Source organism: Xiphophorus maculatus, chromosome 15 (assembly GCF_002775205.1).
Source record: "Xiphophorus maculatus strain JP 163 A chromosome 15, X_maculatus-5.0-male, whole genome shotgun sequence".
NCBI lineage: Eukaryota > Metazoa > Chordata > Actinopteri > Cyprinodontiformes > Poeciliidae > Xiphophorus > Xiphophorus maculatus.
The window spans coordinates 11510350-11577051 of record NC_036457.1 but is presented as its reverse complement, the minus strand read 5'-3'; the positions used below and the strand labels follow the sequence as shown (position 1 = coordinate 11577051).

At 38.6% G+C, this 66702-nt stretch overlaps 2 protein-coding genes across 2 annotated transcripts; one reads left to right on the top strand and one right to left on the bottom strand.

The window, feature by feature from the left end:
• Window positions 1–15947: 15947 nt before the first annotated feature.
• Window positions 15948–23436, top strand: LOC102221303 (N-lysine methyltransferase SMYD2). Its single transcript, XM_005800199.2, has 12 exons — window positions 15948–16209; window positions 17026–17089; window positions 18657–18767; window positions 18865–18925; window positions 19183–19307; window positions 19408–19475; window positions 20137–20239; window positions 20774–20884; window positions 21165–21285; window positions 21513–21687; window positions 22659–22767; window positions 23181–23436. The coding sequence occupies exons 1-12, from the start codon at window positions 16040–16042 to the stop codon at window positions 23259–23261; spliced, it is 1299 nt and encodes a 432-aa protein (XP_005800256.1). The 5' UTR covers window positions 15948–16039; the 3' UTR covers window positions 23262–23436.
• Window positions 23437–24389: 953 nt separating this feature from the next.
• On the bottom strand, window positions 24390–62350 carry ptpn14 (protein tyrosine phosphatase, non-receptor type 14). Its single transcript, XM_023347757.1, has 20 exons — window positions 62007–62350; window positions 50769–51180; window positions 48316–48491; window positions 40028–40125; window positions 38726–38793; window positions 38293–38363; window positions 37472–37559; window positions 37290–37378; window positions 37036–37123; window positions 36767–36849; window positions 35397–35457; window positions 34989–35055; window positions 32824–33278; window positions 31514–32728; window positions 29959–30099; window positions 29067–29285; window positions 27396–27524; window positions 26408–26642; window positions 26150–26313; window positions 24390–25959 (listed from the first exon to the last, which is right to left on the bottom strand). Exons 2-20 carry the CDS (start codon window positions 50940–50942, stop codon window positions 25831–25833), a joined length of 3750 nt encoding a protein of 1249 aa, XP_023203525.1. The 5' UTR covers window positions 50943–51180; window positions 62007–62350; the 3' UTR covers window positions 24390–25830.
• Window positions 62351–66702: the final 4352 nt, after the last annotated feature.

Genomic DNA, 66702 nt, shown 5'->3' with positions numbered 1-66702 from the left:
AAGAACAAACTTTTAGAATATTTCACATTGGAATGACAGAGCTTCAGGTTACATATTTTTTTAAGTGTTTTTCATCCCTGCATAAAAGAAATAGATTATTGTGAATATGTGTGCATCAGCCTTTGTGTGTGTATGCATAACTGTACATTGGGATAGAGATAAAAAAACTGAACTAGTTTGGCTTCTTCCAGTGTAAACTGGGTCTAGTGGGTCCAAGACAGATGGCTTTGAGGGCAAAGCCACTTTGGGCTCCCTCGCTTTCACAAACGCACACAAACATGAATACACATCTTTTAATAGCCACTATTGGCATCCTTTGCCTCTTCCAGATTTCCGAGTCAAAAATCACAGAGGCCCATTATATTTCCTTTTGACCCATTTGGCGAGATGATGGGAGCATTGAGTTCTGGATTAAACGAAAAGCAGTTTATAATCCAGTAATTCTAATGTTTTAATTACTTAGATGAACAGGAGGTGTTTGAGCAAAGGCTAATCTCTGAGACATAAGGGGGGAGAGAGTGAGAGGGAGGGTGAGATTTGTTTTCTTTGCAGTGCACACACAAACACACACACACATACACCCACACACAGGCTTCCTCATGGAATATTAGCTGTGTGTTAAAGTTTATCACCTGTTATCAGCACAGATTAAAAGATTCACAAACTATATTAAGGTGAGGCACAGACTGGAGGTGCAAAATCATTACCGAGCTTGACTGCCACTGTCTATCCATGTAATGAATTGTGCATTCCTACAACATACTACACTCCGCTTTGGAAAACCTGCAGTTCTACAGTAAAGTTAGAACATGTTGTTGTTTTTTTTAAATCAAGATCAGCTGTATCTGGAGTGACATTCTGGTCACAGTTGTGACTGATCCCGTGATTGTCTTTAATAGCCACCCTTCCTGTCAATCAGGCAGCAGGACAAAGGTGGCTAATGCAAGAATGATGACCTCATGCCTGGGGTCCCGCCGTACTGAAGGGGTCTTAACACCGTTCAACTTGCCTTTTGTGTCTGGTGCCTTGTTTTGTTTTTCCATAGTGCAACGAATTTCATCCGCAGTATTGTTCTGGAGTTTGAGATGCACGCACGTACACAGAGGCCCTTGATCCATGGGGCTGGAGCGATTAGCCAGGAGTGAGCCTTAAGACAAGGAGTGACAAACGGGACAGCTGCAGGGTTTGGAAGGCTGTCTTGGTACCCCCCAACCACCCTTCACCACATACATACACACAGCTTCACCAGCACATCCTCAAGTCAGCCAAACAACCTATTGTCTCTGGCTTGGGTCTCTCGCTGTGGTATTTCATTTGTCATGAAATGGATATGATTATAGATTAACTATTAGGCTTTTTTCTCACAAAAACACACTGCTGCTGTAACTGCTGTAATGTCTCTCCATCCTTAACCCCCTTATGCAACAACCCCTACGCTCCTTCTTCTGATCTATTAACAGATCAGCTAATATGAAAGGTAGAGAAAGGTTGGTGCAACAAAGTCATTGCTTTGTAAAGGTGAGAAAAGATTTCTCATTACACCCATTTTTAATTTGTCAACCAGCATTAAAAAGGTTATATGTGGCCCATTGTAGCATGAATAGAGACTTGCTTTGGTATGAGTGTTGAGTAAATCTTGCTTAATTTATATGCCATGACAATGTAGATGTTCTGCAACCAAAAATATTCTCCAAAAGCTCAATATGTCTTTTTTTGTATTTAAGGAAAAATATTGGGGTTTTATTTATCCAGCTGACCAGCAGGTCAGAGCAACAACCTGAAGAGGTGCAGCACTGGATCCTTATCAGAGCTAGAAAATGGCTGTGCTCACTCAGGAAACTTCTATGACATTGTGAAAAAAGCTTTGGACTGTAGGAATGATTTATTGGGCAATTTTAACATTTCATTTTAAGATCACGGTATACCTTGATTCCTGTAAGAGGCTCATGGCAACAGTGGTTGGAAATCTTTGCCCGTAATCAGTTAGGGGGTCTGGATATTAAGTCAGATCCACTAAGTGACTCAGCAACCTTTACACAGGTACTTTGATGCTAACATTCTCACATGTCTTCAGGAAAGTAACATCACGTGTATGTTGAACAAAATGTCACTCACTGCTCTGTTTCTCCTGGCACTAATGAAATCAGTAAAGATGCTAGAATGTTCAAAGGTCCTTCAACAATAAGTCTCCATGTCCAAAAGAGTTCATGGGCATATAAACAATACCCCTCTATCTCCGTCAAGGGCATTCCTTGGCACAACAATAGGACTGTATCCCCTCACCCCCTCCCCATATTTTCCTTTCCTCCCCTCCCTCCTCATTCTCCAGCCCTTCCATCAAAGAGCATTCCAGCTCCAGAGCCCCCTAAGCCTTTCACTCTAGGCCTGTCCATGTGACACGGCACACAGACAGTCATCTTTAAGAATTGATTCACTCTGGTATCCAAAGCCTAGGGAGCCTGGCTGCCAAGATACCCAGCATAGGCGCCACTCATGGGGTCCAGGTATACGACAGCTGCTCCCCAACAATAAAGGCAAAAAATGGAAGGCACTCAGGGGGAAGATGCAGCCGTAACCTCTCTCTCAAGCCTGAACTGGTCACCTTGAGCCAGTTGTTGCCTTGCTTACTTTCCGAGATGACAAAGGATTGAGTCCAACTTTGAGATGAGAGCAGTTAAAGCGGGGTTGGGAAGGGGGATTGTTGAAAGACAAAAGGAGAGAGGCACAGGGCAAATAAGGGAAAGAGAAATATTTTTTTCTTTCCTTGGAGGAAGCACACAGTGACAGCTGTGCAACCAAGATTGTACAGTGACACGCTGAAGACCGTAAATAAGACAATGGCACGTTGTTTTTTTTTTTTCTAAGGCATATCTGTGAGCCTGGAGGTCAAGTAAAGGAGATGCAAGCCTGTTCTCTTGCACACAAAAATGCACATGTAGGAGTAACCAAGGCAATGTGGTGATAGTGCAGATTGAGATCACAAATCACGCAGAAGGAGACAGGAGAGATATTACTTCACCTGAAGTGTTTCCATAAACTCGTCGCATACTAAAGCCTTGGGAAGCGCCATCACTCTTCAAGCAGGTCCTAACCCCCCAACATACAGTGATTTATGCTTTTAGAATCTAGCATATCATCCATCATAAATAAGAAACATTAAATTAATAGAGGCAATGTATACGGCAGTTCAACCTCTGAGAATTTGTATGATGTTTCTTGGTGGTCTAAACGCCAAGACACAATTTCCGGGGTCATGTGGGACAGAGGAGACATCAGTCCCTCTATATTTCCTGTAAGCTAAGGAGAAGGGCAAAGGCAAAGGAAGAGAGTGAGGAAATAAAAGACAACAAAAGGAAGAGAGATAGACAAGGGCAGAGAGGAACTTGGCATAATCAGTCTTCCTGTTAGAGCGGAAAGACTGAAGAGGAAAAGCAAGAGCACTGGAGAGCCGCAGAGAGTGGGGAATTTACCAAAGCAGCTCAGGAGGGCCCTCATTACGATATTAAACAAGATTTAATAAGTGAGAGTGATTTGATGAGGTGATTATCCAGGCCCATTAATCAAGCAGGGTTCTAGCCTCACTGTAATATGGCCCATCTTTCCGTCTATACCAAAGCCTCTTTAGATGCTGAGCTCCTTACTGCACTAACGCCGCTTCAGAAACAACACCAGCCAGAGAGGAATAAAAAAAAAAAAGCGGTATATTACGTCTCGTCTCTCAGGCCGTAGGGTATTTTCGAGGCTCACTCATCCCTTCACCTCCCCGTCAGCTCTTCTGGTGCATCTGATAAATTGAACTCCTTAACATCTGGGTCAGAAAGTAAAGTCTTATCAGAGGCGGCTAAGAGTGATAACTGGCATTGATAGCAAAAAAGCATCTGTTGGCTTACGGCTTTTGGTTTGAGAACAGAAGAAAGTTGTTCAGACCCCACTGGATTGTTGGGCTTTGGGAGTTAGGGACTGCATGTGTGTATGTGTGTGTGTGAGGAAGGGCTGATTCATCCAATGCTTTTGAGGGAAAACATAAAACTGAAAGTTGCATGTGAAAGTAAATGTATTCTACTATTTATGTTTAAACAGAAAAAAAAATTATTTACTCATCTTTTATACAATAACCTATTGTGCTGGTTGAAATTTTCAAAGCTCAAACTTGCAATACGTACAAGAAAATGATATTTTCATATCACAATGCTTTGAATTGGTAAATATTGTAAATTAGAATGTTATTGAAAAGTACATTTATTTCAATGATTAAATTCAAATACTGAAAATATATACTGTAGATTAATTAGACAAGTGCTGTACAGGCCTGTCATGGTGAAAGAGAGAGCTAGGCCAAAAGGAAAATTTGTCAATCTATGTTCCTCCTGTCATCTATGGTCATGATCTTTGGGTAGTGACTGAAAGAACAATGTCTCGTAAACAAGAAGCTGAAATGTGTTTACTCCATTGGGTGTCTAGACTTTCCCTGAGAGAAAGGTTAAGAAGCTGGGTCATCCTGAAGGGACACAGAGTGGAATCATGGCTGCTCCACATCTAGAGGAGCCAGGAGCCATCTGGTTAAGACATCTTTTGGATGCCTCCCTGCTGAGGTGTTCCAGGCATGTACCACCAGGAGGAGACCCAAAGGAAGTCCCAGGACATGATAGAGGGACTTCCTGGAAATGCCTTGGGATTCCCCAGAGGAGCTGACCCAAGTGACTGGGGAGAGGAAAGTCTGTGTCTCTCTGCTTAGACTGCTTCCCCCACAACAACATACACCTGCTTATCTAATTATATTCCATAATTATAATTCGGTACACTGACCAATCAAAATTATTGATATGTGGAAACTGCATTGCAAACAGAAATATGTATTTACTTTTACAACAAGTTCACAGTGATGTGACATGTTTGTCCTACAGGTAAGGAAACTATCACCAACTTCAACTTTACAGTACCTGACTGTGTAACAGAAAGTTGAGTGGAACGAGAAAGTGCCATTATCAGGAGGTATCAGCGCAACCTAGAGAGGACTGTGAAGAAAAGCACATCCTGAACAACACATTGACTTACTCTTTAGGATTTTAATAATTTTTAGGGAATTTTGCCTGAATATTTGATCTTCTCTGGTTCAGCTCTAAAGAACCTAAATCTGGTCTGAGTAGGTAGGATTAGTGCCTGACCTTCATTTTCAACATGACGGTCAGGTAGTGATTATCTGACACTACAGTCAGATCGAATCATTGGTTTTGTAGAAGTCATTGAAGTTTGTAGAGTTAGTAACAAGTTATGCCTTTTGATCATTAATTAAACATTTTCTTCCAATCCAACACCCAGTGATACAAAACCTTCTACAAGATCCCATTGAAATCCATGGGTAAAGATTTCTCAGACAAAGACTAAGACTAAAATGGTTTTTAACCTTCAAAACCAATATGTTCAGCTAAAACTAGCAATCAAAAATGTACCAATTTTGATTGGTACATTGACCAATCAAAATTATTGATATGTGGAAACTGCATTGCAAACAGAAAAGCATTGTATCAAACTAACGTCTTTCCGTTTTCTGTTTGACCATAGAAAACTAAAAATGCAATCATTTTAATCAAAAATGTTTACCACTCAGTGAAATTTTTTTTAAAGGTGAGGGGTTTTTGCCAGTTTGCTGCCAACATACAGGTGCATAACTGCAACTGAACTGAAGTGCGGGACAGAAGACAAATAGCAATTAAAACTAAAAGTTTGGAGTTAAAAGAACTTTGGATTCCATAACACTGATCTTAGAATGTCTTATTCTAAGGCCAGTTCAGTAGGCTAAATATACAACATGATCAGCAACATCTCAAATTTCAGGTAATAAAATTATTGTGATCATTCTGTCATGTCAATAAACTAAAAGGGTGATTTTAGTTTGTTAATAAAATGTTTAATTAAGATGAAGTCACATAGGAATGTCTCTTGTTCAATCCTGGAGATCTCACATCCCAACGTCACACTATTTGTATTAATTCTAAAGATAAAGTCTACCTCTTAGCAATGTTGAAAGCTAAAGCTGCTTTCACACTGTTCGATACCTTACAACATATATTGACACATTGAAAGCCATGTATGACTAAGTCACACAAATCTGCCAAACATATTTGTAAGCCATTGTTGTTTTTCTTCAGAGTGCAAAATAGTGCTATTTTTCATTGCTGTCAATATTTTTATCAAAAAGATGTATGATTTACAGCAAACAATGAGAAATGACAAATATAACCTTGAGAGTGAAGAGAATAGGTATTACAAAGACAGCAGCCCCCCTCCAAACATTTTAAAAGCTCAAGTGGAAGAAGATTACCTTAGAGCAGGCGTGGGACGGAGCTTTTTCGGGGAACTGCCTGAGAGTATTAATACAATAAGCACAGAAATATAATACAAGAATGTTTTTATCAACATAATCCAGGGAGATGAGGCTGAACCAACCTGGAATATAATCCCAAGGAGAAGGTCCCCTGGTTATCTTTCATCAGGGACACACACCCTCTGCATTCACGGAGACTCACTCACACACGGCCTCTTTTCAAGTCTCAACATTGATTCAAATAATCAGCAGATAATCTTCAAGAGGATATTGTCATTTCAGCCTCATCTTTATTATAATGTCCTTCTCTGCAGTCAAGATCAAGCAGCGGCCAGCTGCTCAGTTTAACTATAAATAAGAATACTTACATTCAGACATTTCTGACATGATACAGCATAATTTGGATACTTTAAATCATACGTGCAGCATTTCAAATCCAAGATAAGTTATTAAGTTATTTAAAGCTGAACTGAATTCATCTATTACCTGTGGGGGGTTTTAGTGTGTGTTGTTTTTTGGGGGGGGTTTGTCCATCAAGTTCTAGCGAAAGCTTTGATTTAGGATATGCAGAATAATTGCTTTAAGACATTCACACTTGTAACCATTTTGCCTGCTAAATTGTTTGTGCAAGGTGGTTTAAACAAGTTGACCAGAGATTAGTTTATATACTAAATATGGACACATTTTGCAATGTACCATAAATGAAGTATAATTTTTGTTTTGTTAAGCCCCAGTTAAGCCCCTTAACTGTCCCCCTCAAATGATTACATGTAAGTCATAAGACAACCCCCTGCTTCTTCTTCAGTTGATGACACTGGTGTTATCAACTGTCATAATGACACTGGTGTCATCATGACAGTTAATGGGTTAAAATGCAATCATTAAAATGAGTTTTACCCAAAAGTGGCCTCTTTGGTAACCAAGATTATGGGAATTTTTTTTTGTTATCCCACTCTTTGTGAGTCTTTCTCTTATTCATTTGTTAGCTTAACCAAATTATTTGGAGTTGAAAAACCCAACCTTGTTGTCAGGTGAAATCTATAACCCACGTAAGTAATACTATACCACTGTTTTGTTTGTTTTTTGTTAATTACTAAATTATTACATTAGGTTTTAAGACACCTGAAGTGCCAAAACTGCTTTTGTCGGCTTTATAGAATATGGAAAGTGTTCAAATCAGCTTGTCTTCATAATAAAATCATTAACGAGCAATTACAGCTCTCCTAAAGTAATGTCTTTAGGAAAAAGAGGAAGCGGGGGTTGTTTTAAAACATGGTTGTAAAAACAATTTTGTAGTAGATATTTTGGAGGACTGCAAGTCAATGGCGCCTTGGCGAGTAACTTTCTCTCCCTCCTGAATCCCCCTCGCTCTCTGTCCTGTATCCACGCGGCGTAATTTGAGCAAATGACAGGGGAACATCTGCTGTGCATAAGAGAGAGGCCAACACTTTAACATGCAGATGTCTCTCTCCATCTGCATTAATTCAATAATTACCGCAATGGAGGGCGGGGGAGGTAAAAATCTTTTTTTATAGCTTAAGACAATGTTGTGTGTGCCAGTTGGTATGGGGAGGGCAAACAAGCAGGAGGAGCAGGCAAATGCATAAGTGTATGTGTGTGTGCTGGAGGTTTGTGACAGGAGGGGTAGATTATTACACCATTTAGGCAGAGCAAGCTGTCACATTGCAGAGAATCTCACTAATACCATTGTGTCCTTGGTGAGTCACTGGCCGACTCCAAGTGACTGATGATGCCTCAACGCCACCACTTGGCCACCTGATGACCAGCTCGTCTCACCCGGCATGTCACTAAGTGTGTTTTACATTGAATGTGACTGAGCGTGTGTGTTGGGTGACTTATCAGAGTATTTTAATGTCTGTATAGGTATGTGCTTGGATATGCGTACAGTGTTCCTTACTCTTCAACTTTTTCACATTTTGTCACGCTACAATTTCAAACTTCAGAGAATGTTTTTGGCATAATACTTGGTAGGCGAACACAAACTAGGACAAAATTGTGAATTTTGATAAAGTATTTTTATTTTTAAATACAAAAATCTCAAAATAATGTGTGAATTTAAGTTTAGTAAGTGGAACTGTGACACCCTTAAATAAAACCCAAAGAAAGCAACTGCCCTCAGAAGTCACCCAATTTATTACACATAGGATACTTCTTGTATTCATTTCTGAGTGTCATTTTTTCACCTTATGAGTTTGGGTTTGAACATTGTCCATGTCAGAAAATGTGAATACTTTGAGATAAATTAACTTTTGTAATGTCTTTGTAAGAAATTGTTTTTTTGTTTTGTTTAGCAGAGAGATTCTGAACTTTTCCACTGAATATACACAGTTTACCTAAACTATATCCAATCATTCCTGTTTGATTCACTCAGGAATTGTTCCAAGAGTAGCTAAAGAGTAAACTGGTGTTGATTGTTGCCAACTCTGGAAAGTGAAGGTGCCTGAATGCTTGTGTCCCCTGTCAGTCTCTAGGTTAAGGTTTTGACATATTTACAATCTAAATACCTCAGAAGCCTGTTCCACTTAGAAAATGGCTTATCATCATTTTCTGGCAGGACACTTTGCAGAACAGTGAAATGACTGTTTTATTTAACATTTAAACATCTCACTCCAGTCAAAAGCATCAAAGCATCATTGTACATCTATTTGTAATTCCCATATGCAGTGTGTGAAAAAATTCTTCCAAGTCTCCGCCCTTTACCCAAAAGACACAGAGTGAGAGACATATGCAAACAATTTAAGGATGTATCACTGTACATATATGATAACAGGCATAAATAAACAGACATCCTGAGATAATCCCCACCAGCATGCACACACTTACTCATAAAGCCCCAAAGTACCTTCATCCATCCAGTATCTCTCACACACATATCTGACTCTTACATGCCTGCTAAACATAGGGACAAAGGAAAATAACTGTATACTTGGCAGGCCAACTTCCTTTGATTGGAGGAGTGCTGCTGTAGGAAACAATGCACAGGCGCTATTAATACACCAAGGAGAAAGAGAATTCCTCTTAGAGGAAAGCTCAAAGGAGCCATCGGGTTGGCTATTTACAGACTTACTGACTGATTGGATGACTGACTGCACTATACTTAACCGTCGTCTTTGCATCTTGTCTTACTCAACTTATTCTCTCCAAGGATTTTGCCTGGGGATGCATTCGGTGCAGTGTGCAAGAAAGAGATGTATTGTTATGCACATGAAAAATTATAATACAGGCAAGTGTTTAGGAAATGCTGCAAATCTCTACGTGCTTCCACTGCTGTGTTACATCAACACGCTCATGACATTTGACTGGTGGCAAATAGCTGCCTGGCCACACTTATGATCGCCTCTCTTTTCTAGAAGTGCCCAGTTAAAGAGCATCAAATCCCATCACACTAAACCCACACAAGCCCAACCTTCATTAGCATAGCTAACTAACTCCCTGAAACAGCAATAGTGGGGAAAACAATGGCAGTCTATTAAAGGGGGAAGAGGAGGAGATGGAGGAAGCTATTGTTCTGATCGCATTTAGCCACTGCCGTCACCCTGCAACTGTTGTCACATCTAAGTTTAGCTGGATGCTGGAGAGTAGGAAAAGAGTTTAAAGGAGGAGAGAAGGAGGGATAGGAGGGAGAGGAGGATAAAAGGATGGGAGAACAATGCAGCAAAACATCTGATTTTTGGCAAACTTCAAAACCCGAATATTAGCAAGGGGCCCACTCATAAATTTCATCAATTCTCAATACCCTAATTATTCCAATATATGTCTCATCAATGTAAGATGTTGACAAGACATTAAGGAGAACAAACTAACTTATATAGAGGTGCAATGTTTTAGCAGCCAGATGATTTATCGGTGCTGATTTCCTTAATTTTGGGAGATCGGTGATCGGCCAATGTTAACATCTTATCCACCGATCTTATCTACCTCGGCAAAGGTCTAAAAATCAGCCACTAACCTCTGCTCTCCCATGAGAAAGATTTGACTGACAGATCGGCCCACCAGGTTATATTTGCATGTTTACAATTAACAATAGTTACACCACTGTTGCCAATTCAGTAACGTTCTGACTATATTGAGCAACACTTCAAACAAAACAAATTGGTATTGGCCAAAATCGAAATCAGCAGGTAAAAAAGATCAGTAATTGGCAATTGGCCAGAAAACTGCAATCGGTGCAGCCCTAGGCTTACATTTTATTATTTTAGATGCGTGGCCTAACATCCTTAAAATAAAAACAACACACTAAAGCAGTAATAAAAAAAATTACCTCTTTGTTTGGTCTTTGGATGAAATTTTTAAGTTAACCCAAGATGTAGTAACATTCATCAAAGGTCTCAGGTAGACCTCTTCATTGTTTTCCATTCACAGTTTTGATCTTTTTTCCCCATCAGATGTACAGTACAACTATAAGAATAATAAATAGATAATCCTCAATGTTTACAATGTCTTTTGAATCAGTGCAGGAATGCTGATTTATTAAAATATTATAATTAGAGTGAATTACAAATATGTCTCTGTTGAGATGACACAAAAAACTCCAGCAGTGCTAAAAAAAAATACTAGACTAGACAAGACAAAAACAGAGAGGAGCTAAAAGAAGAAACAAAGCAAGACCCAAGAAAAAAAGACAGGGGAAGACAGAAGAGGGAGACAGATTAGCCCAGCTGTCTGCTCATAAAACAGCCGAAGGGTAAGGCGCTAAGCTCTCCAGTGAAAGCAGAGCTTAGGTGGGTGACACAGGGCAAGGACCCCACTCAGTCCACGGTGGCCTACAGCACAGGGCCAAAGCCAAAGCAAAGACACATGGATAAACAGTGGGAGATGCGACTCCGTGCCTGCAAATCCACAGGGCTAAGACGGCCGTGTGGCGTTGCTCTCCCCCCCCCATCTCCCCCCAGTCAGGAGTGGAGACAGAGGGGTTAAGGTTTAAGGCTTGGCTCCCTAACCAGCCAACAAGGACCAAGCAGAAATGCTAGACATTGTCTCAGTAGAGTCAATGAGTTCATCAAGAAGAATGTGGAATGTGTGCAATGCTTTGGCTCTTCTTGGAGGAATGCAGAGACAATTGCATGCAGTCTTGACATGTGTCCACTCATAAAAACAGCTCAGCCTTATCAATTACACTGTCTCTACTTTCTCCACTTAATGGAAACACACAGTACTGTCCATCTCTGTAGAGCTGCCCTGCTCCTGACCCCTGGTTAGCACCAACATTAAGTGGAGAGGTCTGAGTTCAAAAGCAGAGATCTTTAACCACTCTGGACTTCACACTCAGCCCTCATCTATGACCTAGTGGCAAAGAGGAATTAGCAGCAGCTGCTTTATGAGGTCCCCAATGTGATGGTGCTCTGTATCAATCCATCAACAGTTTAACCATGAGTTATACATTTACATAGTGTTTCTTACTGATGTAAAAACAGCCTCAGCACTCAGATGGGCAGTAGAAAAAGAAGGAAGATATACGACCATGAGGGTTAAATTTGTTGAAGGCTTTTATTTTTAGTTTGGTTTTTATCAAGAGGATTATAGAGCATGTCTTCTACATTTCTTACACATAGAGATTAATATTGAAAATATAGTCTAGTAAAGTTATGTCATTGATTGCTTCTTTAATGTTTCATGGAGCACTGGATATCTCTTGTAGAGCAGGAGAGCAAGGCAGTACACCCAGTCTCTAAGAAAGGGGACCAAGAGTTTGTTCTAACAACTGAGGGATCACTCTTCTCAGTTTCAGAGGGAAAGCTTTCCTTATGATGTCGTAAGAGATTCAATTATAAAACCTCAGATTCTGAAGGAGTAGTGTGGTTCTTGTCCTTCCTGTGGATTGAGGAGAATTGATTAAAGGGGTTTACAAGTTGTAAGATCTATCAGGTCATTGCATATTCATAGAATATTTTCCTCATCTCTGGTTCAGAAAGAGTTGAGTCAAGCAGTGAAACTCTTAATTTATAGGTTTATCTATATGATGAATCTTTACCTGATGTGATGAAATGTGGATTTTTACCAAAGTTCTTCAAATCTAAAGATGTTTGTGCTACATTTGCACTACTTTGTGCAGTAAAATCTTTTGTTTGTGTTGCTCTTTTTAGTCTTTTTATAGTGTAAAGTTCAAAAGGTCAAGCAGTTCCCTTACATTACCCAAATCACAAAAAACAGGGTGTCAGACATTTTAGATCGTTGAAGAGGCGACTAACATGCTTGCTGATCTGAAGGTGGTCTGAAAAACCTCGGTGACTTCTTTTGATTCAGATAAGTAGCAACTCTACAGCAAACTCTCCCTGATGGTGATTTTAACCCTCTCCATAAATCTGAGTTCATACCCACTATGAAGGATTTCAACCACTTGTATCGAGGATCTCATTCTTTCCACCCATGACCACTGGTGAAGTGTGGAACATAAACAGACGAGTGAATCGAAAGCTTTGCTTTAAGGTTCAGTTTTTCTTTTTCTTTGCCACTCAAGGTGTCACAAGAATTGCTGCAGATGAGGCCCCAATTTATTTCACATTGTTTGCCCCATCTATCATTTATAAACGAGACTGATTGGTGCCCTTAGATTTAGTTTTCCTTACCCTTGCAGCAGAAATACTGATAAGGACCTTCCTTTTTCACAAGGCCAAGACCAGAAGCTGAAGTGAACCTAATGTCTGGTTGCAGGTTGTCTTTCTTTATCCTTTCTAAGGTTGTGAAAGTTAACTTTAACACTCAGAAAAGTTTTAACATCAACAGAACCCCAGAACAAAAGTCTTTCTCTGTTTAATTTGTGTATCAGATCAGTTATTTGAGAGGAAGGGTTTAGCTTTTTTATTCACACAATCACCTCAAATTCAGTGAAGTTAAAAATCTATTGAACTAATGTTAATAATTCTCAAGTAAATTAAATCAACAAAATGTTTGAGTTGAACTTCAATTACATTATGGCTTGCAAGATAAAAAGAGGGACTGATCTTCTCCCAGACCAGATTCGGGATCCATTTAATTTCTCTGTCCCTGTCTCCTATTCTCTTGATTTACCCTAACAGGGTTTTCTTGAGAACTAAATCTACTTAGGATTTATTGTTTTCTTATTATTTCTCATCACTGGAAATTATAATCCTTTTGCCTAATCCTTCTACCTCCCTCTAGTTCAGATCATATTCATCAAGATCATCCCCCTCGTCTGTGAAAAGCAAGAATCCGGCACAACAGGGAGGTCTAAAGAGATCGGGCACTAAAACAAGGGGGTTTCTTCCAAATCAAATCTGGTTCCTCTGATGTAATCAAGACGAGACGCCAGAGACGGCAGTATAATCTCCCTGGGACATGCCTCCCTTGCTTGCATGTTATTAAAAAACAGGGAGGAACAAATCTTTAGATTGAAAGACCAAAAAAAATGGAATTATAATAAATCGTAGAAATCTGGGGCAAGGTTGGATAAAGCCTTCAGATACAGATGAGGGACAAATCTTTACTATGTGTTGTGTGTGTGTGTGAGTTTGAGAGAGTGCACAGGCATGCACTGTAATGTGTCTGCTTTGGTTGATTATAAAATATTTCAATTCACTCAAGATCCAGTCCCTGACCTAAGCCCTCCCTGTCTACATTTGTGGGAGGATTGGAAGGGGGGGATATCAGAACTCACTTAGTGACGTCTCATAGTAAAACTGTGATCTGTCTATTTTCTTTTAGACTTCGTGATCCCTTGATCTAAATTCAATTTTATCTGCAGTTACAAAAAATAGCCACATGATGGCACAATGCGACAAAAGTGGACACCCGAATGTAACCACAGGGCTCGCTATACTTTGCTGATCTTTCCTGTTGACTGTGATTTATAAAACTCTCAGTATTATGCATATGTCATCAAAAACTGTGATGTTGACATATCCACCTAGATATAATTAACATTTAAGGTACGTAATTAGATGACTAATCCACAAACCCTGCAGATGATATTGTGAAATTGGTATTGCAGTATAAACATCTACCACCAGATGGTGCTACATAGTTAAATAGTGCGACGTTTTCTTTTGTAATTACATCTTCTTAACTCATTCATCCAGGTTGAAAATCAATATTGAGTAATCGTTTTTTAAATTCCTCTAGGTATCGGCTTATTTATGTAAAATCATTATATTTTCATGATATTTTTTGAAGTTATAGGTCATAATTGTATTTTAGTTGTCACGAAAAGATGTTAGAGGAACTGTTTTATTGTTGTAGTCCAATGTGTTCACAGGTAGATATAAAATCAGCCCTTTCTACTTTTTTAAACTCTGAAGCTCCTTTCACCCTTTCCTCCCTCATTTTGTTTTTGTTTTTCTTCCACAGTAAATTGCCCATCACTTTCCGCTATCTTTTCTGGGTTTTGACTTTTGAAAAAAGAAAAAAAAAAAAAAAACATTCACTTGTATGAATAGAAAAACCTAATTTTTGATACCTTTATTTAACTTATTAAAGGATTAATTAAGGAGAATTTAGTTTAACACAACCTGCATGTCATGATTCTTAGTCGTCTGATTTTGTGTTTTAATGTTTTGGGAATATGTGACTTATGTTGTTCCATATTTAGTTGAGTTTATTTTGAGATTCCCTGTTCTTACTTGTTTTCTGTTCTTATATTGTGATTTGTGTTGTAGACTTTCATATTTTTTTCCACTTCATATAAATCTTGTATTTTTAGTCTGGTAATTACTCACCTTCCCTCAGCCTTTTAGTCCTGATTTCCAAGCAACTGGCCCTGATTCAGTTAATTAGACTCACATGGTTCCCATGCCACTGATTACATTCATAGGATAGAACGCACACTTCCTGCTAAGCATAGTGAAGATGGTGCACTGCCCCTCTTACTTAAAGGGTGGTAGACCCTGTTATGTCCTTAATGTCTACAGTAAATTAGTCTGACAAATTGCTTACTAAGGACTAAGCAGGGATTGTTGTGTCATAATCTGTCTTATATAAGTACAGGCTTTGCATTACTGTTTTCATCATTCAGTTCTGTAAAGTATTTTAAGACAGAGTTGTCAGTGACACAACACCTCCCCTGACATTTCTACCCATGAAAAGTCAGCATTTGCTGATAAGTTGCAAACCCAGTTTAGCTCTCAGATAAGCTAGAGCAGTCTAGACACAACCATGAAGACAGAATCTCACAACCAGTTTAAATTCATTGACTACATTTTGCAAGACTTTTGCAAAATGCCACATTTTGCACATTTTGCAAATAAAATGTGGCTACAATAAAGGACAGAGAATGAGAACGTCATGAGCTAAGAAATAAAAGAAAATTACTAGTGTAGCATAACGTGTCTTTTGTTATTGCTTTCTCCTTTTTTTCTGACTGTTATTTTTCTGTCTTTATCTCCCCTTTTTCTTTATCTCTCTTTCTCATTGAGGTTTATGCATTTTAATAAGATTATTGATTTGACTTGACTGCAATCCAAGCCAAATCATGCTTTGATTTGGCTTGGATTTGGCCAACTGGCCCCAAAGCATGATAAAGTAACTTAGGTAGAATCGTTAAATTATCATCCTTAAATAATGTGTAAATTTGGGTCCAACACTAGTGGGTACAGTCAGAGCCATTACTGAAGCCTAAAATTGCAACAGAGTGGGGTGACATGCCAGCACTTAACAGGAGTGTGTCTGCCACACCCCACTCCTCTTGACAAAGCCCAGGCTCACACTGAAAATAGTTAAAGCTGCCAGAGTTACAGAGCAATGACCGGTCTCATTGAGGGAATTGAGAAGTTCGACAGTCCTGGGAAGGGACGAGGACTCCGGGTTACCAAGGCCTTTAAAGTCGGAGAGCTCCTGTTTTCCAGCCCACCATATTCCTATGTGCTGTCGGTCGAAGAGAGAGGCAACTACTGTGAGTTCTGCTTCACCAGGTAAAAAAGCCCAACAGTTAATGTATTTATTTATTACTATTAATGAATGAATACAACTTTAAATGTCTCTTCGAACTTGAATCTTAACTCAGTAACTCTAGATCTATCAGAGCCATAGAAACTGTCACAGCATAAAATCTATTTTAGTTCTGCTTGTGCTTCCTCCTTCTGTGGCATGGATATATAGCCTACTTATCTGCCTCATTACCTTCTAAATAATGTCAAATCCACTACTGTGATTGTAATTTCATTATTGTAACAGAATATGAGAATGTGATCAGCATGTATTGTTGTTTCATTAAAACCACCTTATAAATAAGTTAAAAATTTTCCCAGGATGAACTCGTTCTATCAGTCAGAATATATCTGCATAGGCCCATAAACTAATTTAAAAACAGATTAGTTAATTCACTGAAAATGTCTCAGAACTCTGGACTGCTTTGCTGTTTCTATGTCACGGAGACAACTGGTCCGACTTGAGGCCAGATCTATTAATACCACAGAATGCTTGAAAACTCTTTTGCAGGCCACCAGCAACAGCTTGCTCTTGTCCATGAGGCATGACATTTAAACGATTGTGATACGAAACACTCATTGCAGTGTAATACAGTGTAAAAATCAGATGCAATCAAATAAGTACTTAAATATGGGTTCATTGACTAGTTTTAAGTGATTAACGGCCTAAAACCTGCGAACAAATGACATATGATGTGCAATTTAATAATAGATCAACCAATCTATTTCTTTGGAAGTTTGATAGTATTTAATTGTCTCTACTGGATGCCTTCAAAATTCTAATACACCTTTCTGTTATAGGAAAGAAGGCTTGGCAAGATGCGGGAAGTGCAAGAAAGCTTTTTACTGCAATGCAAAGTGCCAGGTAGGAAACATTAGGACACAGTGGGTAAAATACATATTGAACATATCAACAACTTTCTAATTAAATACATTTTTAAAGGTACAATTGACAAGAAATTATCACCAGATGGTTGTAGCAACATATCCAGGCCACACATACAAAAACATCACAGAGGTTACAGATGATGCTATGTGTGTTGTGCAATCAAATGGAATAAACTCAGGGAAAATAGATTTAAACATGCTTAGTAGAATTTATTTAAGACCTCCCACAAAAACCTGATGACAACTTCAACAAAGAGAAATAGGTTGCTTTTATTTCTCAGTTGTGATTTTGGACCATTTTTCACACAGGAAACTTTCAAATCCTGAAGGAGGATCTGTGTTTCCATTCTATGGCTTAAACAGCTGGTCCAATATCAAGTTACTTTTTAGCATAACTCTTTTATTTTTAGTACTGCATTTAGTATTCAGCTACAGAGCGATGAAGTTATTCTTTGGTTGGTGATAATCTTTTCTTCTAATGCAGCTACAAGCTAAACTATGTCTTGATGATGGTAAGTTAAAAAGAATTCAACTTAAACTAAGTTGAATCTCAGAATACACTGGGAGGCCACTGGTTGTTTAAGATGTTCTAAAGTTATAAACTTAACATATTTCTAATTTTTCTGTTGATATAAAATTCATTTTCTTTGCTGCAAGGTACAGTACCTCTATTGCATGTGTAGTTGCTAATGTAATCAAAACTCCAGCAGCCCCATGAGCAATAAACTGGATGTTTGAGAGCAACATTCCTGCAGCCTTTAAAATGAAAGTATTTTTCTTTAAATTTATTTATTTTCTATTACACATTTATTCACATGTGCAAGCCTCACTGAGAACCAGAATCTCATTTTTTTGAGGGATTTGTTCACACAAACAGCCACATTAAAACACAACTGAACACAGGAGACTATTGATACCAAGAAACAAATATTTGTCACTTAAACAGTGTGTTGAGAAGAAATTTAAAGAGAGTGAATAAGCTGCAGAGTTTTAGGTGTTGCTGTTGGGGGGTTAGGTGACTATTTTACCCAGCTCTGATGGGACAGATGGAGTATAGAGGGTTATAAAGTCCTGGAAGTGCAGATTGCATCGTTAACATGATATAAAAAGAATGACAGAAACAGTCTAAGTATTGATTTATATATTAAGTTACTTCAAAGAGATGTTTCTATATGGATGATGATGTCCAGTTGCCTAAAGAATGCAAAGTGCTTTGATGGGTGAGAGGATTACTTCCTGTAATTAATATTAAAGCACTTTGAAAGACTTTGTCTCTGTGTCAGACAGCTGGCAGAAGCATTCCTGTAAATGATGTCTGCACAATCAAGGACAGGTATCAAAGTGGCAACAACAAAATCGGTTTCTACAAAGAAACCGGGCTTCGGTTTTAGTTTGTTTAAATGTTGCTTGACACAAGAATCAAAAGAGAGAGTTTCATCAATAATGCCAAAGTCTGATGCAAACTGTAAAATAGATAAACCTGCTGAAACGTTTTCTTTGTTGCCTGATCAAGTATGAGGTATTTTATGTGCTTTTTCATGAAGAAAGGAGACTGGGCCATGCACAAGCTGGAGTGTTCAGCTATGAATGCATTTGGAGAGAACTGGTGCCCGTCAGACACGACCCGCCTTGTTGCTCGAATCCTTGCTAAGAAGGTTGGTCTCAACATGAAAAAAAAACAGTATTTTTGAACTGTTTCAACCAAGTACTTTTTTCAATAACATTATGTCAAATGTACTTATCCCAAATCAGAAAATGATGAAAGAGCGATGTGTTTCGGAGAAGATGTTGCTCATTGAAGAGCTGCAGTCGCGTGAGTAAAAACTTTTATTACATACTGATAAAGAGCTTAAAGGCTTTTTATTGCAACTAGACTTTTACTTCTATTATCTAACGCAGGAGAGGTTCAAATATTTTGAAAAGAAGAATTGACAAAAATTTACTTTACAAATATGGCACAATGTGGCAAAGTTCAACAGGTATAAAGACTTTATAATACACTGTATGAGTATATGTATAGTTAAATGGTGACAAAATGGAAACATTGAAATATTTACCTCACTGCAACAGATTTGGAGGATGAAGATAATGAAAAAAGAGAAAGAACCGACACTGACATTGCTGCCCTCCATCGGTTTTACCCTAAACATTTGGAGTTGCCTGACCACAAAGACCTGCTTACACTCTACTCCCAGGTACCACAAAGACTTATTTATTTCTTGTGTTTTATTGATTTAGGTGAGCAGATAGCGTTTTTCATATTTTTCATTTATTCCGATGGTCTGTATTTAACAGGTTGCCTGTAATGGTTTTACAATAGAAGATGACGAACTTTCCCACATTGGTACTGCAGTCTATCCAGAGTAAGAAGAAAGCCTCATATGCATGCTAACGAGCATGAAATGCTGTTATAACATAGTAAATATTTTGCTTTCTTGACCATCCAAAATCATAATAATAACAATACTCCCACATGTGTCACATCTAAACAAGAATGTTTCCTCATAATCTGCAGAACTTCACTATAGATCTATGGAGGTTTCTATGACTCCACCATCAGTTTCAGCCTCCCTGAGGAGGAGAAAACACCATATATGTCTCATAAGCTTGTCAGCGTCATGAAGGGATGAACATCACTACACGTCATTGCAGCAACAATTCTAACCTGCCATTAGGTGCACATGTTTTGACAAGTGCAAGTCACAATGACTATTGCAATTAACTATTAATTCTCCAAAACCCTTTGAACCCATGCTCATTCTTTTCTCCTCATCCATATATACAACACAGGGCTTATTTTATGCGTTATGCATTAGAACTCACAGCCATCTTTGTCTCTGAGTAACTTATTAATGTACAGTTTGGAGGCGTGTGTGTGCTTCTTCCTAGTCAAGAACCTCTCTGCAGAGTTAAAAAGAATAGACGTTATCAATTACTCATGTTATTGCTGTGATCAATGTTAAGTAAAACGTGTGTTTTATCCAAATTAAAGCTGTTATTTACAACCTGTTTTTTCACCCACAGTGTGGCACTTATAAACCACAGCTGTCTTCCCAGCGTCATAGTAACATATAATGGCACGTCTGCTGAAGTCCGGGCGGTGCAGGACATGAAACCTGGAGATGAAGTGAGGAAAAGGCATGAATGCCACTAAAGGAGGTCACATCCTGGGCTAGTTTTGCATCAAGTGTGTGGAGAATGCTTGTATTTTAATGACTTATAGTGAACCGTGTTATAGACTTAAGTTGAGTGAAAGAGTTTGAGTTGATCACCTGGAAAGTTTCCAGGAAAATCCAATGGTGACAATGATTTTAAAAGTTTCTTTCTGCTACTTTCTTACAATAATTGACAAATAATTAAATCATTAACCTTAATCTGGGGTTGGCATTTAGCATTTAGATGTACAACATGTCTAAGAAATGGTTCTGCAGAATTTTAGTCATATCTTTAAAAAAAACTCATGTTCTAGAAAATATTCAGCCAGGTAAATGGAAATTCACTCACGAGTTTTTCAAGGCAGCAGTTTGAAAGTGTTGTATGACAGGTGGTTGGTTCATAATGTTATATTTGTATGTGATTATAGAGCAGCAAATAATGAGTATAACTTCAAGGACAGAGAACATGCTCTGTAGTAAATGTGTGTGTGTTAAATCTCCACTAGGTTCTCATCAGCTACATAGACCTCCTTTATCCAACAGATGATCGAAACAACAGGCTGAGGGAATGCTATTACTTCACCTGTGACTGCTTGGAATGCAAAACCAAGTCCAAAGTAAGGCACAAGGAATAGTAAATGCAAAATAAAATTTCAGCCCCCTCCACATTTATTGGCACCTCTGGTAATGATTTGTTAAAAATATTAATCATGTATTATTATCTCAAGAGTAAAAAAAAAAAAAACAGCATTTAATTTTTTAAAATTTTATGAGGGAATGTTTTAGTTTTATGTATAAGACTTGTTAGGGGTGCTAACAATATGAAGAGCACCATAGATGGATGTCTTTTGTGCCTTGATAATTATATGAAGATTTTCTGACATGTTTCATCCACAGGATAAGGCCAAGCTGAAAATTTGCAAGCAGAGAGATCCAGTTGAGCCACATGTGGTCGACAACATGATCCGCTACGCCAGGAACTCTGTCAGGGAATTCAGGGCCCTAAAACATGTCAAAAATATCTTTTCAGCAAAGAAGCATTATTAACTTTGAAATAATAAACATATATATTTTCATTGCCATGCATCTTAAAAACTTACTGCCTGAATTAATATCTAATGTCCTTGATATTGATGCACATCTTTCTTTAAAATGGCAAAACTGGAAGAGCTAAACAAAAACTTTTAAAGACTCTTGTGAAGCCTTAGCTCAGCTTGTGTGTATGCATCCTTGACTCAGTAGCACCTCCTAGTGAGTTGTTGGACATGTGTGAGCAGAGCCTGGAGAAAATGGGAGCGGTCTTTGATGACTCCAACGTCTACATGCTCCATATGATGTACCAGGCCATGGGGGTTTGCATTTACATGCAGGATGCAGACGGAGCTATCAGATACGGCGAGAAGATCCTCAAACCTTACAGGTATCAAAATACACACAGTGTAGAGGTGAAAATATGCTGTGCAGATTGGTACAGTTTTGTTTTAGCTACCTTGTTTTCTTGTTTAAAAATGTGAATGATGGAATTAACATTACAATTATTCAATTAAACCATTTACCTGCAGGGGGTCCTTTTATAATTTTATATTGGATGTCTTGGACTGTCTTAAAAAAGTATCCACGCCTTTTGAGCTTTTTGTTGCATTGCAACAAGAACTTAATGTCAGAGACCCAAACAAATTGGTCTCAAAATGTGAAGAGGAAGGAAAATGATGTATAGTTTTTAAAAATGTTACAATTTAAAATTTAAAGCGTTGCTAGATTTATGTTTAACCTCGAATCAATTCTTTGTTGAATTCAATTTAGTCTCTATCGTTTTTGCAAGTGTTTCCTTTACCAATGAATTCACACTTGTAGGCTACTTTTGTGTTGGATTACTAAATAAATATATGAACCTTTGTAGTCTGAATCTACTTTTAATCTGACAAAACATACTTTTCAAGGGCTCTGTAATGTAATTTGGTTTTCATTAGCTTCACTCTACTTCAGATTATTGTGTTAATCTAAACATTCACATTTTTGTTTGAGACAAGCAGGTTTTTAAGGTGGATTGAAGAGGGCTTTGTGCTTTTGCTTATTTTGTGGTTTTTCGCTCTTGTAGGAAATAAACATTTTCTGTATATCAGAAAATTTACATAAAATATATACTTCTCTTCAAGTTACATCAAAACCTTTCTTTTGTTTTTTTTGGGGGGGGGGCTAGAACATTCATAATCTAAATTAAAGGATTACAGACTTTTGCTTTCAACTTTTAATATTTCTCCCAGTTCTTTTAGACCTGGCCATAAGAGTATTTTTTCTATCATATAAATAAATAAATGTGCTAAAAGATGATTTCCTTTAGCTTATTTAATCATTTCTGTAAATTTGGTGTACATGATTTCTCTGATGCAGCAAGCTTTATCCCCCCTACTCGCTGAATGTGTCCTCAATGTACCTGAAGATGGGCAGAATCTACATAAATATGGACAGGAACTCAGAGGGCACCAGTGCTCTCAAGAAGGTAAGATGGATTTATTTAAACTTTGCACAAAGAGGCATTTTGTGTTGCTTTCTTCTGATAAGACAATGAGTTAAATAGTAAATGGGATGTTTGCACAAAGTAGTGTTAAGTTTGACTGGACGTTTAGATTTGGTCCCAGATTTGATTGAACTGTATTTACCACCAGTATTTTTGTCTCATTTTTTCGGTTACCTTCAGCCTAAGTGTTTGTGTTTTTTTAACCTGAATATTTTGATGAAGGAAAAACATTTTGTTGACAAGAAATGTGATAAGAGTGTTTTGTTGTCTAAATTAACACTGACACAAAGAAAATACAGCTGGAAATTTGCTGACTTTAGCCGTCACAGGTTAAATATACATCTATGTGGAAACTATGTGAATTACTTTAAACAAATATTTTGCTTATTGGATAGGCAATGGCTATAATGGAGGTGGCTCATGGAAAGAATCACCCTTTCCTCAAAGACTTGCATAAAGAGATTGGACAAAAGTGAAGATAATATTGGGACTGATTTGATCCGAGCTTCACAGAACTGAAGGATTTTTTCCAAAACAATATATGTACATTTGGTCTCATGCAGCTATGTAAAGTGAAGTTGTATACCATGTTATGGAGTGAAATTGTTTCTTACCACACTAATTTCACTAAAGTGACTTTTCCACGTGCAACTGTTTTTGTGATTATTTCTTTACTGTAAAAAAAAAAAAATATATATATATATATATATACACTATATATATATTAACTTCAATATTAGTAGGTCAAATAATGAATACAATTACTCAACTGGCAAAGGCACTATTTCCAGAAGCATTCTCTCAGCCTTTAAATCGATGGTGTTTCAATCACTGCCATGGCCACAAGCACTTGGGCATGCATACTGACAAGTGAGTTTTGTGTAGAACTTTCCCCGTCAGCATAAACCCCTGACCTTTGCCAAAGACCTTTATGATAAATTAGACAACGAATCCAATGCAGGACTTTCAGACATCAGTGCCCAACCACACTGTTGCTCTCCTGCAAAAATCGCTAAATATTAGAAGGGTGCAGACGCTTTCTACGAAGACCTGAAGCTGTTTAAGGTGAAAAACACAGAAAATATCTGTGATATATATATATAATGATATAATATATTTTATATGAAAGCCAATTTATTATGGAACAGATTGTGAAAGTATGTGTAAAAGTAAGCATATGAACACTTCATGGCAAAATACACATTATTTAAATGTCACTTTCTCTCTTCCTTTGGACTTCATTTTAACTTCTTGATATTTTTTGGAGGTTTTATTACTTTTTACGTCATGGTTAAATTGAATACATTTTAAGTTACTTATGTGTAATTTTAAAAAAACTATACAAAATAAATTAACAAATCCAGTTCATGATCAAATCACATAATGGAGAAGTAGCTGGTCTGTGTGCAAAACAAGGCTACACCAACCAACCAATCATGTGTTTTGTTTGGAATTGCAAATTCATACTTTGTACATGTTTAGAAGTCCAAGAAAGAATGTCTCACCATTTCTTTTTTTCCACAACAGGGATCAAGTTGTTAATAAATAAGAGATAAAACTCAAATAATGTCACAAAGAAACAGTTCAATTCAGGGCCTCAGAAATTAAAGAAAAATAATGCTTTTATTGCATAATAAGCAAGTAGAACAGCTCAATACATGTCTGGGGAGAGAAAACAAAACTTAATGCACTGAAAATGCGTATTCAGAAACATATGTACATATAATTTGAAGCATATTTTGAAGGTTTTTTTTTGCCAAAACAAAAGAGAGTGGGGCAAAAATTAAATATACAAACAAACTGGAATGAAGTGACAAAAATACTGTTGAATAGAAAATAAGTGCAACAAAATAAACCCTTGAATATCAAAATTTTATAAAGCTTATACATACATATCTGAGATCACATACTAAAATATATACACTGAAATGTAAAAATGCATGCATAGTTTATGTTTCGGTATTTTAAAGTTACCAAGTCAATAAAAGCAAACTATATAAAACATTTGGACATGACTGTTTTGTACAGCGTAATAGTTAGCTTAGGTACAAGTCAGAAAAGCAGAAACATATGGGTTTAGGGTTTTATAAGTATCAGATTTTCTTCTCTTGGCAAGATGTATTGTGCCTTTTATTTTGTTCAGAGTAAAAAAGCTATATGATTGAAATTTTGAAGCAACCAATTAAATATCTTTTTTTTTTAAGAAATCAACAAATTCCTTTTCAATAAGGCACAATTGTAAAACCATTAATTATCTTCAATTTAAGCACTATAAAGGTTTGAAATGTATAACAAAACAAAATATATTATTTCTGAAATGTTCTTGTGTTTGCTTAGGCTCACACAAAACATCTTAGCTGGCAAATCTTCACATGAAAATTGAAGAAATCTAAGGAAAATTTCACCAAAAGCAGAACAAAAAAAGGTTAAGACAAATTCAGAAGAACAGCATGTCTGCCAATGGCAAAGTGAAGGTGACCACAGTCTTCATAGAAATAAATAAAAACACTTGTTACAATATTGAAGTAAAGAATTTGCTGCATTAATCATTATTGTGTTGAAAACAAATGAACACTTATACTCAATTTGGCAAACCAGAGTAAAAATGTAGTTTAGAGTAGTAATACTGCTGCAACCTACTGTTCATGCAGCATATTGCAGGTCCTAACACTGGCTTTAAGATTGTTGTAAAAACATGTAGCAGGTAGGAAACTTCCCACATTCACGCTCACAGCAACAAGCTGCCTGTTCACCTGACCTACATGGAGACGACGCAGTTACATGTACGGTCAATAGAAAAACAACAGAATCAAGATGCAACGGGAAAAACAAAGAGCTAAATCTGAATATGAAATGGAAAAGTGGTTAATTTTGGGGGGGGAGGGGTTTACACTTTTTAAGAGGAGTTTGCTTTAAACTCTACTAAAATGTACAAACTGCTTAGTAGAAAGCTCAGCGAGTCTCTGTATCTTCTACTCATCAGCTTTCTAGATCTAACTGGGAAGTGCTGATCTCATCGTTTAGTTGAACACTGAGGAGTCCATCTCAGATGAGGCGTGAGTTCTTGAGGAACTGGATGAGCACCTGGTAGACAAACTTGTACTGGGAGATGGTCTGCACCATCAGCATCCTCTGATGTCTCAGCTCTGACAACATGGTGGGAACTTCCACTGGCTAAAAGGAAACAAAGACGATGGAGGTTGATGTTAGTCATAGAAAAGAGATACATAAAAGGCCCATTAGGTTTCCTGACACCCCTCATATTTTTAAATCTTTTCCTTGGTGACTCATACCACAGGTTTATTTCCACCACTCTGAAACTAGTGCACCGACTGCAGCTTAGTTACAGCCATCATCTACACACCTCATTGTGCTCCAGGCAGCTGATCATAAGCTCAGCCAGGATCACCACACCGGTGCGACCCACGCCGGCACTGCAATGCACCACCACTGGAGGATTAAGGCTCTTTGAGGTATCCAGCATGGTGTTGGTGTGCCTCCTCACAGATTGAATCTGCTCCAAGTAGGCTGGAAAAAAAAAAAGAAAAGATGGGCGTTCTGGTAGGTGGCGTCTTTAGACATTGATTAGTAAAGGTATTGACAATAAGACAAGTCCTCTCACAGAGAAAACCAGGAACATATTCAGGACAGCCCTGCTCAGGCCAGTCGGTGTACTGCAGGTGCCAAACCGTCCTCTCCTGGCCGGACAGCAGGTGTTTGACCTTCAGACCCGTGGTGGCGTAGGAGTTATACTCTGTGCGAAACTTGGTGGTCACCTTGAACTTGCCGTAGGTGGCAGAGTTGTGTTTGGAGCCCAGTTTGGGCCAATAACGGTGACTCTTGGACCTGCCGCCCTCCTGGGTGAAAGATTGATAAAAATAGTGCATTAATTATTTACTTCGGTCATTTGTAACCTTTTCTTGCACAAGTCAATAACCAACATAATGCTGAAGAAACAAAACACAAAACTAATACATCAATAATATTCTTGTCAATGGCAAATAATAAGTGAAGCTTGAAGTGGACATGTTTCTAGTCTAGATTAAAAGAAACACATTGACCACAATAGCAGTCAAAAGACACATGTAAACCTGGAGGGGTGGCAGAGACAAGAGCTCATGTGGGACAATCTGTCAACAAGACAACAATTAGTTGTGCACTTCAAAACATTTTTGAAGGGTTTGGGATGCTGGTCTGAGTTTATTGGAAGATGGATGAAACAAAATGAAAAGCAAGGAAACCTGTTAGAGACTGTAAAGGACTTGACTGGGCAGCAACTCCATCCTATAGCAGGGCAATGACTAAATACAACTTAAATAGTTTATTCGGTTTTTGTTAGACTTGTCCAGTCAAAGTCCAGACTTAAATTCTGTGTCAAGACTTGAAAATTGGTACTTTCCATCCAATATGACTGACTAGCCATCTTGAGCTAATTTGCAACAAAAAAAATCTTTAAAATTTTAATTTGTAAAAGAATCTTCATCACCTCCTTCTTCTATTTTAGAATTATTCAATATTTTATGTCAATCTATCACAAAAAATACCAATAAAATATACTGAAGATTGTAGCAAAATGTAAAAACAACCCTCAAGGTTTAATGTGCTTTTACCTCCTCTGCTGTAACCATAGCGATGACGTTGACGCCCTGCTCCCAGATCATCTGCCAGAAGTCACCACAGGTGTTGGCCAGTGGGCCTTGCGTGGCAATGTAGTGCCACTCCTCCCCTCTAATCATAACCTGGGAACAACAACAGACAAAATCCAATAAGAGGGTATTAGAACAACTAATACATTTCAATGTCTTTAAAATTTTATTTAGAGTAGAATAAATTTAACACCCTTAATAGGCAGAAATGTGAAATGCACGGACAGTTTCCTTATGTACCACTAGAGAGCAGTATAAGGAGTTCAAATTCAAACCCAAGGTCATTTTTTCATTTATCTTATACTCTTGTTAATTCCTTTACCGATAATAAAATGAGACAAAAGCAAAAGCAAAACTGACAAAATGTAATTTTATGAAAATTCCAGAGTGTAGCGCTGTTGCATAACAAGCACATCACAGCTGATTCTTCAAGGAACTTTGTGATTTAACATAGTCATTTTTACTAATGGAGAGGTCAGAGGTTACGAAGGTGCACCTTTGATTAGGCATATTTAAATAAAACAAACGATTGTGTCCTACAATTTGCTGTTTACACTGAGTTTATTTTTCTCAGCGTTGAAAAAATGAGGGCAACTCAAGTCGCTTAAGATGTTTGGAGTTTGGACAACATTCTTTTGTAATTCCAAGAACTTGGAGGGATTAAAGTTCTGAAAGCAATGACTGCTTTTCACACTTTTCTCCGAAGTAAAACCTAATCAGTTTCTTCTCTAACTGATCAGAGAAGAAAACTAATTAACTTTATTCTTTACTTAGTTTAGGACGTATGCGTGCTGCAAAGGGGCTTGACCTTGTTGTCCGAAAAGCTATACAGATGAACTTGATTTTTGAATGTTTTTTTTAAAGCAACAATTTCCATTGTGTGGATTTGTATTCATTTGTTTATAACAAAAACTAAAATAACCAAAATTCAGGATGCCTTGTTCTCAAAGGGAACACATAATGTGCCACCACACAGTCTGAGCAAAAGCAGGATAAAACGGCTCACACAGAAACAAAGTAACGCTTAATAACTCTTTGGAAAGCTCTGATTTCTGTCAGCTCACTGTGCTGGCTACATTAGTATGTGAGTATGATAATAAATAAACAATGAATAGAAGTAGATAAAAAGACAAATAAGAAAGTTAGACAGAAAGTGAAATAAAGTAAGATAATAAAAACAATATGACGATAAATTAAACTAATTATTAATAAAAAAAAAAGATAACCTATTATTAAGATAATAAAATAATTAAAATGAAACTAAATTTAATTTTAAAAACATTTATGTAATTTTAAAAAACATGTTTAAAATGTGAAAAATCAGAAAACTTGTCTCAAGCAAACTATATGGAGGATGACACATGTCAAAGCCATATTTTAAAAAGATTTTTTTCTTAATAAATGCTTAGACTATATTTTTAATATTTAACATTTAAGAATGTGAAAATAATAAAATAATTAACTTTATGCTGAATTGCAGAAAATGCTTGTTTGTTGTTTTATTACTTTTGCACTGAGAATAAGGGATTCCCATCAGATGGGGAATCTTTATGTGACAGTGGTGTCACATAAATATGGCTGCTGTAATCTTCCCTAAAAACATTTTCCCATCTACCATTGATGCACTGAACGCACCTTGATATGTGAGGCATTAATGTAGCCCGTGTTGTTCTCTTTGTTGGGTACCAGTTCGACCCGGTTCTCCTCATACGGGACAACGTCGCGGAATCGATTGCGCTCTGCGTTTTCGGGCAGCGTTGCCGTGGTGAGAAGGCAGTCGGTCCTCTTCTTGGGCACCTGCTCGTACTCTGTGAAGACCCGGTCCTCCTCCAGCTTCAGCTCTAAGGTTTCACACTGAAGTTGATCAGATGGAAGAGGTTAGGTTACCCTCTTACAAACCACTCATAACAAGAGGCTGTTAAGTCCCGAGCATTTCGGAGCAAGACCTTTGGTATCGGAGAACTTCAAACATTTAAAGTGCATTGCCACTGCTGAAAGCAAAGTAGAAGTCTACAGCGTTCATTATTAAGACCGTGTGTGTTTATTAGGCTAGTCATGTCTGGGAGAGAGCAGACTATCTTTTCTTTCTTTTTTTCTCGCTCGCACTCTGCCGGGTCACATTCTTTACATAGCAGCCAGCCCAGAGACGATAAGCTGCACCGTGCCACGCGTTCCACAGCCCACTTAGGGGATTGCCCCCGTTAGCCTGGCAACCGCCTGGGACAAAAACTGGGTTTCACAGTCCTCCAAATCAAAAATGGAGCAAACAGAATAACGAGTTGAAATTTTAGATTCATGGTAAACAAAAGTTTTACAAAAAATTTATAAAATGAATGAAATTGAGCTTGGCGTTCTGCATAATTGGCTGAATGAGTTTGAAATCAGTCAAGTGGTTCTTTTTTCTTCTAAATAAATATTTGTATGACATTGGCTGCCAATCATCTTGTTGGAGTTCAACCAGCATGAAGGACATTATTCTAATTCTTCAAGACGCATCACAATGTTTTGATGAAAGCAGAGATTTTACCCGTTCGTCTGACGTCGACTTGGCACCTTCCTCAGCTTGATTCTTGGCTACGGGCATCCTCGCCACATAAAGGCCGTTTAGCGCCGCCATCATCAGCGGCCTCCTCATGGAATCCACGGACATCTTCTGTCTTTCCAGCGTCTTCAAGAGAGAGGAAAATCCAGGTGTCATGGTTACTGGCAGCAAAGGCAAGTGACCTCTGCCTCCACATGCGTACGAACAGAACTGGGGATGGAGCTTTAAATGCCAGTCCATGGATCAAAACTTGTGGTAACAGTCATGTGTTCCATTTTCTTTTGCCCATATTTATCTTTACTAACACACTTTTAAATGTCTGTTCTTCTTTATTTTATCCACCTACCTCTGAAGCTTCCTTTCTTATAAGGAGCTCATCCACTTTTGTCAAACTCTGAGCAACATTGCACAGTCCCTCCTTCCAACAAGGATTACTTTGCCTAATCTGCAATGCTGCTAAGCCATCAAGATAACCCCGCCTCCTTCATCCTCTGTGGGACAGTCAAAACAACAGCTTGAGGGCTTGAGGGTCGGGGGTGGGTACCGCTACATATCAGATAGATATATGTGCGAGCAGCTTCAGACAGGAGTAAAGCCTTTTAGAGAGAATTTCAAACTAAACCTGCATCCAGGTCAGTCGTACAGAGAATGGTTTGTCACCAACAGGTGATTAAATCCATTCCAGGATTCAAGCGTTGCGTCGAGAACACCCCACTCGAAAAATAATCTAAGGGATTTGTATGGGCTTTTGGATGCCTATGGGGATTCAAAGGCCAGTGCTGCCTTGTTATGTGCTGAAACCTAAATTACTGCTAATCAAAAGCTGTGAGACCAGCAAGTAAACAACAGATGATATCATTTAACATCTGTACCAGGATAGGTTCATTTGTCCAATTAAAAGCTATTCTGTGCCTAAATGACAAATACTTATTAAGTACAATTGGAAATGCAAATATGAGACACAATAACACATAAATACAAATTATTTGCATTTTTGTGGAAGATGAAGACCTTAAAGCACGACTCTAAATAATACCGTCAGCTAACCCATAGAAAAACTCAACTGAGGAAGAAAGTTCTCAGTATGACTATTTGCATTTAGTCATAAAAGCAGTTTTTTGCTGTTCTTAACCCAGTACTATTATTATTTTACTGATTTAATAAGAGTATAAATCCTGTAAAGTGAGGCAAAACTATTTTTTCTTGAAAAATTACCTGCTGAGTCCACAATTAACATAATCATGCAAGTACTCATCACCTTCAAAAACTGCAAAAGTCTTAAAACTTTTAGAATGAGCAGGTCTCATTCTAAAATTTACGTAAGAATCTGTAGCATATCTGATCGAACTTAAACTTTTTGCAGAATGGGCAAAGATTTCAGTCATGACAAAGTGACTAAATTAGGCTGAATACAAATGCACAAATAATCATGAAAACTATTTTTCCTCCACAATGATCCACATTGTGTTTCCCTCACAAATGAAATCCAAAGGAAATACATTAGCTGCGATTGCAATGTGCAATGTGAAAACGTTCTTACCCTTTGAGCAATCTCCCTTTCCACTATGCTGTCTTCCAAAGAGAACATCTCGGACACCGGCCTCTCTTTCACCGGTTCTTTCCTCACCCTCTCCTTCACGCTGGTCAGGTCTGGTTCTGAAATGGATGGCCCCAACACTGCTCCGTTTACCCCGCTCTGATCCCCTCTGGTCAGCGTCCCGCCCCCACCAGCACCACTCCCAGTCACAGGTCCGCCGACACCTTGTGTCAGAATCAGGTCCATAGGTCCTTGATTGCAGTGTGGTGTCTGATCGTGGTTATGGTGGTGCGCGGTGCTGTGACTGGGCCCACGGATCTGAGAGCTGGCATTAGTTCGAGGAGGGCCTGGGTACTCTGGAGGGGGTTTGTTAGGCAGTTTAGCCAGAGCCGCCTGGAGCTGAGCGCTGATGCTGATGTTGTCGTTAAGGCCTGGAATCTGAACATCCAGCTCAGGCCTCTCCTCTTCCTCCTCCTCCTCACTGTCACTGCTGTGTATGAGCATGGTGGCATTGGAAAGAGTCTTTTGATGCTGGTAAGCCACTCCTGTAGGAGGCGCCACTGCAGCCTCAGGTGCATTTTGGGAAGGTTTCTGCATGGGAAGCTCCTTTGGCTGCTGAGGTGGCGGCTGAGGTTGAGATGGCATCACTTGCTCTCTGAGAGTATTCCTCCGATGAAGAGTTGTGTTCATACCCTTCATCGCCAAGCCTTCGATGCCACCTCCCCTCATGCTGCTGATGAACTCCATGCTGTGCCTCTTGTCCAGGGTGGAGCGGTGCTTAGCGCCTGCAGTTAAAGGTTCACTAACTTCCTGCAGGGACTGATGCACCACGGCCGAGCTGTCTGGCTGGAAGGTCTTGACTGAGAGCTGCACCATGCGGGTGACCAGTTCTGGGCTGCTGCCTCCAATGCAGCGATGCCGGTGGCTAGCCAGGTCTGGTGTGCTGGTCGCCGGGCGGAAAGAGCTAGAAGGATAAGGTGGTGGAGGTCTTGACATATGGTTTCTTAGCATATTAGCATTAACTGCATAATTTCCCATGCTGGCTCCTTGTTGTTTGGTGTTTGCAAGCTCCGGTGTGCTAACAGTGTGAGAGATTGAGCTTCCAACATCTCCACTGCTGTCTCCGACACCGTTAATGCAGGGCGAATGACATGGACCATGGCTGTTGGCTGGGCCCCCTGAATGGTGCCCATGGGACACTGGCTTACTGTAGCTAATCTGTAATAAGAACAATGATTACAGATTACAAAAACGTAAGGCTTATTTTACCAGAAGGTGAAGAAAAAAGTTCATAATCTGGGATTTAGCTCTACCTGCGGAGTGTAAGGTCCAGGGTTGGGTCCTGGGCCATGATAGGGGCCCCTCTCTCGCATTTCTGGCTGGCTGTACACCAGAGCCTCTGGCTTACGGTAAGCACAGGCATTGCTAATGTTCAAACTGCGGAGTGACTGGCTGTGGAGGTCATGGTGAGTGGGGACGATCCTTCGCTTCTGTCGAATGACCGCTTCGTACTCAGGAGTGGGCCTGTACGACGGAGCGATGATGGCGCTGTGGCGGTGGCTGGGGATGTAGTCCGGACGCATGAGCTCACTGCCCGGGATGCTGAGGTTGGACGACATGGGCGAAGGGGGGATGAAAGTCTGGGAACGATTGAGGGAGCTCAAACTGGGGCTGCTGTACATGCTTCCATTGGGTACAGTCCCATTTCTGAAGGTAAGATCAAGACTGGTCTCCGACTTGTAGTAAAGGTCCTCATGGAAGATGCTGTCTGCAAGACAGAAGAGACAATTTTAAGATATAAAGCTGCAAAGTGTGGCGTCATATTTCTACTAGCCTCCTTTTCACCTTTTTGGGGGAAACATGCAAAATACTGTGTTGTGCAAAACTGACTTCCCATACAGAGATGTGAAAATCTGAAAAAGTTTTAAGGCAAAGCCTTTTTGAAAGACACTGCACATCTTTCTTGAATGAGTTGTAATAAACGCACTATTATGAGCAATTTAATGTAGAAAACAGCTATTTCCAAAGCAAAGGAGAAATGACTTAATCTCTTTGGAAAAGTATCAAATCTCCATTTACAAGGGAGCAAAAATGAAAGACAACAAAGAAAGCTGTAGGCAGAAGACCTTGTGTTGTTCACATTTCTATTTCTCCTTTTTAAAACAAATACCATTTAGTTTGTGGGAAAAATACAATAAAACCTTAGATTACAAATGCGATTTTATATATCCATCTTGCTGGTGGATAAATTGAATAGTAAAAACGTATAGCTATTTATTAAGTCCAGAGGAGTCAAAAGAGTTTCAATCTTTCCCCCTGACCCACAGTATAATTGTGAAACAGGTTTTCTTTTTCTTCAGACTATAGTCGTACCAACAATATGCTTTGGATTAGTAAAGTATATTCATTCATTCAATCGTTCATTTATTTATAATTGTTGCACCTAAATAGTACCAGTGTCCACATGCTAGAGATGCTGGTAGAGAGATAGGAGACTCAAAGGCGAAGCACTGGCCTTTAACAATGTGATGTTAAGAATAAATTTAGTTAATGATTTAGCACAGTTTTATATTTAGGATTTACAAATATGACCAAATGCATATTCTGGTAAGAAATAGCCTTTAATCCTCTAAGCTGTAGTTCTATACATATTTTGAAATTCACAGTGCTTATAGGGTAGATATAATCCGATAGGCCAACAAGCAAAACACTGGTGTGCAAGTCCAGGTGTTTTTTTAAAACCTCGCCCCACCCGTCCTCCACTAGATGTAAGCCAACCATTTTGCCCCCTTCACCTCTGAAATCAACATGTTGTCCCTGATTCTACTAAACACACAGAAATTGTGTACGTAAAGTTCAGAATTTCAAAAAAAAAGGCAGCTTAAAATGTCCCCAAAAATATCTCACTTCCCTACAAGAAGAGTTTAGTCTAATTTAATGAAACAAATGAAACAAGTAGGAGCTAAATGGTATTGTTAACTAAGAAAAATGTCAATACTATCATTTTATCTGAAAGGAAAGCAGATACACAATCTTGGTCCGCACAAAGAAACTTAAGAGTGATGCTTGAGATCTGCCAGCAGAATGATCCCACACCCACGTACAGTCTCACACCCTGAATGATTTTCCACTTTGTTTTTATTGTCTGCCCAGTGTGAGTAAAGCAATTTGGATTATAAGGCAGTCTGACTGTGTGAGCAAGTCGATGAAAGAGCGTAGTACGCATGAGGTCACTGCTCTGCCCCTCTCCCATCAACAAAAAAAGTTGGGCTTCTAATTGGCTGGGAGACTGTTAAAATAAAAAACGCGCCATGAGTCACACGCCTGATGGGAAAGACACAATTAGCCAAACTTGAAATGTTTGAGTTATTGTCGGGGAGGCAAAAAAATCTTAAGGCGGACTGTGGTTTAAGTGGTAAAATAAAGGCAGTGAAACTTGCTCTAAATATGTCTATGCGAGAATGTGTTTTACAATTACCTTGAGAGCTCTGCATGTCCTGATAATGCTCGTGCACGGACTGGAAGTTGCAGGACTGGGGCCGGGGCTGAACAGAGAAATGTGTTTAAATACAAATAAATGACAGCATGAAAATAAGGAATCAAGCGAATGTGACAGACTTAGATGTAAAATGATCTTCTGTGACAATTTTAGCCAAGCTATTGTCTGGTCTGCTGGAAAGAGGAAGCAGAAATTACTGCCGTCTTTGTCTCACTGGGAGCAACACCCTTAATAACTTTTAAGACCAACCCACATTCAAACCGAGGCTGGAAGAGCCACGGCTTATTGTGTAACCCTTTTCTAAATAAACTATTTCATTTTCTCTCTTCTCACTTATAAACAGTTATTAATTAGCAATAAATGGAAATTACTGGTTGCAGACTATACCAGAGACAGGCGATGAGTCCATGTGGGTCTCCTTCTGATTGGCGCAGGAGAGTGAGTGGGCCTAAACAGAAACCAACAAGAAAATAGAGCAAAGAACTCTATTATAATAATAAGAAAATTAATAATATTAATGCATTTTGTAAACACCTCTGTATAATCAATTTATTAACAACACTGCAATATAAAGTGCGGGAAACTTTTATTGGCATCCATGGTAAGAAAATGTAAAAAAAAAAAACAACTTAAAAATAAATTAGTTTCATTGCAGGAGCATAATTTCACACTAAAAATTTTAAACAAAATTTCTTCCTACACTTTTTCGAACTGGATATGGAAATTTTGTTTTGATGTTTAACTCTTATGATTTTTTGTTGAAAAAAAAAAAGCAACAAAAAGAATGTGGCACAAGTAAAAATCAGGTGAAGGATAATATCTGTTCTTCAGTGATAGCAGAGAGAGGAGATCAATGCAAGTATTTTTTTTCTTTTTATGTACAACTAAGGCTTATTGGTTAAATAGTTTTCAGGCTAATTAAGAATTAATTTTTAATTCTTCATATTTAATTTTTTTTCTCTGACATTTTACCTGATCATAATAAATAAACATTTCACTTCAAAAACATCCATTTTTTCACTATTTCTGTTGATTTGATTTGGTTGACATTTCTGGCAGAGGCCACCAGAAAGTGCTTCAAGAATTCAAGACACCAAGAACTTTAGCAAGTTTCTCAGGGCTGGTAGAACCACGGACCTTCCACCGTACTTAAGAACTTTCCTACATGTTCAGTACTTGTGCCAAAGAACGCATCGTTCTCATCTGACTGAAGAACTACATTCCAGCTCATCCCAGTAAAGCTTAGGAAATTGCATGTTAACATTTCTGATGGTAGAACATGAACTATCACCCCAAATAAGCCAGCTGGCATAAAAACAGCATTTAATGGTTGTTATGGAAACGTTTTGTTGCAGTTTTCTAACAGCAAGTTTTAGTGATTTATTTGTACCTCCTTGCTCAATGTGTACAGTCATAAGATAAATATGGGTCTTTGGCCAGCCTATTAGCCAGAAATATTGGCTTATGTATCATATTACACCATGAAAACTTAAAGTGATTCATTACTAATTCGAATTTCCCTGGATTTTTCCCAGCTGGATAACTTTACTCAGAGTAAAAAATGGGTTTTTCTACATGTCTCACTGTGAGATTATGTCACTGCAATAAAAGATTAATTCATTTTAAAGATTTATAGAGATCTTTAACAGAGTCAGCAAAAAAATGTAACTGGCACCGTATGCTTAGCCATTACATAACCTTCAAAAGGTTCCTGCGCTCATTTCTACAATGGCCTTTTGCTCGGCCTCGAGACTTACTCTGTGCAGATTTTGTTTTGTTTGTAGAATTTGTGTCTGGCCGTGAAAAGACGAGCAATGTACTTGGCCATTTCCATATCCTCCTGCAGATACACACACATGCACACGCCCACACAGGAGAAAAAAACATTTTAAAGAACATCAACAAGCACAGCACTTGTTGGAAGCACATTTATTGGAAATCATCCCCCCTATGCAGATGCAACCTTCCACCTCCTAGGATGTGTTTGTGTATGAATACCAAGAGCACCTGCAGACACAACACTCACCATGTGAAAATTGATGGTGTCGTCTCTGCTTGTTATCTCCACTGTGATGGCTGACTTGTTGTGTGCTATGGTACCGATGTCCTTCCACCTGTTGCACGCGTCGAAATACATCCAAAAGAAGGAATGGTGAAAGAAAGGGAAACACATTTTACCACTTCGATTTTGTGCATTTAAACCAGTAGCATGACTTTCTGAAAGATGGGTTCTGAATCAATGCAAGATATGCAAAAAAAAAGGGGCGGGGGGGCACTAACTTGTGGAGCATGATGGATCTGCCATTTCTGTGTTTGACGAACACCCCAACAAAAGACATACCGATGAAAATGTCGTTTGTGTAGTTGTCCTGCAGGAAAAAGAAGAAATTTAATAAAGACACAGTCAAGAATTTCTTCTAATAAAGTTTTTTTTTTCCATATATGTTTGGTTTTATAGCCACCTTTGCAGGAAAACTCTCCTGGCCAAAACCGTCCAGTTTTTCCACCTCTTTGATGTACAAAAGTTCTGCTTCAGCTGGTGGCCTCCCACTTTATGGTAGAAACAAAGCATGAGACAGGACTGTCCCTGTTATTGGTGTATACACCATTTAAATCAAGGTCAGGCTTTTACATTCACTAATCTTCAGAATAAATGTCATTCATTTCCTGTCTTCTCTGAGGGGTGAATTGATCAAACATCAATCAGCTTAAATGCATTTTATGAACAAAAATTAGGTGCTCTACTATGAATTTGTTGTTCCTTGTCTGTATTTCATCCAACGTTGTAATTATACATGTAGCTCAGATACATAAATACATATTGTAATTGGATGATAGTCACTCACTGCATATTGGATAAATTTGATCATCAGAAATGGTCAAACTAATTTAACCTGACTGATTTCCAGTCCCACACTTAAGCAGAGTCCATAAATTTACAATAGCGCTAAGTCAAAGTCAATCCAAATGCTTAATGTTAGTATGCTCTTTTTTCATTTTTGCAAAACAAGACATGATGATTGTTTGTGATTTCTGCCCAGGTGGAACACGCAACTCTGCCAAAGTTTCAAACTGGAAGTTGTTGCTCTTCCACTGGCAGTGGAAAAGCTATACAATAAATTTTATCCTTGGTTGTTTATTATCTAAGTAGAACATTTTGGGTTATATGGATGAAACTTTGGCACATCTAGCACAGTAACCCCAAAAATGCCCCAAAGCACTGAACTGCATGTAAATCTCTGGCCAGAACTGTTAATACAGATTAAAATGTGGAAATGAGTACCAGTGACTCTTATGCTCTTCAGCAACTTTCTTGGTCCACTCCTCCAGCACTTCATCCCCATTGGGCCAGTTCTACAAGGAAAAAACAAAGGCAAACAAAACAGCAAATAAGACAAAAAGCAAACTAAATATCAGCTAGGTAGAGCGTTAGATGCTGAAGATCAGAAAAATGATAAAACTACTCAAAAAAGAAGATACCTGTGCAATCTGCCTGTGAAGATTCAACAATAGTTTTTGTAGTTGCATAAATAAAAAACATCTAGTTCTCATATGATTTCAACACCACCACCCACTTCAGCAGCAATCTAGCCTGTCAATCAAGTGTGCAGGGGAGTCAACAGCACACAAGAATGCATGCCTTCAGGCAACGCATGCATGGAAAGCACAAGGCATGCGATCCTTAGCTGGAAAGTAGTAGTAATTTCAGGACTCACCACTGGGAAGAGCACATACTCTCTGAGGAAGTCCTGAGATTGGAAGTGGGTGAAGTCTCCAAAGTCAGCTTCAAATCAGAGGCAAGAAAGGAGAATAATTTAGACCAAAGTAACACATTTAATATATAAAACTTAATTCTAACAAATCATTTTGTATGAGATCTGATATTGAACATAGCAGGAAAGCTTAATGTATTATAATTTTATTGTAGTTCAGATTGTTTTGTGACATTTGAAACCAATTTGACATTTAAAGCAGTCTCAATTACTAATAAATGTCCTTTGCAATTCGGGTGATCATTTTGACACATGTTAACAACACCTTTATAGGCTAGTGTGGCAAAACATCCATGGCATAAAATAAGAGCCTCCTTTCATACAAGTCAGTTGAAGGGCTAGAACAGAAATAATGACATTCTCATTTGAGGAGCCCTTCAGGTGATTTGTATTTCATATGAAGTCTTACATTTACAGCAAATAAAGGAAAAACACTCCTTCAAAAAACGTTGATCATAACAGTTCAAGAAAGTATCACATTTGATGTACAAAAGACTTATTATCACCTTGAAAAGAAGTGAGTCTAAGTTAATTCAGCTTGTTTTATTTTTTATAATCCCTATTTCGACCTTATCAAGATCGAACAATTAGACACCGCTATAAAATATTTAGTCTTTATTACATAACTCTGTAGTTTTTTTCTATTTAAAAGCTTATTTTTGTGGAAGTTTATAAACAACAATTTGGTGCAAAATATGCTAATAATTTGTAATAATACATTTATGTTACCTGTTTTGATCAGATTAACCATTCAACAATTTGTATTGCACTTGTTTTTTTTGTAAAAGATTACAAAAATGTGTGTCCAACGCATTATCAAAGCCCCGGGCAACAAAATATCTCCATGACCTGCTCATTCCTTAGATAGCGCTTGTACTGAGCACTAAGTGCTGCTTGTTGAACAAAAGGAGGCCAAGTAGAGGATCTTGTCTCCTTATAGATAAGACTTTTCCTGATGCTATAACGCTAACCTTGGAGCTGCTGATAAGCAGACACTCTATTTACATTCCCCGCTGGGACACAGACTGCATCCAGGAACAAGCCAGAGAGCACTAAAAGGGCATATTTGTGTGTGTATGTGTTAGGATTGATACCATAGGAACTCAAGTGGACTGGATTCTCCTCGTGGAATGCAGCCATATAAGGTAGAAGAGTCAAGACGACCCGAGCAACAATGAGTTTGCACCATCTCTCTAGGAATTTATTCACATGATTTTTTTTTTATTGTCCATGAGTGTGTTTTACCTTGTACTGCTAGTCCAGCTAATCTTATCCCCCGCTCCACAGTGCACTGCAGGTGTCCGTCCAGCACCTCCTTCTTCACTTGCAGATAATACTGATACCTACAGAGAAAAGAGAGTAAATTAAGAAGAGGAAAAAAAAAGAATCTGATCAAATCTTCAGTATGACACTGAGGCTGAAAATTAGTACGGTTAACATGTAATAACTGATGTGCAGAATTATATATTATACATCCAAATGTTTTTGTCTACATAAAATGGATGAGTAGGGAAAGACAAAAGTCTTTTTCACAGCAATTTAACAAATGCCAAAGGTCATGTTTTAAGATATCCATGATTCCTTCCCTTCTACTATTTATCAACCTTTTAGGCTGCCAGCTTAAAACATAACTTTCAATTTAAGTAAAAAAAAAAAAGTATTTTTGACTAAAGGTATTCTAAATAGAACTTGAGAAATTTGACTCTTATTTTGAAAACAGAAAGGAAGTATTTTGAGAGTTGATGAGTGCCCATCATATGACCGTTAAAATATTTAGGATAGTTTTTATGGTAGCAGATTAAGAAGAAGAAAAAAAGTGCCAGTGCAGCAGACTAAGGATAATATTTACGAATTGTGAGCGTACAGGACAATGATTAGCTACTTCACAATTATTTCCTCTGAGGTGTGGATATACTACACTGAGTTGTGAGCAGGGTTTTCTAATAACACAGTTGCAGATTTGTGAAACTTTTATTCAATTTGCCAAACATAAAGAGAATAATTGTATTGCTTTTTCTGCATAGTCAAGCTAAAATTATTAAAAACTAAAGCCACAACAACTAAAGCCGGTTACAAATTCTTTAAAACACAGCATACGAATTGTAGACAATTTTCTCTATTTTTGTAAACTAACAAACCTAACTTCTTCATGCCACTTCATTAGAATTAATCCTGGCATCTGCACAAATGTTCATTGGCAAATTATAAATTAGAAAGATGATGTAGTTATGCTACTTTCAAGCCTCGTTAGTAAATGTTTAGTTTGCCAAAGCCTGTTTGTTTAAACCGGAAGTGCTCTGAAGTTAATGAACAGCAGCCTTGGAATTGGTAGTAGAGTTAAAAGAAAAACTGTGGGTAAAATAAATCCGAGTAGGTGGGTGGTGACTTATTAACTCTCAGAAACCCTCAAAACTGTTGTTGGGAGTTAATGTTAGATTTTTCACCAAGCCACAGTCTCTGAACACCAACCTATAAAAGTCCCGTGCTGGAAACTATAATGGCTTGAAGCGCGACACATTTATCCACTGAATGAGAATGGAGCTTGTGTTTTACTGATGGAAGGCCTGAAAAAATGCTGACAGCACACAGAAGACATATTCTTCTGTTTCTGGTCGGTGCAACAGAAAGTGTGCGTCAAGACTATTCTGGCTCTCTTGAACAAAGCCAAAGAGGCCTGGTGCAGAAGTGAGGAATGAATGAATCACCCCTGTTTGAAATACCACTGACTCATTTTTGACTCTAGTGGAATGCCAAGTGGAAGCTAAACTAAATGATTTTGTAGCTCTGTAATTGTTCATGGAACACAGAGCATGTTGAACTGAGTCAAATCTTTAGTACAACATGAGAGAGGAAACTTAAAGTTGCTCTAAGGCAAACTATGACAGGTTTCACTGTGGTTTTGGACGGCTGTGGTTTCATCAAGTGTAAACCAATAAAATAACAGAGCTTGGATTGTTAAACCCACGCTCTGGTATCAGAAAATGTGGTGAAATTCACCAAAAGAAAGAAAAAAAAGCCCTGAAGGGCTGGGATAAACAAAACTCCTAAAGTTCCAAGCTTCTTTCTGTCCACTTTTAGCCATCATCCTGCGGGATGTTTGTGTTTTGAAGAATGAAAGTGGCCACACAGGAGGCAGGAAGGACTGTTGGGGTGACCCGGCTCAGCTGCATGAAAACTCCCACAGCGTTTCCCATTGTGCTGTCATGGCACACAGGCTGCGTCTTCCTGATGTGGGCTGTGAGCCACCTTCTCTGACACATGTTCACACACAAGTTAATACACAGAGAGCAACCAAGACTATTTAGAAACCACACAGTCGCATGTTTGGTCTCTCCCTCACATGACCAATAATACACTAAATCCAGGATTTTTTTTTTTTGTTTTTTGTAAAACTTTTCATTTCCCACCTCGCCTCGCTCAGAGTTCATACTGTCACATTCTCTCTGTTGATTCTTTGTGTTTCTTTTCTTTTTCAAGCTCCTCTAGGCATACTCACAGACCTATAATCTGACCCCGCCCTCCTCCCCTCACCCTGTCATTACACCCGTTGGCTAAGATGCCATTCTGTTCCCGTGGCAACCCTCTAATTAAGCCAACCCCAACCACAGAGGAGGCTGGAGCAAACGGGGGCGGGGCCTGATGTGGTCAGGAAGGGGGAGGAGCCTTTCAGAACACAAAACCTTTCAAACGATTGTGGACTTTGTTTTTCAAAACCCCTCCATTTTTTCCCTGCAGTCTCGGTACGGCGCTCAGGGGATGTTAAAGTTGGCAGCGGTCGGTTCTTTTCTGAGGTTGGATGGAAAACAACATGATAGTGTTTACTCATGGTTGAGGTCAGATGAATTAGATGACAAACTATTGAAATAGCTGTAAAAGTAAAGATGTGGTAAAAAAAAAAAACAAAGGCTTCCAAAGCATCCAAAGAAAAAAAAAATGCTCTCACCTTTTTACCAGAAGGTAAAAATTGAGATTGTTATCTCAGTTAGGTCTTTTTATAAACCCAAGGAAACTATTATAATTGACAGAGGCAATCACTGAGGTGACAGCCAAAAACACAAAAATCTTAAACACAAATTCAGCCATAGTGAAGGTTAGAACTAATCAGATCAAAATCTTAAGGTCTTTGACAGACTAAAACCTTGGCCTGAACTTGCCACTCGAAGACTTGGAACTTCACCGGGACTTGGGAAAAACTACTAGTTCCATTAACCCCTCTTCAAATAGGCAAGACAGTGGAACATGTCAGGAAATGGCAACAAGAAAATAGCAACTTCCTCTGAACGTGACTACATCTCAAAAATTAAGTAGTTTAAGCAGCTGGAAGTGCTTAAATTTGAGCTCTTTTTATAGCATAATAGAAAATGATAATGATCTTGGGATCTCTACTGTAAATAGCATAACAACCTCCCAGGTTTTCTGGAGAAACCTTTTCTGCTCTGCTGGGACTTTAACTGGAATGTATGCTCTGGACAGATGAGAAGGTTGAATCTTTTGGCAACGCTTGACGTCAGCCTGTCATAAAGCAAAGGACAAATATGTGGGGGGAAAAAGCACGTGATGCCCACTGTTAAGAATGGATCAGGATGGTCTGGGCCTGAACACCTTCAAAATGCCAGGAACCTTTAACAAAAAATCTTATAGTGAGAAAACAACCCAAAACATATGGCCAAATTAACACCGGCTAAATCTAATTTCTTTTACAGCCATCTACTAGTGCATAATGGGTAAAAAGAGATGGATTATTGGATTCTTCAGGGGGATCGTGTTGTGGCAGAATATTTTAACCCCTCACTATTTCAAACAAAGAATCAACAGCCCACTAAAAAAATTAGAAGCAGAGGACACGCATCTAAATTTGATTCGGTCTAGGAGCATAATGGCATAAAGGGAATTGTGAAATATTCAGTTATCGTCTGAATATTGAGGAGCTAACTCATTAGCATTTGTCTAATGACCCAAAAACATGCAGAACATTACTGCACACTCTTGTTTATATTGAAATCCTTTTGGAAACTCAAACAGGTATGTCAGAATGACTTGAGGCTGCTATAACACCTGGTGAATCTGCATGAGCTAGAGCTTTCCTTCTGGGAGGTTCTTCCTCAAAGCAGAATATTCTGCTGGACATCCAGGCACTGTAACAGGCACAAAGAGCCTTTTATACACCCACACATGTCCAAGCCCCAGTAGTAAAAGACATGCATCCAGATGTCCGAGTGGCTTGGACAACAATCCTGTAAGCATGTGTACATGCATGACTGGATGTCAGAATGCGTGTACATATGGTTGAGATCTCCTGGGCCCCCACTCCTTCACTCCCTCCACCTCTGCATGGGTATCACCCTGAGCACCCCTCAGCCCTGTGAGGGTTTGTGTGGGTGGCAGGAGAATTTCACTTTGAAATGTGTTGAATCAGCAAGAGGCGCAACAGAGTACAGCTGCTTGTGTGTGTGGGGGTGTGTGTGTTAGTGAAAACTAGCTGAACAAAGCTTCAATTTCAAGGCTGCTGCTGATGGTGGCCTCAGGGGCCGCTGGGGCCAGCTGGCCTCGCTCCGGTCAACAACTCTCGTTTACGGTTTTCACTCTCTGTGAGCCACTTTTCCTCCCCTTCATATCGGGGAACAGAAGGTTTGGACCACACACCGACTGCAACTCGCTCTCTGAAAGAGATCTTCTGAGAAAAGACCCTCAACATATCTAATTGCAAACCTGCTCGTAAAATGTGTTGGAGTATTAAGGAATAAAGCTGTTCATCTTTCAACAGAGGAGAAAGTCGGTATTAAACTGATTTTCTATTACAACAAAGTTCTGGTATTTGTTTTATTGTAGCCTTTGAAGCCAGGATAAAAAGAATTTGTTTTGTTTTTTATTTTGTTTTTTTTTTTAGTATATGCCAGACACAAAAAACTGGTTCAGACAGGGATACTGATTGTGTCAGCAGAAACAACAGAGGTGACCAAATATTCAACCACAGCATCACTGAAATCAGGAAATAGCTTTCCTCTTCTTTCAAACAAAATGGTTGTTATAAACCAACTGGCTAATTTCCTGTAATCCAAATTTGCTTCTATAAGGTTTTCGATTCTTTGAACACTTCTTAACGTCTTCAATGAGTTCTTGTATTTTAGGCCCTTAACACTGAACACTGGATGAATGTGAAGTGGATATTTCATTTGAAAGAAGATTTGCTTCCTGACAACAAGCAAAAACAAAAACACTAAACTAAAAGCATGCTCTGACATCCCTTGCGTATTCTGTGAGCCACTTAAACTCTGCACACTCCGTCTACGGATAGCTGAGATTTCACAATCAATTGTGCTGATTGCCTACATTTCTTGTGACGAATTCCTTCGCTTCCCATAATCTGAATGGATAATACAAATTTTGATGAGCTAGTTAAGCACCTTGCCAGCCACCTTGCCATTGACACCTGTCAATGTGGCACAAAGTGGCAGTCTGACTGATGCGGAAACACTTGACCTTATCAGTTTGGTGTCTTATACTAAACAGTTTCATGGGAACACCATTTCTGACTGAGCAGTTTACTGTGCGACACTGTGTAAAAAATCTTCTGTTTTGTTTTTTGAACTATTGTCAATTAAAGAGTACCTTAGAGAAACAGACCTCTGTCTCATCATATTCAACTTCAGTGAAGCAGGAAGTTGTGGATTAATAATTAAAGGTTCCTAGAAAGGTTCCCTGCTTAAACAGTGAAATATAAACTGAAAACTTGCATCAGTTAAATTTTCAGTCTAGGAAGAGATGTACATAGTTGTGACACCACTGATTTTCTTCACTTAAAGCCTAAGAAAATAAATGTTCTCAGATTTTTTTCTCATTTAAATTAGAGTAGAGGCAACATAAAACTTGTTTATTTCAATGAGTTTTGAACATCTTTACCAGGAGTGACAGTAAATGTTGATGTAGGTGTACAGTAAATCCATTTTTAAAAAAACATATAAATACTCATCCAATCAGCTTGTATGGTGGAAATGGATGTTTGAAAAAAGTGAAATGATAATGGTTGCAAAAATAAAATGGTATGACCGGGATTGTTACCTTTCCTGCTTTAGCTATTGCTTTTCAACCAGCGCAAATTTAAAGTAAATGTTTGTTGTTAACTACAAACTACCTGGAGAGTAAAGATTATTTTTAGGACATCATGGCAGAAATCCAGTTTGCCAATTAAAAAAAGAATGAAAGAAAAATACAAAGTAATGTATTTGAGGTGAACTGTAAACTAACACTGTGTTAAAACTACAATTACATGTATACAGCACATAATTCAAGTTCATGTGAATATTTTTTTTAAAAATCATGTAGATATTTAAACAGTGCTGTGGTTCATTTGTGCAGCTGCATGGAGACAGGAAGAGAGTGAGATCCAGTTTCAGGTTACATATCAGTCAAATCCTGCACTTCAAAGACCTGACCACATCAAAACAAGTCACATTACACTCAGCAAATTTACACAAAGACACTCAACGCTTTGCTTTTTCAGGCAAAAAGGTTTGGATTTTTTTCTTTCTGTGTGTGATTCACTATTAAAGTTTAAAGAATGTTTTTTTCTGCTTTGTCAGCGGTTATTTAATAAAGTAGACCATAAATCCCGAAAAACACAAGAACATATAATTCTCACCATCTAAAGCCAAAATTTGCAGCCAAACTTTTACTCTGTTTCCACTTGAGCCTGAAAGCTAACGCCTTCCCTCCCCCTTCCCCTGAACCAGGTATCTAGAAGTGGTCCATTTTAAAGGATCTGATCCAAGTCGACCTTCAAATTGCAAATTATCTGAAAGAATTACACTTTTAGAGAAGATGGTGTTTGGTCTTGTGAATTCTACAAAAAAAATCTGCAGATGCCTAAAAAAAGGATAATTGCTCTAAAGCTTTTCAAATTTCTTGAAAACTGTTATCATTCTCAAGTTTAAAATGCACAGAAACTCCCAGGGAGCATGTATGATCTTACACTGCAGTGTATTATAGCTAACGCTTCTGTCAGGGCAGCAGCTGGCTTCTTAGGACAGTGTGAGAGGAGTGTGTGTGTTTTTAGTAAACCAGATGTCCCCTCCCCCTTTTATCCCCGGCACTTCTGCTGTGAGGAATGTGTGGTCCGCCTCCTACGCTGGACGGCTGTGCCAGCATTCCTGACAAACAGAAGAAGAAAAAGAGGGGGAGGAACAAGAAGGACGATGAAGGGACACTGAGAAAATGACTGAGAACTATCAGCCCTCAACTTGGAGAGTTCTGCTCTCAAAAAGGAGTAAAGGTGACACCATGTTCAGGGTTGGCAACAAAAAGAAGGTGGGCTTAAAAAAAAAAGAGAGAAGCTATTGTTTCCTATATTGTCCTCAAGCCCCCATCATAACCTCCACAACCCCTTGCACCCCTATGCACACACATCATAAAATCCTACAGGGGATTCCTGGAATACCAACCTTTAACCTGACTAACTCCTGGTTTCTGTGTAACACAAGTGTAAACACCCACTTTCCCCCACGGTCTCAAGCACAAGTTGCTCAAAAACAGCTCATTCTTCCATTGCAGCCACATCAGTTCATGTCCCATCCTGCCTTTCTAGAAAAACTGAGGACATTCAGCGCAAGAAATGGTTAATAAACAGACACACACCTTCGAATTCACTCTTGTGTCAAGCCGTCAAGCTGCGACCTGCCATCAACCTATCCCACATCCAGTGGGGCAGAGGCCACAAATTCATCGGCTCTCCGTGAGGAAGAGCTGCAGAGTGCGAGCCGCCGTGTGTTTCTCTGCGTAAATCAGTCTGACATGCCAGACTGTCCGCTGCACACTGACCCCTGCATGCACTCTTCACAGCTACCTAACATGTTCATTCACAGCCCCGCTAACACACTCCCAGACTATACACGGTGACAAAAGGAAATAATGGCAATGATTGATGACTTTGAAGCTATTTTTGTTCGATACTCTTGCTATCGATATGAAAATATGACAAATTCTAAGAACAAAGTTGCTCAGTACAAGAAAAACCTCATTTTATCAAACTGCTAAAATAGCTATAAAAATATGTTGGGTAATTAATTAAATGAGTGAATTGGAATAAAATAAGGTGCATTTTCAGTGCAGGAACCTTTTCAGGAATGAGGATGTTTCCTCGGGGAGGGACTTCAAACGACACAACAGAAGTTTCATAATGTTTTTGTTTGCAGATGAAACATAAACCCAGTCACACAGTGCTTTTCAAATACATTGATTAAATCCAACAACATTAGGCATCAATTGTCAAATATTTGTGGAATATCAAAAACTATTTGTTGAATTAAAACTCAAAGGATTTTAATACTTTTGCAAGATGCTGGAAATGTGATCAGGAACATACCGCAACATATTCCTTACACAGCTGCAGATGCTTTAACCCACAATAACAAACAACAAAATTACAAAATGTAAACTTTCAACATTTGAATCATCTCCCCCCATTGTACACCAAACAGCCTCATTTAAAGTCACACTCTCTTTGCCCATAACCCAGAGATTTATTTAAAATTGTTTACCTGGTGGCTTCTTGTTCCAGACGGGAAACATTAGGAACATAGAACATGACTCCAAAAAACAGCTGAGGCTCGTTGCCAAACTTGTCCAGCTGTTTCTTAAGGGGTTTCTCGAGTTCTACCCAGCGCTGCGCTGGTGTCTGGGTCTTTCCTTGGAACCACAGTCCGAAGAAATGGGTCTACAAACCGAAAAGAGAAAAGAATAGAAGGTCATTAGGTGGAATAAAAGGTCATGTCTGTGAATTAACCAATCAGCCGTCTCTTGGGAGTTCACAAGAGATTACACGGGCCTTACTGGTTAAAATGTATTATCACCACACATGTTCATATTGCCTTTTTCAACACAATGAAGCTTCCCAGTATTGTGGCACTTCACAGTTATGCCAACTAACAGAAAATAAGACCAAGATTATCATTTAGGGGCCATCCCAAATGTTAATTTTAGTCTACATTTATTTTAGTCTACAATAAATGTAGTTCTGTATCTCACAATGTGAAAGACAAAAAAAAAAAAACGATTAGATACGACAAAAGGTTTTGTACTCGTCTTTGGGATTTTCACAAAACTAGCCAATTTAGTTATTTTCCGTCCTGAAACAGAGATAAAATTTTATCCGACAAAAACATTTTTTTTACTCCTACTGTCTTTAAATGTAATATAATTTTTTAAATATTTTATCCTTTTCAAGATAGGAGCAAAATATTTTTGTTCTAGGATTTAAAACCAACACTGTTGATCAAGCATTAAAAATTATAAACATTTATCTTTAGATTTTTCCATATTTAATTTTACAACTACTTTGTTTTAACTGCAACAACTCATGAGCATTAGATATTATTGTTCGTTTCGCTTATAAAACAGCAACCTGATCCGTATTGCTAATTTTAAACTTTTCTTTCAACAGTTTTAAAATAATATTTCTGTCATTCACTGAGAAGGGTTGACATTTATGGGTGTGTGCGTGCGTGTGTGTGTGTGTGTGCGTGTGTTGTCATCTGTTAGTCACTGGTACCACAGAGAGATAAACACATCTGTTTAATCTGTGTTGCTTAACCTTCCTTTAATAAAATTGCTCCAGCTGGAGGCATCAGCTGCTGCAACAGTGCTCGCATAACAAAGTCACTCCTATGTATACTGATGGTAAGAGATGAAGCGACAAACCCACACAACATCCTGAGATAAAGTGCACAAAGGAGGCAGATGGCTGCTAAAGTTGTGGTGTTACACCCCTTTATTCATAGCTTCGCTAACACCTGGCAAATACTACAACACCGTGTGAGTATGCATTTCACCACACCTCAGAGACCCACGCAAACACACACATTCATCAGTTTCCATCATGGTTCAGGCAAACACACACCCCCATAGCATGATTCTCCCACTACCGTGTGTGGCTATACAGATGGTGCATTCAGGGTGCCATGCCACATGTAGCATGTCGCTTTAACTTTCTCTACAGTTTCACCAAGGTCAGTCTGGCGTGTTCCTTGGTCTTTATAGTACAATAGTTAATTTTCTTTTCTTTTTTTTTTTTTAACCGATAGGGCTGCATGATACCAGGAGGACATGTAGTTGTGATATTGTTGCTGAATATTGCAATAATATAAATTGCTATTAATCCACAATTTTCTAAATATCTTCCGTAGTTTGCAGCATTAGCATTTCAGCCACTAAAGTTAAGCATTTAATGTTGGCGTCATAGAGTAAAATCACTATCTAACAAAAGATTACATCCAAGCAGTTTGTTGCTATAGCAACATTGTAAATGTTTGTTTTAAGATGTCGATTGTGCAGCTCTACAAGCAAACCTCTGAGTACTAAAACATCTATAGTTTTAACAAAAAAAATTACACAATGATAAACCAGTCATTGGATAGATTCACTAATCTGCACTGGATTTTATTTTGGGGATTTTAAGTAAACGGGACTGAATACAAATGAACCTTCACAAAGTCAAACTTTCCAGGTTTCTAGTCGTAAAAATGCTTAACTCCACGTGTCAAAACACATTTCAAAAGATATGAACATTTTTCCAAGAATTCGCACTTCTGACACAGTATATATGAGGAAAACATAAAACACAAGACAGAAACAATGAAGGTTTAAAACTGAGAACTACAGAGGAGGAGGAGGAGGAGAGGACCACACAAAGGCAAAGGGGAGGTTAATTGTGACGAGGTAATGAGCACCATTTCTTTCTTGTGTCCTGACAAGAGGATGGAGGTAGCCACGCTTCGTTAGAGACAAACAACAGTGACAGAAGAGGGCAAGGAGACACACACTGGGTGTCAGGAGCAAAGTGTGACAATCACACAAGCAAAGACAATAAGGCAATACTGTCTCTAACTAATGCCACATTATGTAGGACTTTAATTAAACCCCAGTAGATTGCACAGATTATATTCTGACATATAATTTTGTGTTTTTTTGCAGCAACAGAAAGTAAGGCACTAACCTCCCGCAGCTCCAGCCTCTGGGCCACTGCCTCCAAACATTCCTGTCCCGTACTCTCCACTGACAGGGTGCATTCAATCACATTGTTGTCCAGCAGCCGGATTCTTGTTACAAAGTAGTTCTTGCTCAGGACATTGTAGCGCCGTGTGCGCCGCAGCTTCAGCCCAAAGGGCATGGCTGGTCAAGGTGGGGGTCGCGGCTCAGTCAAAGGCCAAAAGTCACTCGAGGGCAAAGCGAGTGACGAAGAGGAGAGGGGAGGCTCTATGACCTGCCCGTCGCCCTCCTCACTCTTGCGCGACGCCAGCCACACCACCGGGCAGAGAGATGCACCCAGGCAAGGCGCTGGCCCATTCCCAAAGATGTCCAGAGAGGAGGAGAACAAGGAGGGTTAGGATGTGAAGGATGAGCAGATGCTGTAAAGATAGATAAAAAACAAAGTCAATAACAGCATAGCAAAAATGCCTCATATTTTACCAAACTTCTTTGAACCTTATTATGACTCTCCGAGCCTAGATAGAGGGAGCAATAGCCCTGGGCTCTTATCAGTAAATACATTTCTTATCAAAACTTCCCACATCATGTTTTCCAGTGATATTGCCTTGTCTTCATCTCATAAAGAAACAGAATCATACAAATAGAAAGAACTAGCAGAATTACTAGCAATAGCAGCGGAAGTACTCATAGTATTACGTTGATATGGCTGATATCAAAAACTGGCATTGCTCAGGATACTAACAAGCATGATGTGATGAGCATAGAGTTTGTTCACTGAATACTTAGAAATCGTTAAATGAAAAATCCCAAAACCTGGAAATTTGTGCAATGTCAGTCCTTAAAACTCTAATCAGAACCCTGCTAAGCAGTTTAGGTATTGACAGTAGCGACTTTAAACTATTTGATTTTAATTTCTAAAGTAAATATTTGAAAGACAAAGAAAGAAATGCATGAGAGAAACTTAGCAGATATTAAAATTTGACACACACACACACAAAAAAAAATCCCCTGCAAGAAGGAGATGAGCAGCAGAAAGGAAGAGAGAGGAGGAGGAGTGAATGTGTTGCTTCTTGTCCCGCGTTCTGGCAATGCTCTCCTCCTAATAGTCAGCTTGGATCCCAGCCCAGATTCCTTTCTGCCCCGACAAAGGAAAACAGAGCACACCTGACACGAGCATACACCACAAGGAGGAGCAGAGTGTTTGTGTGTGCTGTGGCTCAGTGAGCAGGAAGGAATAAAAAATAAAATAATATAAAATAATTAATGTACCACAGCGGCAGCTTGAATGAAAGCTGTCAAGAACCTAAAAACATCCGTGTTGATTGCTTCAATGTGAGCCACACTTTGCTTCATGCTTGCCTGTTGCAACAGCAGTAACTCTTCAGGAAGCCACAGCACAGCACATTCCTGACCTCTGAATCCAACTGCAGGTTACGCACAGCAAGTTATCATCTTATTTGTACACTTTTGGGAGGCGTTCATCTGCACACACGGCGAGAAAGCCACCAATGGGTTATATTTGGTGGCTAAGCCAGCGAAGCTTTGAGATATGTGGCTATTGTGACCCCAGTGGTCACCTTCACCCCCATCCGGCTCTGGCTTAAGGGAAAGTGACATCATTACAGTAAAACCTTCCCACATCGTCTCAAAAAAGGTTCCCAAGAACACAAATCTGCAGAATCACTGTCAACAATTATACAGGCGTAGATAAACATACAGAGACATACTTTCACTGCAGTGTACAAACGTAGACATGCATGAACAGGGCACACCACAAACACATACAAATGATCTCTCACACACACACCAAGTTCCTCGGAGGTTAGCCGAAAGACTAGACAGCACTTGGTGCTACCCTAAGCCAGTAATCAGCGGAGCGGTTTGGGTGTGTGTGGTGGGGTAATGCAGACGGAGGGACGGACCATAGGTTGGGATCGAACCAACTCCTTCATGCAAAAAAAATAAATAAATAAAGAGAAAAAATGTTGCTGCAAAATCCCTGCCTTCGTGTTTATTTCCAAAAACAGCCCCATACGCTTAGAAATTTGCACGTTGTAATTTTGTGGTGTGGCAAAACCAAGGGAGAAAACTGAGTGAACAGGGTTTGCTTGTATTTTTAAGGGGGAGTGAGCTTTGTCTAAATATACGTGAAACCAGTTTTTTTTTCTTCTCTTTGTCCCCTCCAAAGTGATACAACAAAGGGCAAACCGCTTCTTTTTTCTCTGTGTGCTTAAACCGCTAAGACCATCCACAATTATACAGGATCTTTTCTTTTATAACAGTTTACAGATGCATTGTGGGAAGTTTTTGACCTTCATCATTACGGATAATTCAAAGTGGTCAATGAAAGTCAGTTTTCCATGGAAAGTTCTATATTTTCACTGAATTAATTAAAACTGAAGCTGGACCATTGTTCCCATAGCAACATAGAAATTGTGTTGTATTTCCTGTCAACAGATCGATATTGTATTTTTGTGTTTTTATGAGGTTAACCACTTTGAAATGCCCTGTTGCTGAAATGTGCTATACAAATAAAATTTGATGAACCTTCAATTTGATTAATTGATTTCCTATTGGTAATGCACCATATTCTGGAGGAGACAGTCTGGCAGGTGTGCAGCATTAGTAAATGGGGGTTAGAATTAATGTGTCAGCAGCTGACAAAAGAAGTTATAAAATGAGCTAATAAACAATGTTGATACAGGTTTCTGCCCTCAGGGATAAAAGTTTTGCCGCTAACAACCTTTGTAGAAAATCAGGTGTTTTGTTTCTTTTTCCCCCCCAACAGCCACCTGATGATATCACAAACCCAAACTTGCAAAGATAGGCACTACAACCAACCAGGTGGCATTACGCAATCAAAACAAATTGTGCATAAAGTGTAATAGCATGCCTGTAGGCAAGACTAAATTACTAACCTTAAATATGATTGATTGGAAAAGGTTCCAGCAGCTATTACCGAAAAGCGTTTGATTTAAAACAAAACAAAAAAACAAAGCAATTTATTATACACTCCCGCATCTGCTCAGAACCAGAGCTGCTGATTTGTCTCTGCTGTTGGTGCAGTGCAGCCCCATTCAGTCCCACACAATAGTGGGAACAAAACAGCACTTTGTCACCTACCTACCGCCAAATCCATTAGACGAAGGCCACAGAGAGCCGAGGAGGCAAGTGTAGCGTGCGTAACTCAATCAATCTGATCTCTGTCGCTCTGCTATGTCTCAAATACCAATACCGTCTCATCCCGCCCTCCGCTCCCCCTTCACCCCCGGTCACACATGAGCGCTGTAGCAAAACAAATGGCCAGAGTGCTTCACAGCTCATAACTACGCTTCCTCTGGCGCACTCTTTTTACAGTTTGAACCCAAACTAGACCTGGATCGAATGTCAGGACTGCATATCAGGCAGTATTTAGAGGATGTGGCTTAAGAAGGTTCGGGTCGGCTATGCAAATTGAGATTTTTTCCTCAAAAATCGAACACTTAAGAGACGGGAGCCAAAAAAAGCTCTGATTTCCTGACATCTCAGGTAATTAGACTTTAAATTTATCTCAGATTTAAACTTTAACACCAGTTTTTTGTGTCAGTTTTGGAACAAGACGTCCCTCCGAACGAAGGTGAAACAATAGAATAACCTTTGCAGGCAGATTTAGTTGATGTTCTCGAACCGTTGCAAAAACATTGTTAAAGCCTAGGTTATGTAATTTTAAGAATGCATTATAATAGTGTGCTCTGCCTAAACAATTTGTCAGTGCGGTTGCTGTTATCTAGTGAAGAAGACCTTTTTTTCAGCATCAATGCGGTGCTGATGCTGGAGATTAAATCAGAGGAGGCACAGAAGGTGTAGCAAAACATTTGGAAGGAAGCTATATTTTCTACAAAATATCAAACATGATTTTGGTTCATTCAGGCTGCAAAATATTGGCAAGACCAAGGCATTCAGCAGATAACAGGAAGGATAAACAGAGTACAGCAAAGGTGCTCTTTTATCTGTTCAAGCATTCAACCTCTGCAAGTCGTGGAACATGTCAGAGCTTTTTACTAACCTTGGCTTTCCTAATATAACACGTTAGCTCCATAATCATTTTCTCCTTGTTTCAGTGCAGTAAAGACCCATTCTACAGCAATTGCTCCTACATCCACCGTTTGATTTGATCTCTTCACCCAATATTAAAAAAAAAAAAAAAAAAAAAAAAAAAAACATTTACGGCCGCTTACAGCAACAAGGCAAGAAAAAACATGTTTAATGATATTATTTTAGCTTATTTTATTGTAGTCCTTAAAGAAAAAACGCGAATAAACCAAAATGAGTAACAGCAAGTGTAAGCGTGAAAGCTTTGGAGATGCATGCGAGTGTGTGCACACAGTTATAAAGATAGAAGTATGCACTCTACCACGTGTTGTCCACAGACACATATATCCCTACTGTCTGGCACACGCAAGCATGAGCAGCTGCAAACAGATGGTGGAGCCAGGCGACCAGACAGTGTGCTTCTAACAAGCGCATCTGCTTTCTCACTTTGCAGCCCTTTTTCTTCCCCCCCTCTGCAGCTCCGACTTTGGGACAAAGGCACACACACACACAGAACATTCTCTCCGCTACGTGAGAACGCAGGGACAGTGACGAACACACAGAGTACAGCGTTCACACAGAGGTGACGTCCAGACAGTTGGGGGGAGTCAGAGCCATGTCGGCAGCTTTATGCAAGATGCACTCGCAGACCAGATTCCCACCGATACAAGTTCATTTCACAGTCTTATCCTTAAAATATAAGTTTGTTCAGAAAAAAAAAAAAGAAACTCCACCACACACAACTTCAATCAAATCCTGTTTTGAAACTGTTTTTACTGAGGTTAACTGTAAGATGATACTCTGTACCATCCACAAATTCATGCTAAGTGTCCTGAAATCTCTACTGAGAGACTTGAACTCAGTGAATATATGTATTGGAAATGAAAGTTACTATTTCAATTATCTAGATTTATGTTTACTGTGCATTCTCATTCTCACTAAGCTAGCTATCCACAGCCCCTCTTACTGAATAATCCATCAAGAAGAACTTAAAGGCCTTAGGATTCTTTTTTTTTCTTCATGGAACAAAAAAGAAGAAATATTTTTTTTCCTAATTTCTTCAAGGGCAATCAGCAACAACCACAACAAATTAATGTTTCTGGTTCAGCAGCACTTGCAGTTTCTCACAAATGGACGATATTTTTTGTTTTTTACGTTCACCTATAGCGGGCCTCTTGCATTTTTGGGTTTGCAAAGCTAACCATTGCTGCATTCCAGTTGTCTAAGAAGTCTCTGCAATGAGGATGTCATCACACCTGACGTTAGAAAAACTAAGGGAATTTGCTAATTGCTTTGTTGCAAATGACTACCAGCAATACAAGCCCAAGCCCATAAATCATCTCTCTCCATTGTATTTGTAGACTTAAGGAATGCTCATAAATAAAGATTGAACAGTACTATATGTGACACTGGTTTGACAAACCATAAGAAAAGCAAATAAACAGGGTGTTCCTGCAACATATACTGTATATATATATATTCCATACCTACTATAAACAACAACCAATACTGTGAGAGATAAGGAGAGAACAATGTTATGATGAGGTTATATCTAAAGCTTACATCATGCCTGAAAAACAGGAGACATATTACACGTTTGCTTGTAGGCACATCTGGGATTGAACTACAACAAGCTGGCTGTTGTAGAGTAGTTCAGAGCAGGTCCGGCTGAAAATTGCACATCCAGCAATATTAATGACTGTTGCTAATTTATTCTCATAGAAAATACGCTCAACTCCCATACTTTTTCCAAAATGTTATTCTAGTCAACTACTTCCTGGAAGGCTATGTAAGTGACTCGTATTTGCACAACAAACATGACAAACTGCTCCTTAGAACAAAAGGTACAAATAACTCATGAACGTCATAAGAGCATACAAGGTAACACTGCGAAAAAAGAAATTTGGAAGCGTTTTTTTTGGGGGGGGGGTTTTAACATAGCACCAGTTATTAATAAATAAGCCCTTAGTTATTCATACGACTCAAAGATTTAAATTCAAAATTCCTGTCAACAACCGAGCAGATTGTTTCTGATAGGAAATGAGAAAGGCATCTCTAAAAAGAAAATAAAACGGTGCAAAGAATTATAAATTAAAAGAAATACCTGTTTTCATTTACATTTTCAAAAAATAATGCTTTCACAAAAATTACTTTGGCTCTTTTAAGTAATCTGGGAAAATAATTTATTGACATTACAGCAATCAAACTCTTCTTATGAATTCTGACTAGCTATTTGAATGTTTTCACTGGCATTTGATGATTTTATTTTGAAAGGTATCCTTACCATCAAGTTACTGCTTACCTCCTTATTAAGAAAGCATGCAATATGAGAGATTGTCAGGATAACCAAATTACTGTATAATTAAACACACAATTAAAATGAATTCATTTCTTCCTCCTTGTCTTTCTGACACTCCGACAATCTGCTGCTTTGTTGTAAATAAACTCATTAGTGGTGTTGTCCACTTTATCACCTATTTACCTTCTGAAACCTTTGAGTCTGAACTAAACAAGTGTCACCTGAATGCATGGTAATTAAAGACTGAGCTAATACATATTGCAATCTAAGCAATTGTGCATTGCATAAAGGAATATTGCAATAATACTAAACTTGTAATATTTTGTTTAGACTCCTCCCTAGACTCTCCATCTCACTCAAGTTAGAACTCTGGTTGGACTACTACAAAGCCGTAATATATGCTACAGTCAGAAGAAACATGCTGGTCAAATATGCTTTATAGTTTAAAAAATGTTTGGTTGCAAACATAAAGAAATGTTGTGAATATTTTAAAGCCTTTCCACAACATAGATTCTCTTTTAGCCTATAACTTTTAAGACATAGTAGCAATTCGTCCATATTTATACCATTCAGAGGTTAAAATATAATATTCCTTTCCCATAGAAATCAACACAGAAACGTCAATCATATTGTGCTCTTTGAAGGTCAATTACTTCCACTTACTTTGAACTAGAACAACATTCAAACTTTGTTCTGGTCATGAGATATTTGTCTATTATTCAACATTTCTGAATTTGAATATCTCTAATGTTTTTTTTATTTGTTTTTATAAAATTACAGTTTTAGTTTAATAAAGGCTTTGGTCAGAAACTGCTTTTGAACTCTTTTTTTTTTTTTTTTTTTTTTACAATTCTGTCAGTTTTAACTCTATGCCAAAGTTAAAAAAAAATAAATAAAAAAACTTGCAATTTAATTTCAACAGAAATTCAAATGGAGTCATATAAGTATATATTCAAACTCTATACGTGACTAATTGAATTCATATTCCAACCACAAGATGCATGGCAGTGATAAAATTGTACACACAATTTTGTCAGGGAATCGAACAAGTAATGGTAAGAGCTTTCGACAGGCACAGGGAGAGTAGAACCAGGATAAATGCCAGAAACTGATTTTCCAAACTAGGATTGTACAATCACAATAAGGGCAAGAGATGCAACAAGAGTGGGTGGCGTGTAAATGTAAAGCATCAGTGATTCCCAGCACCTTGGTGAGAAAAGAAAAAGCATTTCGATAAGCTGGAAGCAGAAAGGATGTAACAGTGCCCTTATCGTGTTGGTGCAGTTGGTGAGGAGAGCAGAAAGTAAACATGGAGCGTCACACAGATAGGAGCAGAAACCTTGGACCATCAGCATGGCAGTCATCAGACCCGCCGCTGCCAAACCACGGTGCTCTTCACATTTTCCATCCCCACCACCCCATCCCCCTCCTAGGAACCGCACTCACCCGACTTTACTCCCAACACACAGCAAGTTCTTACAGCCGAGTTCTCAGGCACCAGCTCTGATTTTAAAGGTTTGTGAAGGCAGCAGTTTTGCTACCGTCTACATCCGGCTGCACTATGCTGACTACAAAGACCAGAAAAAGTCACACTCTTTCCTAAACCTAAACAGGAGATCAAATGGAAAAATATCTCTTGCTTGATGCTTGAACGCCCATAAAATACTACGTGTTGACCCCGTCCTGGTAGTGAGTGGAGGTCTGATCTGCGGAGGGAGTCGGGCCCAGCAGCTGTGACTGACAACTCGCACGAAACACCTGGTGGAGTGTGGGAGATTTGGGCAGGTCGCTGCACGCTCTCAGTCATGTTGTTGTTCGCCAGGCTGCACGACGGCACACAACTTACAGAGCGGCAACAGAAGTATCCCGGTGTAACACACCACTCCAAGCATCTAATTAAAATCAGCTTGCATTCTGCCACCTTGCATTATTACACAGATGGCCAGTCAGAAGTTTACACACATGGCACTGATCATTTGAGGCTTTAAAATTATGCAAATACAATATTTTTTAAATTGACATTAATAATTAGACATCCTCAAAAGATAATAAAAAAGAACAACAAAATGCAGTCTTTATATGTCCTAGGCATAATTTTTTGATGCAGGAGAAGCACCACCCAGCTTCACCCAAGGTTGAAGTTGAAGCTATTCCATAAGCTTGATGTTAGCCAGCTTTATTTATACAAAAAATAAAATCTGTCCTGTTGTGTGTTTGGAATTGCTGTCCCATTGGAACACTCAACTGTGTCCAAATTTCAAATCCAACCCAACATGTCATCGCAAGTAAAACAAAATAGGTCAACATGTTTTAGAACAACCAAGGAGCCACCAAGCCTATCTACACCAGGAAGATGGTGGGACACCATCGCCATTGTCCAGATTGAAATAATTCAGCATCAAAGTGAGCTTCAGCTGTGTTGACCAAGAAGGAAGGCCCTTTTTCCAAATGGGAAACCTTCAAGCATGAGTCAAACATGAAGGTGTACCACATACACAAGCTAAATCCCTTGCAGAAAACAGTTCTATGGTCAGACAAGCCACGTTGACGAGAAAAATGTTTGTAAGACAGAGTCAAAAGTATACTGGACTAACTCTAAAGCGTGGTGGTAGTATTAAACTGAATTTTTAATTTACTGCCAGCAGTACCCACAAAGCTGATGGAAAACCAAAGGAGGACAACCCCAAAGTGCTTCACCTTCAGTATAGATCAGATAAACACAATGATCACACACAGTTGGAATGAATAAAGCAAGCTAATATTTTTAACTCTGTTGAAAAATCACACAGACAAATTCAAATTAACATACATTCCCAACTGATCCTCATTATCAACAAATGAGCCACGTTTACTTTATTATTCAAATTGGTTAACATATTTTCCTATTTGATTGATTGCATTGACTTGCTGAAGGACATCAGAATATTAGTGGTGTGTGTATAAATTTTATTATACACCTTGTGCACCAATATTTTTGTTCCCCAAGAAACCTGGTTTATGATTTGGTTGTAATAAAAACAAAGACTTATTAACCAGTTTAAACTCTATTTATAAACTACATAAAAAGTCACTTATGTTCAGATTTAAGTTAACCCTCTATGGCATGACTTTTTATTTTTGTGGGGAAGAAATATTTTCCTGCATTCTTTGGGAGCTTGGTGGTCCCTAATTACATGTCAATCATAAAATCGGACTCTGACACCTCCTGGAACCAGATTTGGGTTTGTTGCCTCAGGGTAACATTGGTCTAGAACACCAAGATTGTCTACACTGATTATGAGAAATGAAATACAAATCAAACAAAAACTATATTCATAAAAGAACTATTTTTTGGACAAAAATATGTCAAAAATCATGCCCCCCAAAAAATAAAATAAAGGAGCAATGTGAGGTACAGCTATGTGGTTTGTTGCCTGAGGGCAACGCCATGCCAGAGGGTTAAAATAATTGTGAGGTCTTATGTAACAGTTTATGCATTGAGTCACTTGCTGCCTGTTCTTTTGTAACAGGCTGGATTTGATGGATTTTTTTGTAATTCAAATATTTCCTCAAAGATGACTGAAAAAGATACAATGCTGTGTAGCAAAGGTGTAAAAAAAGTAAACTAGGTCAATAATTGTGTATGAAACTCTGATCATTTGTCTTTTAGCCGGAGACTTTTCACGGAATTCACATTTTCTTCATAAAAATCAGATATTACATGTATATTTTTCATTTTTTTTGGCTCGCATTTGAAAAGTGTAAAAATAACAACAATGACCAGAGCAGCCTATTTTCATTTTTTCCCGCTCTCTTTTCCTGTGGTGGGCTACAGCGTGCAGCACTTGACCAAAATTACAGGTGTGTTTTCCCCTATATAGTAATCAAATGGCCTTTAGACTCAAATGACCACTGGCAGTGCAAACAATAGCCACTTTTCTCTCTGAATGCAAGCACACATTATGTGGTAAACACCTATTATAGTCTTACCAGGCTGACCTTCAACAAAAACATGCCTCTGGGACTCCACAAATATCTGTAAGTTTCCTTTCTTACAACCTGACCAAAATACCTCTAAAACAGGAAGCATGGGTGAAGGCTACAGCTCTAATAAGTCCTGGTGCTTTAAATTCCCCACCAGGGTGTACTCCCAAGTCACTTGCACCATGTAATTTACACAGCAGGCCTCTGAGCTTTTAAAGATAGCCAGATGTGTATGTGTGTGTGTGTGTGTGTGTGTGTGTGTGTGTGTGCGTGTGTGTGTGTGTGTGTGTGTGTGCGCGCGCGTGTAGCCGACGCCTGCAGCAACTATGTTCTCCGTTACAGAGCTCTCTGCTGCTCGCAGTCCACAATGTTGCGTGTCCAAACACATCCTTCTTCACTCAAAACTGCTTGCACAGTGTGAGGGTGTTTGCATCAGATAGGGCAAACCCCAGACAAGCTCACGTGAACGGTTCCACGCATTGCTGATCGCATGCGTGGACTGAAAGAATAAATCCAAGTGTTAAGACATTTTGTCAGGATCCACACTAAATCCCGACAAATTCAACAGCGTATTCAATTGACAAGTTCAAGTTCTCCCCAAACGCAATGATCATATTTCTCACTCGAGCCGACCTGATTACAAAAACATCTGATTTCTACAGTCAAATTAAACATAAACTTAGTTTACTTTGAAAGTTCGGAGTTTTAATGCAGTACTTTTACGCGGAGATCTGACGCGAAAGGGGAGTGGAGAGGTTGTTTTTTTTTAGCATAAAAATATTTCAGATGTGCTCCGAGCCAAAGCCATTTGGCCTACATGATGTAGGCAAGTCTGAGTTTTCCCAAACTATTGCTTTAACTTTTTAAGAGCAGAGAAGCAGTTTTCCAAGTAAAAAATAAACAAAAACTCACCTTTTATCCTGCGCTACATCCTGTTTTTTACTTCCAGTGGAAGAAATTTCTCTTCGCTGCAGATAATCCGCATACAGTCAACCGGAGCGACTTCAGTCCTGAAAACCTGAAAGTCTTTTCATCGTTTCATATGAACGCAATATTAGGAACAAAAAGCATGTCGGAGAAGCACTAGTGAGTCCCGAAACTGCTGCAACCCGTTTGTTGATGAGTATTTCAAACTGATTGTTGCCGAGAATGACGGAAAAGTTTGAAATCATCTGCAAAACTTCTCCCACTTGCGTAAAAACGACGTGGTCTCACGTAGTCTCTCGGTGGGATTCTCTGTATGTTTATAGTACTGGCCTCTCTGTTCCAATGGAGGCTTTCAGACAGGCGGAGAGAGAGAGCACACGTTGCGTTCATCTGCTGAAGAAAAAAATCGGAATTATAATACTTACACACTATAGACGTGAAAATCAGTGTCAGCGTATTTGATAATGCCATTCTGTATAAAAGTAGATAGATAGATAGATAGATAGATAGATAGATAGATAGATAGATAGATAGATAGATAGATAGATAGATAGATAGATAGATAGATAGATAGATAGATAGATAGATAGATAGATAGATAGATAGATAGATAGATAGATAGATAGATAGATAGATAGATAGATAGATAGATAGATAGATAGATAGATAGATAGATAGACTCAACCCACAAAATAAATTAAAAATGAAAATAAAACTCCATTTAAAAATCATTAATTGATTTCTTGTACCTTTTACGTTTTCCTCTTTTAAATCACCACAGAATGTATCGCTGTGTGAAAAATCCCACAGGGGAAGCTCGGTTCTCGTGTCCTAGTCGTTGTCCGTGAACGCATCCGTGAGTCCAGACGCCACTGGAGCCCCGTCCTCTCTGCTGTGACATCAGACAGGAGGAATCCGAGGAATGCCGGGCTCCTGGGAGAAGTCCTACTCGTTTAATGGTTTTCCAGGGGCCACGGAGGAGACTAAACGCGGAACAAAGGAGACCCCTCACATGTCCATGTCCCTTCTGTCTGTCTTTAGGCGGGCAAATGAGTCACACCGTCAATGGGGCGACTTATCTGCATATAGCCTACATTTTTAGCATGTAGGCCTACTTTTATGCAAATGTGCAACAAAAAGGTGCTTTATCTTTATATTAAACCAAATAAATAGAATACTTTATACACTAACTAAAGGAGCATTATATTCTAGTTTGCTTACCATTCTAGAGCACTGTAATTTAATTTCTTTATCATTCAAAAAATGTACATGTAAGTCAATGGGTCCATGAGGACACTAGTCTCATTATGACAATTAAGGGGTTAAGTTTAGTCAATGAATTGTCTAATAATTGGAAATTTACTCGCTTTGTATCTCACTGTTATTGACAAATCTATGAGCACAAGAATATTTCACTGAGGTACAGGAGCGAAAGAAACGGGTATTTACTATCAAGAAGAGAGTGAAAAATGTGTTAATTAAAGTGAGAAATTTCTATTCAGAAGCAGTGTGAGGCTCATTTGTCAGAGATAGCTGACAAATGAGCTATCTCTCACACATCTTTTTTTTCTTTCTGTATTCTGATTGATTTTATGTATGACCAAAAGTCATAGATATATATATGAATATATATATCTATATATATATATATATATATGATAATGAACAGCTTCATTCTGACATTCTGAGGAGGCAGAAGAAGCCCACAGCTGTCGGATTTGTGAATAAATTGCAACCTCTTGTGGCTCTCCTGGAAGTCGCAGCAGCAAAATCCCAGTGACAATCGTGTTCCTTTGCCGCATTCGTTTTCAGAATGTATTTATACATTTTATGGCTTAATTGGGGCATTTTATCATCTATTTGTATATGTGAACAGCATTGCACATGGTTTGAAAAGAAAATGTGAAACAGTTAGCATTTTACATTGCCTTTAATGACATTCAAAGGCAGGTCCATCAATTTATCAGAGGCAGCTTTGAGCCTGATTAAGACTTACAATCCACACAATTGCTGAAACATAAAAAGTATGAATTTAAAAGACAGAATGAAAAATGAAAAACACCAACACAGGATAACAAAACATTATTTCTTTATGTAATTACAGTTTCGGTTTGAAGAATAAAATCAAAATCTCTGTGAAAAAGTAATTTTATTACTTTTTGTCTCATTCTCACTTTCTGCAACTTCATTGTTGAAAACCTAGCATTATCTTTAATAATAATAACAATATGTCATTATTGTTTTTTTTTCTCAGCATTTCATCTTGTATTGCTTGGTTCGTTCACAAGTGTCTAAACAAGTGTCTTGGTTTATAAGGAGATGTTGGATAACAAATTGCTTTTTCAATGAGGTGTTGAACTTGCCATCTCTCTTTTTAAATGAAAAGCAGCCTGATGAGAGATGAGAGCAGAAGATGAAAAGAAACTGCATCATATCAACAAGAATCATGACAGAAGTAATGGGGAATAAAATCGAAGGAAGTGACCAAACGCAGAGGCACAAAATATATAAATACTACAGGGAATAATGGGAAACAAACATGGCAAACGATTGAAAAAGGACAAAAACCAAAACCAAAGTGAAACATAAAGTCTACAGAATCATGGCCTTATGAAGTTTTTGGGATTAAAGATGTTTTAAGATAACATATTTCCTCTTTGCTTTAGATTTACAACAGATCTCCTGTATTAATTCAGCCTAGTTTGTTTGTGTGTGAGCTTGCAGGGGAAGACATCACTGCTGAATAAGAGGTTTGCTTTTAAGCTTAGAATCTAAGTGAAACCATCTGGAGAGATATGTTCAGCCAGAACTCCCTTTTCTAAGCCCTAATGCTTCTTTTTCGGGTTTATCTGCCATGGCCTTACGTAAATGTATTATATCAGAACCTCAAGCACCTGCCCCCCCCCCCCCCCCCCCCTCCCCCCCCCCCTTCATAGACTGTGAAGTTTCCACGTCAGAGAAACATTTCACACCTATTGGGTAATAAACTTCACTCACTTCCTGAAGGAAATGTAATTAGACGTCAGGGAGACGCATAATCATGCCTCGCAGACAAGCATCAGTATTAGCAAGCAACAACAATCCATGATCTGATTTAAATGGCCTGAGGGTTTGAGACACTGATCAGACCATGTGTTCACAATTTAACTACAACATTGTTACCTGAGCTCTATCCAGCAATTTCCTGTAAGCTCTCCAGTTTGCTTACTTTAATAATAGGCTGCTTCATCTGACCCAAAACACTTTGGGTCAGATGAAATCTGACCAATTAGATCAAGATTTATAATGGTTTACAAATATTTTTTTCACATTTGTCCATTGGTGGCAGTAGGCTGTATGTCAGATATGATGAAACTTCTCAAAAGCAGCTAAGCCTTTTTGTGACGCGTTTGCATAACTCTTTCTATTTCAAAAATACCTTCTGCATTTATATAGAACAGTGACTCAAATTTACAAGCAGGTGCTGTGAATAGCAAACAAAACCCAAGGTCCCTTCACCCTGTCCATTTTCAGGCCACAAAATTGAATAAATGAAAAATGAAACTGATCATCGGTTTAATTTTATTTTTACCATCAATGCCTGAGGCAAGTTTGAACAAATATTTGAGGAGTCATGCTTTTCTCCTCATGCAGAAAGTTATTCTTGTTGTTCATGATTAAGGCAAAAGAAGGATTCATTTCAGCTTTGGAAAGGGGAAATCATGAACACTTGACTTTCATATTCAGACTAACTTTGAAGTTAAATTAATCTAAACTGTTTCCTTGTTATCCCATCTTTAATTTTCTCATGTCTGCACATTTTTCATCTGTCTTCAGTAGTCATATTTACCGATAAGGGTTTGTTGATGTCTCACCAAAGAAGATTTATTTCTGAATGTCTGATATTGTAATCATGGGAGCGACTGCCAATGCTAACTAAAACAGTTTGCAGTCTTCAAGCAACTCTGCCTCCTCCCCATGTGCTTCCCTCCTCCTCCTCCTCCCCTGCTGAGCGTGTGGGGTGTTTGTCAGGCCTGACAAACAGCACTAAGCTGAATTCTTTGCACATCTGTGGTTTGTCATTACAATCAAGCAGCAGATATCTCTAAGCCTCCTCCATTGTTTCCAGTCCACTCAATATTGTCGTGTCTGGCAGAAACTTGTTGTAAACGTATAATGAAAGGTTCATTTTTCGTCTTGTTCTTACAAATGTCCCGTTTCTACTTTAGGACTCACTTTCCTGCAAATCACAAGTACAACACCAAAGGCTACAACATGTTTCATAATTATTTCTACCACTACCACTATCTGAAGCGCAGATTTTGCCACATATATTTTTAGCTTATTTAAGGAAATTTATTATCCATTTATTGCTGTTGATTTTTGATCATATTTCTTGTTTAAATGCCTACTTGTTTTTTTACAGATGTAGAGCTAAAACTCTGCTGAAGGGAACTTTCTCAGTTTAAGAAAATGTAATCTGACTGTAGACAACATCTACAGTATTTGGTTTTGTATTGATTATTGTAATTCACTTAACAATGCCGACTATGACTGTCTTCTTTAGAGTGCTTCTCCAAGGCCTCTGACTAAGTCTGCTGAGTTTTTCATTGAGGCACAATGAAAAACTGCAATAACCATTGCAGTTGCACTGCGTTCACATTAAATCCAAAGACAATTTTTAGATCTTAACTTTGGTGAC

What these genes read in the sequence shown, in the direction of transcription:
- LOC102221303 (XM_005800199.2), top strand. Translation starts at nt 16,040, where the DNA reads ATGACCGGTCTCATTGAGGGAATTGAGAAGTTCGACAGTCCTGGGAAG. An exon ending in AATGCAAAACCAAGTCCAAA is followed by an intron (nt 20,885 to 21,164) that starts GTAAGGCACAAG and finishes TTTCATCCACAG; the next exon opens with GATAAGGCCAAGCTGAAAAT. An exon ending in GGCCCTAAAACATGTCAAAA is followed by an intron (nt 21,286 to 21,512) that starts ATATCTTTTCAG and finishes ACTCAGTAGCAC; the next exon opens with CTCCTAGTGAGTTGTTGGAC.
- ptpn14 (XM_023347757.1), bottom strand. Translation starts at nt 50,942, where the DNA reads ATGCCCTTTGGGCTGAAGCTGCGGCGCACACGGCGCTACAATGTCCTG. An exon ending in AGGAGAGTTTTCCTGCAAAG is followed by an intron (nt 37,379 to 37,471) that starts GTGGCTATAAAA and finishes TTTTTCCTGCAG; the next exon opens with GACAACTACACAAACGACAT. An exon ending in GGACTCATCGCCTGTCTCTG is followed by an intron (nt 35,056 to 35,396) that starts GTATAGTCTGCA and finishes TTCTCTGTTCAG; the next exon opens with CCCCGGCCCCAGTCCTGCAA.